General features: G+C 31.4%; 5 protein-coding genes across 9 annotated transcripts; 3 read left to right on the top strand and 2 right to left on the bottom strand.

Annotated features, from left to right (window-relative positions):
• Positions 1-15,770: 15,770 nt before the first annotated feature.
• LOC115723365 (uncharacterized) lies at positions 15,771-18,725 on the bottom strand. Of its 5 annotated transcripts, none has more exons than XM_030652820.2 (9): positions 18,546-18,725; positions 17,846-18,042; positions 17,648-17,746; positions 17,355-17,433; positions 17,195-17,273; positions 17,052-17,091; positions 16,826-16,960; positions 16,466-16,603; positions 15,771-16,217 (listed from the first exon to the last, which is right to left on the bottom strand). In XM_030652820.2, exons 2-9 carry the CDS (start codon positions 18,016-18,018, stop codon positions 15,947-15,949), a joined length of 1,014 nt encoding a protein of 337 aa, XP_030508680.2. In that variant the 5' UTR covers positions 18,019-18,042; positions 18,546-18,725; the 3' UTR covers positions 15,771-15,946. The 5 variants fall into 5 exon arrangements, with proteins under 5 accessions (XP_030508680.2, XP_030508681.2, XP_030508682.2 ...); XM_030652821.2 differs by having other exon boundaries at positions 17,846-18,047; positions 18,546-18,717; XM_030652822.2 differs by having other exon boundaries at positions 17,648-17,766; positions 18,546-18,717.
• Positions 18,726-36,724: 17,999 nt separating this feature from the next.
• Positions 36,725-42,678, top strand: LOC115721870 (sucrose synthase 2). Its single transcript, XM_030650959.2, has 15 exons — positions 36,725-37,322; positions 37,433-37,565; positions 38,287-38,438; positions 38,541-38,733; positions 38,816-38,934; positions 39,025-39,241; positions 39,753-39,848; positions 39,954-40,127; positions 40,220-40,336; positions 40,418-40,584; positions 40,665-40,889; positions 40,976-41,297; positions 41,812-42,056; positions 42,150-42,288; positions 42,413-42,678. Exons 1-15 carry the CDS (start codon positions 37,258-37,260, stop codon positions 42,449-42,451), a joined length of 2,403 nt encoding a protein of 800 aa, XP_030506819.1. The 5' UTR covers positions 36,725-37,257; the 3' UTR covers positions 42,452-42,678.
• Positions 42,679-46,759: 4,081 nt separating this feature from the next.
• On the top strand, positions 46,760-52,761 carry LOC115722013 (probable acyl-CoA dehydrogenase IBR3). The gene is made up of 17 exons (XM_030651132.2): positions 46,760-47,181; positions 47,285-47,419; positions 47,540-47,680; positions 47,795-47,926; positions 48,048-48,233; positions 48,583-48,660; positions 48,884-49,003; positions 49,300-49,398; positions 49,483-49,600; positions 49,704-49,969; positions 50,130-50,324; positions 50,847-50,989; positions 51,313-51,397; positions 51,517-51,726; positions 51,826-51,978; positions 52,159-52,263; positions 52,363-52,761. The coding sequence occupies exons 1-17, from the start codon at positions 47,047-47,049 to the stop codon at positions 52,552-52,554; spliced, it is 2,493 nt and encodes an 830-aa protein (XP_030506992.2). The 5' UTR covers positions 46,760-47,046; the 3' UTR covers positions 52,555-52,761.
• Positions 52,762-54,353: 1,592 nt separating this feature from the next.
• LOC115723392 (probable pectinesterase/pectinesterase inhibitor 21) lies at positions 54,354-58,044 on the top strand. Its single transcript, XM_030652865.2, has 2 exons — positions 54,354-56,102; positions 57,141-58,044. The coding sequence occupies exons 1-2, from the start codon at positions 55,070-55,072 to the stop codon at positions 57,836-57,838; spliced, it is 1,731 nt and encodes a 576-aa protein (XP_030508725.1). The 5' UTR covers positions 54,354-55,069; the 3' UTR covers positions 57,839-58,044.
• A 4,591-nt stretch (positions 58,045-62,635) lies between these two features.
• Positions 62,636-64,249, bottom strand: LOC115723906 (uncharacterized). Its single transcript, XM_030653368.2, has one exon. The coding sequence runs from the start codon at positions 64,247-64,249 to the stop codon at positions 62,636-62,638; it is 1,614 nt and encodes a 537-aa protein (XP_030509228.2).
• Positions 64,250-72,089: the final 7,840 nt, after the last annotated feature.

The raw sequence follows: 72,089 nt of genomic DNA, 5'->3' as shown, positions 1-72,089 counted from the left end.
AAACCGTATTTTTGTAATTTTTTTGTTGTTTTTATGTTTTTGTAAAATAATCCCTAAAATGGAATAATTACATAAAACACCATTTTTTATAAAATATTTACATTTTTACGTTCAAAGAATGTTTTTTTTACATTTTTACGGTTTTTCAAAAAATAACACGAAAACAACATAAAATCAACAAGAAAACTACATAAAAGTAACATGAAATTAACATCAAAATAACAACAAAAAATAACATACAGATAAAAAAAAAATTAACAACAAATGAACAAGATTTCAACATAAAAAGACCGTATTTTATGTAAATAAAATAAAAAAAATCGTAAAAATGTTTAAAATTCCGTTAAACCGTATTTTTGTAATTTTTTTGTTGTTTTTATGTTTTTGTGAAATAATCCCTTATAGAATACTTACCATGATACTTTTTGATACATTAAGGAAAGCTCCATTATTGAAAATAATATGTCACTTTTCATAATATATTCTATGAATTATACAAAAGTATAATAAATCTTTTTTTTATAATTGTAAATGAGGAAAGCTAAAGGCCGGGTCACCTATTGTGTTTGGTTATTTTGCAAATATCTAAAATAGTAAGAGAGGGCCCTATCTACGTATACAACCCCTATAGTAATCGAAAGTCTAGGGGCATATGCCTACAATATCTTTTTAACCCTTATATCACTATGCCTATGCCTATATAAGGGCCTATGCATGTGTAACGCCCTTATATCTAAAGCATGTTATGTGTTTTTTAAATATATTGTGCTAACTTTTACTAATCAAAGGGTTTACGATAAAAGTGTGATTAAACAAACATTTGTAATATTTAAAATTTTACCAAAACTAACCTTGTTTAAACATTTACAAACTGGGATCTGATTTCTACATATTTTCTATAATATTCAGAAAGTATCGTCAATGATAAAATACTAATTACTCTAGATGATCACCATAGATCTCAATCCTCTAGGTCTTGGTGGTCGATCTGTACAATATTCACCAGAGCCCTCGAAACACTACCGCTGATCAGATTTGCTTTTGTAAAACCTAAACATAGTGAAGCAACTGTAAGTCGATAAATTCAGTAAGAAAAATATACATAATACAATTATATATCTTACTTATAACTGAGCGCTCATACACTCAATCAACCGTATTTAATGCGAAAACTAAGATCTAAACGTTTGTACGTATAGTATGATTGACCATAATACCAACCTAATTCTAATACTCTAATCGTACATGATATTGGTAGGATTAATTTATACTATTCCATACTACCTAACATACTAGATATGAGTATCTTGGTGCAACTCCATGTACACACATATTGCTATCTCTAATATGCTAGCTATATGGCAATATCATACTATTGAACACCCTTTAGTATCACTTAGATCGATATCAATATTTAAATGCAACTCTATGTACATTCATACTGCTATCTTTAGTAGACTAGATAAATGGTATAAAACATGTACATATAAACATGTGTATATATGCATCTAAATACTTTTCTTATCTTAATTTCTAATTCAATTGTATCAATCAACCTGAGTGGAGCTCGGAAATCGGAGGCCCTAAATCACATTAACGGTAAATTGATAAGTGTCTCGCTAAAACACTTTTTAGGACTAAAATACATGATCTGAAGTTTTCTATCGAAAAATAGGATGGAAATACTCTAAATATCCTAAAAACATGAAAATCAAGATACTCTTGAGACTATCCATTCGAATAACAAGAATTCCCACTCGTACTTAATATTACGAGCTCTACCAAAACAATTGGGTGCTTGATTCTGCCTAGACACTGCAACTCAAAAAACTTCGTATTCTAACCTTCTTAAATCGGCCCCAACCTGTCTCAAACCTTAAATAAAAAAATTTAAACATCAATAATACCAATATTACAGGTTGTACATCGGTCGGTTTGGGCAGTTTATCCTATATATTTTTTAACCAAATCTAATGTTCGGGTTGCTAAAATTTAAGTGCAACCCACCCAATTTTTAAAAAATATCTGTAAACCGATTAACGGTTTGTGTAATTTGGTCGGGTTAACCGGCCGCCCAAACCGGCCAAACTTTTTTCTTTTTTTTTTTTTTTTTGGTTGTGGAACCTTCCTGCAGTTTCTCTTTCACTCTTACTGTAATACCCTAGAATTGAGAAGTGGATTAGCGAAACCCTAATTAGATGATTATGAATAATTGAGAAATTATATTACTATATAATTTAATATATGAAAATTTATATCATTTATGCTATGTAAAGACCCTGTTGGTGAGCCAGGGGCATTTTAGTAATTTTGACTCGAGAAGGGTGAAATGATAAAATTAATTTAATTACGTGCTTAATAGAACTATATTATTATATAGTATGCTTGTGTTGTCTTTTCAGGTGTGTTCTGACAAGTTGGCGCGGTATAGTCACAATCGGGTATTTCGGGCCGAACCGGGTTCGGGCCCGAAATGTAAATTGGATTGAAATATTTGGAATTTTATTTGATAATGAGAAATATGAAATTTATTTGGAAATGAATAAGTGTGAAATGACAATTATACCCTTGTATGAATGTGTGATAATTGGCCCTAGGGGCATTTTGGTCTTTTGACCTTTAATGATATACTTTGATAAAAATAGAATTTTAAGGAAAATGAAATAGAAAATTATGGGTTTCTCTCCCTCTCTCACTACAAGAAATGTCACTTTTGCCAGCATATGATGTGTTGCAAAAGGGGATTGGCAAATCAATATTGGTATTAGAACTTTTGCCAGCATAAAATGAAAAGTGCTGGCAAAAAAGACTTTTCCCAGCGCGTAAATGTGCTGGTAAAAGTTAGATTTTAGCCACTGTAAATGTACGCTGGTAAAACTTTGATCTCTTTGCCAGTGCAGTTTGCGAAATGCGCTGGTAAAAGTTACTTTTACCAGCGCAGTAGCGAACTGTGCTGGTAAAAGTGACATTTCTTGTAGTGTCTTACTCTCTTGATTTTCAACTTGATTTGGTGAGAAATAAGCTTGATTGAAGCTTGGATATTTGGGGATTGTGGAGCTTGGCCTTAAATTGGTTTGAGGTAGCTTTCTTTTTACTGAATTTAGTTAAAATCCTTGCTGAATGTTACTGTTTAAAGAGCATGATTAAGTTGTGAAGTTCTTGACTTTGCATGTGGGGGAAATTGGTGTTTATTTTGATAGATTTAAGTATGATTTGTATAATTATGTAATGGATTATATTGTTGTGTATTAGATGAGTGATCAAGGTTGGAATTCATGTTTTATTTTGTGTTCTTGCTGCTGAAAGTTGTGGTTAAGTATGCTTGTAAATTTAAAAATTTGTTTGTGGGTTTTGATGATTTTTGCTCAAGCTTTGAAGCTTTGGTTGGATGTTGTTGATTAATGTTGGAATTGATGTTGTTAGCTCTCTGTTGTGATGATTTTTAACTGTAAGAAGTTAATTTTGGGTATGGTTTAATTAAGGTTTGAATATATGGAAAAGTGGGCATTTTTAGACCTTAAATTCTGGTTTTCTGGGTTTTTTCGAACTCAGTGGCCGCGGCCAGATTTATGGTCACCGCGGCCATAAACCTAGCAGAGAGCCATCCCATTTCCTGATTTTGTTTTGGCCATAACTTTTGACTTGGGACTCCGTTTTGGACGTTCTTTATATCGTTGGAAAGCTCGTTCCGAGCTCTATATGATTATCTATATTTTGAATGCCAACTTTATGTTATGTGAAAGTAGAATTAGAAATTAACCCTATTTGTGAAATCCCAGATTGTGTGACTAGGATTACCGGCACCTGATCAGGAGCACCCGGGGGTTTAGAATCTTTGTTATTGTGGGACAACAGGTAAGACAGTAGTTTTCACGTAGAGTATGCGCGGTGGCGCTTATGCTGAATATGATATATGTGACTGATTGTAACCGAAATTAGGGTTATTACCCTAATATGAGCGGTTAATAGCCTGGGGTTATTACCCTAGTGATATAAGTTGAGTAAATGCCATGCCATGCTAAGTATATGATTATGTTGAGATTTAAGGTTATGCGTTCAAAGCATAATCAGGTTGGACTCGGTAATCATAACCGAGATGAACCATTCTAAGGCCTTATTGTATGTAGACGTGTGAGAGCAACACGTAGGTCTACGCCACGTAGACATAAATAGACGTGTGAGAGTAACACGTACGTTTACGTCACGTAAACATAAACAGGCATGTGAGCCCAACATGTAGGTCTGTGACACACAGACAGATTTAAATGGCATTACTGTTTATATTATATGATGAGCATATTATTGATATATTTTATACTGTCTTGCTGGGCTTGGCTCACTGGTGCTCTACTGTGCAGGAAAGGGTAAGACTGTTGTTGATCAGCCATGAGTGCAGGAGCTGGACAAAGAATGTACATGTCTGAGCCATATCAGACCAAGCAGGTTGGGGTCTACCAGTGTTGTGCTTTTGAGACTCTGTTTTGCCGCTTAGGCCGGTTAAAAGAAAATGACTTGTAATAATATTTTTTTTGGGATCCCAACTACTGTAACTTTTAGTTTATAAAGTTTAAAGTATTACAAGTTTATTTTCATTCCTATTGTTATTAAAGCTTAAATTCTGCGCTAATTTTATTAGTAATCCCGATTAGGAGATTAGGGCTTCATAAGTATTTTGGGTAGCGTGTCTAATTATTTAGGGCGTTACACTTACCAATAATGCATGCACTGTATTTAATTATGACACTTTCATCCAAAAAGAAAGAAAGAAAGAAAGAAAGCAACTTTGTTTAAATGAATGAATATGTTTCAATCAAATTCATTACATTTTACTTGACATGTAATCCACCTATGATAATCAAAATCAAAAGGATATTCAGCACAAAGTGTAACATGAATGAATTTCAACAATTTGTTAACAAAATGGTCTCTCTCTAATATAATCTATGATGATGATGATGACGACGATCATATATAGTCATAGTGGGCACTGGTGGTTGGTGGCTTGGTTGCCATTCATATCATGAAATTTCATTATAATACTATAATAATATTATCATCATCATTAATGAAATCAACAGAGTTAGAGTTAATCCAAACTAGCTTCCTTCCTTGAACCCAGAAAAGCCCTATAATTCTTCTCTGCTCCACTTAAGTAAAACCAAAAACCAAAACCAATGTCGTCATCATCATCATGATTATATGTATAAGCAGTGTTAGTTAATATTGTTAAAAATGGATCACAGACATAAATATGAAAGAGCGAAAGAGAGGACAGATAGAAAATTGATAGTGTTATTCGGGTTATTTCGGGTTAAGTCGGTTTAATTGGGTGGGTTACTTTATTTTCAACCCGCCCAATATACAGATTGGGCGTTTTTTTCGTCAGTTTTTTCGATTTTTTTTTTTTTGCAGTATTTTCGGTTTAGTTTAGGCAGGTTATCCGGTTTAGGCGGTTTACGAAAATATATGTACAAGTGGGAGATAATGATGGCCATGGCAATGATGATATTGATCAGCTGATTTTTGTAGTAGTATTTATTTTATTTTAGTTGAGAAAATTATGTTTATGTTGGTATTTTAAACATATGTTTATTTACTAATTTTTTCGACAATTATAATTATATCATGAATGTATAATTAAAAAAAATAAAAATTATATTTTATTGTATAATTATTTATAATAAGCTTTCATGTTTTTTTATTTTTTATATTTTAATTTAAAAATAATTGATAAAAATTAAAATTAAATAAAAATAAAAAAATAAATTACAAAATTTTACCGACTCATTATTGCACAAGCAAAAGTCAAATATCCATCTATCGAAAGTGATTTTTCCCGCATGTAATATCCCAAAAAATATTATAATATTTAATTGGGCATATTTTATTAAATATGTGAGTATATTGATATTAGAGTAAGATAATGATCTTACTTAAGCTAATTGTGTGATAATTAGTGCAAATCTAGTAAATGATTAAATAAAGCGTAATTTATCAATTACGGAGATTTTATCAGATTATAAAGGTATTGTAAATACTATTTTCGAAATAAAATATTTTCGGGTTCGGAGGCCTTGGAAACTCGAATGAGTGGTCAAAAGTGTCACGGCAATTAAGTTGTGTTGCATTGAAATTATACCGAACAAGATTAAAATGTTGAGAAGTAGGTTAAATCAGGGGAATCTAGAAATGACCCTAGGTTATTCCATAGCTTAAGTTTAGAGGGAGGGGTAAAATGGCCAGTTTACCCTAATTTGTCTTTTATGATTTTTTCTAGAGGGTGTGGGCTGATTAATAGCTTAGTTTTTAATTACTTATTTTAGATATATATTATTTAGGAAATTAAGAGATAATTAAAGCTTAGAAAAATAGCAAAGTTCCTTCTTTTTCTCCCTCTACCCTTTGAAGCCCTAGGAGCACCAGGAATCAAGCACTTTTCTCCTTCAATTTCTACCAGGTTTGATCAAGGATAGAAGTTTCCTAAGTTGTGTGGTAAGTTCTATCCTTCCCCACTTGATTTTTGAAGTTTACATTGAGTTTTGGGTTAGGGTTTTCAGATTTCAGGGCTGAGATGTTAAGGTGAGTTTAGAATGTGTTTTTAGGCTTGATTTAAAGTTTGTTTAAGCTTGAATTTGCTAGAGATAGTGGATGTTTGATTTAAATTGGTTTACATAAAGTTTATTGAGTTTTATTTCAATTGATTATGCTATTTGTTCAATTGGATGAATTGTTGTGAATTGGTGCTCTAAATAAATTGTATTTATGGTATTGAGCTGTTACGGGAAGTCTGAGCCGGTTTGGAGGCAATTTGGTTGGATTCTTGCAAAACCAAAATTTCTCGTTTCCTCGAGGGAAACCGGTTAACTGGTTTCATAGGTATAGTGAAACCGGTCAACCGGCTTTACTAGTAGGGGGAAACTCTAGTTTTGGCTTCAAAATCGGTTTTGCTCAGGGTATTTTTTCAAAGTTTAGATCAAGGTATTTTAGTGATGTTTGAGTTATTCCGAACTAGTGTGGGAAGTTAGAAATGTCCGATTATGGGATTATGGTTTGTTTCCGAAATTCAGTTAAGTTATTTATCGAGTCTTGTTGTCATGACATAAAACTCGGGATCGTCGAGCGTAGGTCTACTCAGGTCGGCCCACACACCTGATTATTGGATTGAGGTAAGAAAAGCTTTATGCACTACTAAGTATGTCGGACAAGAAACAATTATAATCGTTAGTGCCTCGACTATGATCGAGGTAATGATTATTATTGTTGTGTCTCAATTATGATCGAGGGATAGATACGGTCATTACCGTTATGAGTAATTACTCGCTTGAAACTGCAGATAGGTTTCTTACTTATCATTTTCTTTACCGGGAAATGATGGTGGCATATGTAGCTCGTAGACAACGAGTGGTAAGGGTGCTTTATGAGGCATTGAAATTGACTCGTCTTATAGACGTTTTTAATTGATTATGCATTGTTGATTATGTGTTGAATAAAGAATATAGAATATGTTGTGTTTACTTGCATTACACATTACTTGTGATTTAATAGTTTTTCTTACTAAGTCTCTGTGATTCACGGGTGCTTCGTGATGCAGGTAAAGGGAAGGGTAAAGTGGATCAACCATGAGTCAGAGATTTTCTAGCAGTGTACATATCTACCACGGTGCCTCAGCTTCTAGTTGACAGGATCCACCCTTTTGACAGTATCTTGAAATGTAATCTCTTATTTTGTAAAACGAATTTTAGAATAGAATGTAAAGTTTTATTTAGGGGATCTTCGTATTTAGTGGTGTTTTATCTTTAATAACAGTTATGTTTATTTTAATTAAAAATTTAAATTAAACTACACTTTTTTTAAGCAAGTACATTAAGTTAAAATAAATTTGTAAAAGCACACATGTGTAATACAGATCAAAACTGTTAGTTAGTTAATTCTGTTTCTTTGGTCAGGTTATTCTATTTTCTATTTTCGGTTGTAACTGATAACTGTTTCCAGCTATCTTTCTTTTCTTGCCTGTAATCTCTCTACTATAAATAAAGGTCTCTCTCTCATTTGTCTGCAACTTTTGTAGACTCTTGAATTTGTTGTATTCATCACTCTGTTAAGTTTACATTGATAAGTTCATTCACTGTGGGTCATGGCGTTACAATAAGACATCTCCCATCGCATATTTTTGCCGGCAAAAGTTAAGACTTTTCCCAACGCGTTAATGTGCTGGTATAAGTAAGAATTTTCTCAGTGCATATTTTTATTTTTACTAATGCTTTTCGTTTTGTGCTGGCAAAAGTTCTAATACCAACGCGAATTTACCAACCCCTTTTGTCAGTACAAAAATGTGCTGGCAAAAGGAGAATTAGTTTTGCAGTACAATACCCAGCTTTTTCCAGCATAAAAATGCGCTAGCAAAACTCTCATTTCTTGTAGTAACATTCGACAAATCTACTTAATTTACCAATGTTCTGAAAAAGTCATACCACTTGCCATAATGTAAGTAAACTACATTGCCAATTATCACGTCGCTGTAAATCAGTGTACTGATAAATCTCGAGACTAAAAATATTTGAAGCAAATAATCATAATTATTAATTTCTACTATAATGATATCATTATATATAATTATGAATAACTATATATTCTTGATTTAATAAAATTTATATATTATACATATAATAATGCAAGCATTTGATAAATTCAATATATAATTTCTAAACTTTATTGAATTAAATGATATTAAATTAAATTTAGATTTTGTTAGGGCATAGAGCCCAACAGGTATAGGCGCGGGTTAGTAGTTTAATTAGCTATGTTTTCCGACCATTTTGGAGCCCGGACTTGTGTCTATAGAAGCTAGGGCATTCATTCTCAGCTTTAGGTCATGAAGATCTAGAGACAGAAATTTAGAAGAAAAGATTGAGATATACAAGAGTTGTTTATGTTTCATCACAATACCTTCAAGTGAGTTCTGTGGAAGTACAAGATACCATTTTTGACTTTGATCATTATTTGATTCGTCCATATATATACCCCTGAGCAAGATCTCATAATTGAATAAAGGTTTGGTTCTAAAGTGGTTCCTCCCAGAGATTAGATCCAAATTGTGATGGCTTGAGATTGATTAATCTAGTTAATTCTTTGTCTACTGGTTTACAGCGCAAAGCATTTCTCATAACATTGTTCTATTATTACTGTTATATATTTTCTAGTTTCACAATTTGTCATTAATTATTTATTTCCGCATTATTCTTGGATTTTAAGTCTTTATATATATTATTCATAACAATTAGATATATATAAAAAAGCTATTAAATAATACAAATGCTTGGGTTCAAAAAAAAATATAATAATAATACAAATGCTACATATATTATTATTAATAATAAATACTACAATCTCAATCAAAATACTAATTACTTAACATGCATGATATTATTATTATAGCCAAGAGCTTTCCTAGTAATTAGACACCCAACTTTCGTCTACCACCGTACTCAGAGATCACAACGCCACCGTAGCGCTGAGCCGCCTCGTTGCAATCCATGACGGCAGGGAATACGGCCGGTTTCCGGTGGTTTCGAGGCTGAGTAGTTGGAGCTTGTTTGGCTGTACTTGTATTGTAACCATATCCCATGTTTGGCTGCGATGTGGAATATTTGTTATAAGTAGCTGGAATATGGGCTTCATTATCGGCTGAACGAGAAGCTTGACAATTCCCCATTCTCTTCTCTAACTGTCGAAATACCAAACAAAGGATTAATAGTGGTTTTGTATGTGTTTTTGCTAAGTGTGAGAGTATAATAAACTAAGCATATGCACTATACATATATTTATAGAAGAAGAAGTATTAGTATAATGTTATTGTGTGGTGTTCTGCCTAAAGGAATAATACATATTAATTAATTGATTATATTAAAAGATGTTTCCATGCAGCTCCCACTCAAACAGTTTCTTTTGATTTAGGCCCTTCATTCAGGCTTGTAGCTAGCTGGCGGTTATATATTATATATTACATAATATAATAATCTGATATAAAAGTTAGCAAACTTATTGTTTCGTGTTCTCGATGGATCTAAATTATAGTTTAGGAAAAATATCTATACTACTATACACCCTTATCAAATATTACTTCGATACACAAGATTTTTTTTAATAGCATATGTTATAATTTTTTAAAAAAAATTTCTAGAACTACCTATAAATTTACCAAAAATATTGGAAATCAAGTTTAAAATAATCATGTATGCAACAAAATATTTTAACGTTATATTATTTTTCGACACAATAAATTATTTAAATTTTATAAAAATTTATGAATAATTCTAAATAACTACAATACACTTTAATAAAAAATAAAACTAAAAAACTAAAAAAGATAAAGAGTGTATACCTAAATGATACTTTAAGATATGTGTGGAATATATATAGATGGGTCTCAGAGTACGTTACCATTTTTTAACCCTAATTACCTCTAGATCAACTACAGCCTTCAGATCAAATAAATCTCTCATCTAACGGCTGTCGTACATCACGGAATACATTCTGTGAAAGTACATCACGGGACAAAATCATGTCCCTATATATATATTAGAAAAATTACAATATAAGTCCCCCAAAAAATTTACTTTGATGGAGGCAAATCTTCAACCTCAAAAAATTTTGGTAATAGTTCTCAAAGCTCAAGATTCTTATAAGTTCGTTTAGTACTCGTCATTTTAACAGATCCGTCTAGTTACACCCAAAAATACCACTACAATGTTTTGGATGATAGCTCTTGCAGCGTCTAGGATCATAAGTACGAAGAGAGTTGAATTGGTTGCTCAAGTTCAACTCTTCTCCATGTACTCGAGGGAAGTACCCATATAGTTAACCATCGGGGCCACAAGAAAAGTAACGGCACAACTCACCTCTCTCATCTCAAAAATACTTTTGAGTATGAAACGACTCATTAGTCCTTACTTGCTAGATCTCAAAACCTCTGGTTTTGAAATAGAGTCCTCAACTTCCCCCTTCGATGTGAGTAGTAGGTCCCTTTCCCTTTACAAGGTCTCAAGGCCTGGTGTCGTTAAAGTGAGGGGAGACCTTAGTAGAGGAGTTTTGTTGGTTCTCTCAGTAGTTTGTGGTTGTTCCACATCGGGTGGAGGGCCCATTGGTTGGCGCACTCGAGTTTGAGCCTTTTTGGACTCTTGCTCAAAGTTTGATTCCCTCTGGGGGAGACTCAGCACCTATTGTTTGCTTAGTACTTGCACGGGTACCAGGCATAGCAATAGAATTACGTGCATTAAGGGCTTTCCCCTTGTGTGCTTATTCCCACGTGGACAGATGGCCGCTAGGGAATCTCTCCATCCAACTTGGAAAGACCCCTTCGAGGGTAGTCCCGTGACTGGAGTGATAACCTGCTCTGATTCGTTGAGATAGGTTAGCCCTTTGTTGTTCCTACTCAACTCGTTGATTCTTAATATTTTGTCAGTTTTCCATGAACCAGCTTTGAAACTGTTTGTGTTGTTTGTCGAGAGAATCTCATAGTTGTTGTTGCAGGTAAGCTGTGGTTTGGCTAAGTTGTTCAACCCGAGGATCGGCCTCCTCGGGGCCTTCTAGTTCCACACGTGGTTCCCCGTGTAGAATTTGTTCATTAGTTTTAGTATTAGGAGCAGGTTGTAGCCTTGGGGGATGAGCTATGGAGCTGGTTTCGAGGCCTTCACCTGGCATTTGAGATGCGAGTGTAGTCCCATCACCAATTCCAGTGACTGGGGTGCCCCCAGTTTGTTGGCCAGTTGTTGTGGATCTTCTTTCAACACTTGAGGAGCATGTTGCAACCATCTTGTAGGTGATTCTTTGACCTGTGGCTCTCAATAAAAGTACCAAAATATTGACACACAAATCTGGACACAGATCTCTAGCCACACCCTCCCTAGATTGGCGAGAATGTATTATGAGTTAAGTATAAATAAGAGAGACGTAATAATTTATAGTAGCTCCACTCCCTGTATCACGATAGTAATTGAGCTACGTCTACTTCGAGTTTTATTTCTCACGAGATGGATTACAAAAAATAACTAAGTCTGGGCACTCTAATTTCTAAAGATAGAAACTAAGGAGAGATGCTTTGATCTTATGGGTACTTTTCTGAACTTGAAAAATGAGCTAGTGGACCTCTCCTTTTATAGGGAATGAGGTCCTATTAAAAATTATAGTAAAATATTCCAAAAAATATGAAAAAATACATTTAGGCTAGTTTTTATCATATATGATGATCTAACGGTGAAATTGACTTCGGAGGTTGGTCGTCAATTTTCGGAGCTTGAGTCGCGTCTACGGGACCCACTTTGAGTAAGTTATAGCTTAAATTTGTAACTCTCTTGAGGGTTAAATTCGGAGTCCATAACTTCAAAAGTGTGATTGGTTTGTGAGTCATGACTTGATAGAGCATTGAAATAGCTTTGAAACGCAAGTTGAATCTCGTTAATCGAATCAATATTGAGTGAATTATGGTCATTTTACTAAAGGTTGTTCTGCTCCCATCACCCTAGTTAACATCCAAAGCCCAGGTTGACATATGACATCAACTTGGATGCTATTTTTTATGCCTAAGTAATATTTTGATATCACTTAGCTAGTTTTTGTATTCTGGTGAAGTCGATCGCCAGTTCTCGAAGATGTTGCTATTTTGCGGAAACAGGAGACTCAAAACTACTCGATTTCTGAGTAAGTCACTTTGCTGAAAAGTGAAAATATGAAGTTGTAAATTTGACTTGTCTGACTTCATAGCTCTCAGTTACTATGAAAAACTAGACGAATGGTCGGGATGGAATTAGAATCGAATAAGTAGAACCCAGTGCACGAGGTCATACGTCAACATAGGCACTGGGTGCTCTTTTCAGAGCTTCTAGGATGTCTTTTTGATACTTCTAAGGTTCTTGAAATTGAAGATGAGGTCTCCTACCCCATTTTTTACCATTTGAGAGAGAATGCTAAGAGCAAAATTTGTATTTAGATGATCAAAAGGTTGTTTGTCGACCTGGGCAATGGGCCAGCACTTCCATGTCAACCTCGGCGTTGGGCTCAGTTTTGATGCCCCTGCAATTGTCGCTTAATCCTCGAGTTTACTTGTATCTTTGTTATTTTTGATGACGAAAAAAATACCTGAAACACTTTTTGAAAAAATAATTGGAAACAGTCCAAGTTGACAATATGTGAACCTGGGTGTTGGGCCCAGTTTCAGGCCTTTAGAAAGTTTTATTTGCTCCCCAAAAATACTTTAATCTTAATCTTTGACGGAAAGGATAATATGTCCATAAGAATTGGCCCAGGTTGATAAAATTTCAACATGGGCGCTGGATCCTCGTTTTGGCCTCCAGGTTGATTTGTTTCTTCCCTAAAAATACTTATTTCTCTATTTTTTATGAAGACGAATAAAATGCCCAAGACAAATTTTTCATCTTGATGCTTGGAAGTGGCACAGGTTGACAATATGTCAACCTGGGCGGTCAATGCATGGGGCACCTGGTGCTCCGGGTGCTCAAAAACAAAAGTTCTCCGAATCTAATTTTGATGCCACAAATATATTTGTGACATGTCTAGTTCATGTCCCACTATAAAGTTTGACCCATTTGCACTAAGACGGTCTCAGAAACTGAAACCCTAGTTAAGTTGTCAACTTGGGCGCTAGGTGAAGCCCTAGGCACCCGGATTGATTTTTTCGTGGTGTTGTTTTGTGTATTTTTAGCTCTCAGGCCTTGGACTTGAATGCTCCATGTCGTTATGGTACAAAATACAAAAATATAGTGAGTTGGAAATTACTTGGCGGGATCCAAACACCCATTCTGGAGTTTCCAAAGTCAACCCAAGCGCAGGGCTAGGGACCTCTCCCAGATCGACTGCTATGACTCAAAACTACTCAACTCCGAAATATTTTTTTTCTTACCACATGTCAAACATTGATGTCCACATCACTATGGTAAGTTTCTGGGTTAATAACTTTATAGAGCAATTACGCTAGGAAAATATAACTTGTCTCAACCTTCGGGACCTTCACGACCAAATTGCTCAAGGTAAGGCACACCATACTCAGTCTAAGACGGTTTGCTATACTACCACCACAAACTCTTTATTAGCCAATTTTTGAACTTGAAGTAGCAACTGTTAACTGAGTTTCATGCTTCTCTTTTTGGGGGTCACTCGGGTATAGAAGGCACTTACATACTATTGGGATGTGAAGCAATTTGTTTTAGCTTGCTTTGTCTGCCAAACCATCAAATATTTCTCAACAGCCCCATATGGACTCTTATAGCCACTTGAGATACCCCAAGTGAGTTTGGGAGAATTTGGCCATGAATTTTATCATCGGGCTTCCACTATCACATGGTGTGACAAATATTTTTGTGGGAATTGATTGTTTCACCAAATATGCTCATTTTGGAGCTTTGCCGACTCACTATTCAGCAAGTAAAGTTGCATATCTCTTTACCAATATGGTGATTTAAGTTAATAGGCACCACATTGAAGATGAGCTCTGCTTACCACTCTCAATCGGATGAGGAAACAGAGGTCACCAATCATTATTTGGAACAACACTTAAGGGCTTTTTAGAAGAATACCCGAAGTAATGGAGTAACTTTCTGCCGTGAGCAGAATATCACTATAACACCGACTATCATTCAATGATTGGTATGACCCTATTCCAAGTTGCTTATGGTCGCACCTCACCTAATATTCGTACGTATACTTGAGGTATGACTACTATCCAAGCATTAGAAGATGATCTCCTCGCCTATGATCAAATTCTACAACATTTGCACACTAATTAACAACATGCACACAACTGCATGTCTCAACAAGCCAACAAGAAATGCAAGGACATTGACTTTGAAGTGGGTGATTTGGTTCTTGTGAAGCTTCAGCCATATCGTCAAACTACAATGACCTATCATTTGAACTCTAAGCTATGTCGTCAGTATTTTGGCCTTTTCGAAGTCATTGCTTGAGCTAGACCAGTTACTTATATGCTTAAGCTTCCTTCCAACAACCACATCCACCCTACATTCCATGTCTCATTGCTTAAACCGTTCTTCGGTCTGTCACCACCGAACCGCTATCCCTTACTAGAGTTGAGTGTGGCCAACAAGCGTCTCATTCTACCGTTGGCTATACTGGCAGCAAGAGTTTTGAAGACTTCCAACACTTCCACTAAGCAGGTTCTGGTCCAGTAGTCCTTGAGCAACTCGAAGGATGCCACTTGGAAAGATTTTGACACATTGGTAGACATGTACAAGGTGCATAACCTTGAGGACAAGGTTAATTTCAGGGGTGGGAGTAGTGATACCATGGCCTTGGACAAGCCCAATAGTATTGGACCCAAAGGCCATTCAGGAGGAAATAGGCAATTGAGAAGCAAATGAAGAACCAACGAAAGGTGAAAGTGAGAAATACACTACTTCAACAAACAAGAAGGTTAGCAGTAGGAAAACATGGAAAGGCAAAGCAAGAAAGAAGAGAGAGTGAACCAAACCACTTTGGCTAAAAGATTATGTAATGAGGCTAGGTGGTTAAAGAGTGGTGTCTAACCAATTTCTGTTAGCTCTTGAGTGGTGTCTCGAAGAAGGCCTGATACTATTACTAACATCTTCCTACTTCTCATTATGAATGTTTATGCATATCATGGTTTTTTTTTTTTTTTTTTTTTTTTTGATGAAGTATGCTGCATCTAATGGTTGACTGAACAAAATTGTGCTTTTTAACCAAAAAAACATAATCTAATTTGCCGAGGCTAAGAAAGCTTTGAGAGAAAACAAGAAAGATGGAATAGTGAAGAATGAAATGAGCTTTTAAGCTAAGACTGGTCGTATTTATAATATCTGATAGAGAAGATAGTTACAACTAATTAATAGACAAAACAGAATTAGAAATAGGCAGGGTTAACACAAATTTACATATTTCAGCATTATCTTAAACTTTGTTAAAAAGGGTTCTCCATTTGGTCAATAATACTCTGCAATCCAGACCTGTAACTTGGATAGAGAAGCTTTACTCCGAGTTCCTTCTTCATACGAGCATTGGAAACTCGCTTCTCCCCAAATGAACTTTCTTTCTTAACAGTGACTAAACCTTCTTCTTGCTCAGCAGACCATTTGATCTGACCAGGCCATTTCTTCTCAATCAAGTACTTTGCATATGCAAATACTTCTTCCCTGGCAGCTGGGTCATCATCAACGATGTTGAGCACTTTCCTGTGTCAATGGAAAGAACAAAAGAAAAGAAATGGATATGAATGAAAGTAAAAAAGATGAAAATTAAACACCGGAAAGAAAAATGTAAATCCAGAGGGGATACATCTAAACATGTCGGAAAGTTTTCAACATGAACATTAATGTTTTGACAATTTGTAGTTTACTTTTGTAACACTAGAATTAAACGTATAAGAAGAAAATTGGACTAATTGTAGCATCTAGCATGGTTAAAAGGCTAAAAAACCTACCCAGGGAAATAGGCTAAAGTAATGGCCCTAAGAGCTTGACAAATGTCCTCTACATGAACTCTTGATGTGTATAACTTACGTGTTCTCCTTCTCTGACCTGCTGACAAGTCCTTCTGTTTGATTATCGTATCAACAGCGCTATCAAAGAGAAGAATCAAAGACTCAGGAAAAACCACCTTGATGTGGCAAGAAAATTCAAAAGACTATATAGCCAGCACTTTAAAACAGGTTAATACATATTTTGCAAAGCAATGTCGTGGTGTTTTATATTTATCTATGCTGTTTAGACGCTGAAACAATAAATTAATTGCAAATTTAAAGCAGAAGGCACCAAATAATGAGAGTAATATTCATCACAACCTTCTACCAGGACCATAGATACCTCCAAGCCGAAATACATGCGATTTGATCCCAAGACTATGGCCAAGATCTAACCATCTCTTCTCAGCGGCTAGCCTCAGCTTAGCCAACTCACTTGTTGGGCTAGCAGGATATCTTACATAGCGTAATTCATATGGGAGACATCAAATTTCAGTTAAAGAAAAAACAGTTCGTATGAAAAAGTAGTTGGTTTACATAAACTCACTCTTCGTCTACCCACTCACCACCACAATTTCCATATATACCTGCCAAATATAAGCTTACAAACATGATTCTTACTCATTTAAGTTTATAAGCTTGAACAAGACCCACGTGAATATGGTTCCTTAGATGAAATATAAGACATACTTGTTGTTGACAAATAACAAAGCCACTGAAGATTTCCATCCATAAGTTTTTTCTTTAAAAGCTCTTCATGCTGAAGCAACTACCTTGTCAGAGAATGACAAATTAGCTCATTGAAAGGCATAGTCAAACCAATTTATTTACAAGTTATCTATTAGCATACCGGGTCACCAATATTCGCAAAAGGAGGGATTGAAACAAGTAGGTGTGTGTGACTATTCAGAACATCTAGGATGCTCCATCTGAACCAGTAAACAGCATAAACACAAACATAATCGATCAACAAAAGCTAGATGAAAAGGCCACAATATCAAGAAGATATGAACCACAGACATAAACTTTACCTTATCCACAATGGATTATCTACTACAGTTGCTTGGTTAATCACTAAATCCTCAATACAAATCAATAAATTAACACATAAACTTATGAAGTGAAATGTGAACGTGCACTCACTCTGGCTCATTTGCGTCAAAATGGTAAATACCATTATCAAATCCCCAGTCTGCAAGCTGCTTCTTCTTCATAATGCTTGTGCAAGTACCAGACACATCCCTGATAATCCACTTCAGAAGCTCCAACATTGGGAAACTTTTTCTAAATATATTAACACAGTAAAATCAATTCAAACAAAGAGATCATATGAATCTTTACCATCCTTGGCTCTTGAGCTGTTGAGCAAAACAGTGGCCGACAAATCCCATACCGAAAATGAACATCCTTTTTCGATCCTCAGGTTCCAAGGAATAAGTTTCCATACGTGAATGTTCCATCACTACCATACGACACCAAGATGGCTCATATGCCATACGTGACAATGGCAACATGGATTCTGTCTCTGAGTTCCAGATCTGTTCTGTCAACCCCCATTTTTCAAGTACAATTAAGATAAATAAATAAGATCTTTATAGACCATTCTAAATAAGGTACTGGAATCAATTCAAAATATTCATACATATTCAAGCTTCTACAAATTAGTATTAGTCTTGTTTCTGAGGAATTAATCAAATTTCATTAAGATTATCGAAATTCTAAGATACTAATGTAAAGAGAAATGATTGATTAGTGACCCCTCTCCCCAATGGCCAAAAAAACTACATATACGATTGTACCCTAAGTATTGATTCGGTCACATTGATAATTGAAAATATGAAGCTCTATAACGCAATAATAAATAATCATACAAATCAGAGACACTGTAAAACTAATTATAGAAAACGAAATAAGGAAGAACAATAATAATGAGACTGTCTTGGCAGAAAAAAGAAAATGCAAAAGACATAACATGAGATTATACATTCAAATGATGAATCCTTTGATGACACAATAGGGTGGAGTATATAGAAGTTGTAACCTGCGTGAATTGACGTAATTGGCAGAGAATGAAGAAGTGACGAAGACGGATGGTGGCCGAAGGAAAAAGAAGCTCACTCCATTTTCACAGCAAGCTTCATAGGGGTGGTGCTGAAGTTGAAGCAGAAAAAGAAAGAAGAATAACACCCAAATTATTTAAAGAAATTTGTACTGTAATATAATTTTAGAAAATTTGACGCAAAAAATTATTACATATCTACCGTTATTTATATTTATGTATAGATAAATATATTTACATTTTAAAAAAAATTATGATTTATTTTTTAATTATAATTTTACGATTTTTATAAAAATAAAATTACAATACAAAAATAACATAAAAAACCTGACTAATTTTTTTTTTAATAAAAATTTATAAACCATAAAAATATTTAAATTTTCAAATCTTTATAATTTTCTTTTTATGAAAATATTTCCAAATGAAAAAGAGAGATAATTTATTTATTTATTTATTTTGTGTACAAAAGGAAGGATTATCACTGACTGCAATGAATGGGTTGCATTGGTCCTAAATAACACCTGTAGTGGCTTAAATGGGCCTCACGTTATAGCACATAGAGTTAGTGTTAGTGTTTTTTTTTAAGAATACTTTAAAACTATTTTTTTATTATATATTAACTAAATATAATTATAAAATAATTCTAATTGATATATATTTTTTTATAATTAAAATATTAAATATAACTTCACATAATTTAACAAAATTAGAATTTTTAATGCACATAATAAAGATATCACTTATACAATTAGGTATAAATTAAGAAATTAATAATAAAAACAAGTAAAAATTAAAATAAGAAAAAAAAAATATAAAGTGTAATTTCATAAAAAATAATTAAAATAAGGGATAATTTCATAAAAAAAAAAACATAAAAAAAAATTAAAAAAATATAGTATGTATAGAGTTTTTAATATTTTTATAGTTTTTTAGATTTTATTTACATAAAATACTGTTTTTGGTGTATTTTTATGTTGTATTTTTGTTATTTTATTATTAATTATTTATTATTTGTATTTTATTTTTTATTTTGCTATGTTGTTGTTTGGATGTTGTTTTCTTATAACTTATATGTATTTTTTTGGAAAATTTCATTTTAAATGCTTAAAAAAATACCCTCTAACAAAATTTAGACTACTAACTAATTTATACAATTAAATGCTATTATTTTCAATTTCTGCTCAAAATACTCTCTCTCTCTCTCTCTCTCTCTCTCTCTCTCTCTCTCTCTCTCTCTCTCTCTCTCTCTCTCTCTCTCTCTCTCTCTCTCTCTCGAGACCAACCAAACCCAGGCACCGAGACCACCAACCACCACCACCGAACCTCCTTTCCTCCACCACCGAACCTCCTCATCTACCTAAAAACCCAGACGAAACCCAGAGGCCCAAGACCGGTCGGACCTCCATAGCACTTAAGCGTCAAAAAACCCAGAGGCCCCGAATCTCTGTCTTCGTCTTCATCTTCATCTTCATCTTCGTGTTTATTTATTTTTTATTGGATTTGTGTTTGTTTCAGACCTAGATGGTTGTAGTTATGGTATTTTCTGGCCAAAACATGATTATCGATAGTTTATCAATGATTTATGTGCATGTAACACAGTTTTGTCAATTTGATATTTATCGATAGTTTATCGATGGCATTTATCAATAGATTATCGATAGTATATCAATGATATTTATTGATAGGTTGTCGATACATATTATCGGTTATTTCTGTTTGCGTACAAAAATAACAGTCCACAGACAAAATCATTGATAAATTATCGATATCCCATCGATAATCATATTTTGGTCGGAAAATTATACCCTTTACCACCATCTAATGTCTCAAACAAATACAAATTCAATGAGCTTCTGGTTGGAGGAGGGTTATGTGGGCGGTGGCGAATGGTGATGGTGGTTGAGAGAAGTCGATCGGAGGAGGAAGAGAGAAAGATTTGGGTAGGTGAGATTTGGGGGTTGTTGGATTAAGTTTTGGATAGATGAGGAGGTTCGGTGGTGGAGGAGAGGAGGTTCGGTGGTGGTAGTTGGTGGTCTCGGTGCCTGGATTTGGGTGTCTCGGTGGTGCGAGAAAGAGGAAGAGAGAGTGAGGAAGAGAAAGAGACAAAGAGAGAAGGAAAATAAAAGGGAGGGTATTTTGGGTAGAAATTAAAAACAATAGTATTTAATTGTATAAATAAATTTGGAGTCTAAATTTTGTTAGAGGGTATTTTTTTAAGCATTTAAAATGAAATCTCCCTTTTCTTTTTATTTTCTTGTGTTTTTAATGAATACCGTAAGAATATATATATAAAAAAATAAAACGTAACAATATAACTTTTTTTATAAAAATAGATATTTCATGTAATTATTCTTTAAAATAATAGTATGAGAAATTTTGTTAAGGAACTATGAGAATTGAAATTGACTAAATATTTCCTATAGAGATTAAGTGACTAAAAATATTAATGTATATTATTTGTTGAAAAATAAAATTAAAATCTAACTTAATTGAATTAGATTTCAATCATAAAAATATTTTATAGTATTTTGTATAAATATATCTAAGGATTATCATTATAAAAATAACATGTTATTTTTAAGGGATAATTTCACAAATACACAAAAATAATAAAAAAAAATTACAAAAATACAGTTTCACAGAATTTTAAATATTTTTACGAATTTTTGATTTTATTTACAGAAAATACGGTCTTTTTATGTTATATTCATGTTAATTTGCTGTTGATTTTCGTTATCTGTATGTTATTTTTTATTGTTGTTTTGATGTTATTTTCATGTTACTTTTATATAGTTTTCTTGTTGTTTTCGTGTTGTTTTTACGGGAAACCGTAAAAATGTAAAAAAAAAATCATTAAACGTAAAAATATAAATTTTTTACAAAAAATGATACCTTATGTAATTATCCTTATTTTTAATTAATATTCTACTTTTTTTCTCTTTATTTATATATTATTATTATTTGATATCTAAAAACACATATTGTATTTAAAATAAAGTATAATTACTATTCTATTTAACGCACCATACAAAAAATGACAATAATTGAAAAAAAAAATATCATATCTAATATTACTAAAAAAGTAGAGTTATAATTTATTTTGTAAAAATAAAATAAAAAAAAACCAAATAAAAATAATATTATAAGATGAGAATAGCATAAATCAATTGTATAACATGTAATATTCTAATATTTTATCTTACTTTACAAAAATACTATTTAATACATAATTAAAAAAGATTCAAAAATACTTGAAATACAAAAGTGAGTTTTAGAAATCGAAATGCAACAGAGAAAGATTCTTCATTTGTAAAATAAAATACAATAAGTAAATAATTTTAAATGATACATTTTCTCTGTGTTTAGAACTATCAACTGCTTAAAATAAAACTAAAGTACCATCGGCGTTCTAGATCGTTTGCCCATTCGTAGTCGCTCACAGTATACATACCAGAACTCACCCTAGTCACTATACATAGTAGCACTTCCCTGTCTAATATACTAATTAAGTTTTAGCAATATTATACACCTTATTTTATAACCATAACCAAATAATGTTACACATGAAAACCTTTATTATAGGTCCATACTATATGTTCACACCGTACACATATACAGAGATTATAACTTAAATATCATACTCATAACATACTCATATATACTATAAAATAATAATGTCATTACCATAACATTAGCATATCATAGCCATTAAATCTAGAGATATATATTAATATTATAAAGTATTCATAATTTCAAAATAATAATCATGATTGAAACGGTACTCTATAAAAGACTCCCTAAATAAGTTAGACATAACATATTTGATCATAATTGAATCCATGAAGTGGTTTTATATAAGTACCTATAAATGATACACATATTGAAAAAAAAATATGTAATTTAAAGAGATTATGTAATATGGAACGAAATTATATTATAATAAAATTTTTGTCGACAATAAATATTGAATGTTTGCATATGCAATAAACTAACATGAGATAACAATAATTATGGTATTAACTTTGTCGAGAATTATCGACATACATTTTGATTTTGGCCAAATAAATATTATGATGCAGTCCAAGCAAATTTACTCACGTAAAGTAAAGTAAGACCTGTAGGGTGTGTAAATAAATATTTCTAATGAGATTTGCATATATATATATATATGTATTTGTACACAAAATGAATTGTTATACAAAATTTGCATAGACATGAGATTGATTGAAATAAGGCTTATATATTAAGAAAATATAATCATGATTTGATTATAGCCTAGAATATATTTTAGGGTAAATACCATTTTGGACCATGTGTTTTGCAAAAGTTACAAATTGGACCCTTTATTTTGTTAAATGACAAAATGGACCCTCTATTTTCCAAAATTGTAAAAATAGGACCCTGAGCTTAATTTTCGACAACTTTTTTTTTTTAAGATAACCAACTTGAAGACAATTCCTAACACTAACGAATACAGAAAATGTAAACAGTTTTGTCATAAACACATTTAGATCAGATTATATTATTAAAATATTTTATTTTGATTCCCTAAAAAAAAATATATTTTATTTTGATAAAAAATCAGTTCAGGGTCCTATTTGTACTATTTTAGAAAATATAGGGTTCATTTTGTCATTTAACAAAACAGAAGGTTCAATTGGTAACTTTTGTAAAATACAGGGTACAAAATGGTATTTACCCTATATTTTATGAGGATTTATATGCATCGCATAAATGTTGCAAGAAAAAATTATTTATTTGGAGCTCTTAACATATTGAAAGTTTGAAATATGCATTATCTAAAAATTCTAGAATAATTTAATACATGTCTTAAGTGATATAAATTTAAAGTCGCGTGCTCTATATGATAAAAATTTTTATAGACATGTAAGTAAAATATTATTTGAAAAACGCATATGTTTGTCTATGCAATATAAATTTGTAAATTATACGTTGTGAATTGTGATAGACTCTTGAAGAGTTTTTTGATTATATATATATATAAATAATTGAAGAACAATTTTTTTTTTTTTTTGTATATTAGAAAATATTAAATGTATATAGTTTATTCATTAGTAGAGAAGTCTTGAAGTACTTTATATGTATCAGTTATTATAGATATATGATCATTAGATATGAAAATTAAGATCATACGACAAGAATATAAAATATATATGGCCTTGGAGTACCATCAATGTCGCAAATAAAAATTTATATTATCATTAATGTATTATGTTCATATTACTTAAAATTTCAAACTTAATAATTGTGGATCGTATGTGCATGAGGAGGGGACATATTCATGTTGTACTATTTTTCTCTTAGTTTAAGTTTTGTACCGTCGGGTTTTAAATAATTATAAATATGAAATATATATATATATATTGGACTCTTTTTTTCCTTAACTCAAGTTTTGTCCCATTGAGTTTTCTTGGCATGGTTTTTAACGAGTCAACTTTAAATTATACTAACATATATACTTATACTTTATGAAGCAAGTAGAGAATATGTGGAAGTGAAATCATTGACATAGCATATCCGGGAAACATATTACACTCAATAAAGAAGTATCAACACTAACAGTTCTCTATAAAAATATACTACTTGCATCACTCAACTAAAAAGGGGTACGTTGAAGGAGATATAATTAAAACGTATTTTACCAAATTCTTCTTTATACATTTTAAAATAGTAAATATTGATGTCCAACATATTCAATTAATGTCAATCTTGCAGACTTATTCACACAGTCATTACAACATATACTTCCATCCAGTTTGTTTACTTCCAAAAAAAGAAAAGAGATGAATAAACAATCAAATTTGAGAAGACAAATCTTTCTCGTATTTTGTCTAATCCTTAATTGTGACTGTCAGTTGTTTATGGATAAATAAGGTCAATGGTAATGAATTTTTCGTTGATAAAATAGAAAATATAATTAAATTTAAAAAGAAGTTTAGATTTGAAGGTGCAGATGTTGATGTTTTGGAATGGCCACTGGGAAAAAAAAAAAGTGAAAATTACATCAAATATGGGATTTCATAAAAAAGTTAGAAAAATATGGCATTTATAGGTTTGCCACTCTTCTATGGCATTTTTTCACATTTAAGTTTTTTATGGTATTTGATATGCCATATTTTTATAAACTTATTATCCAATCCCATATTTTATGTTTTTGTTTTTAGCTTAATTAGTTTTATTTTATTTTTTTTAATTTATTTTACATTTACATTTAAGGTTCTTTTCTATTTGGAAAATTTACATCAAATACTACTTTTTTTTTTTCAAACTTTATATTTTTAATTTGACAAAACATTTTACTTTTATACTTTTCTTATTTTTTTTTTCTTTTTTACTGTTTTTTACTTATTGAAGATTCATAAAGTTTTTTTTTTGTCTTTTTTATATATTTTTTTAGTCAATTTTGGCTTTCTTTTTTCTTTTCAATTTTTAAGTCAGTTACTACTTTTTTTTTTCTTTCTTTCTCTTATCTCTCTCTATTTTTTTTTTCTAATTTCTCTTTGTGTCTCTTTTTTTTTTAATATTTTTTCTCAAACTAATTTTTTTCTCTTAATATATATAATAAGTGTACATTTTTATATTTTATTTTTTTTTTTACAAAAATTAAACTTGTTTTTTTTTTATTTAAACTACTATTTGTTTTTTCTTGTTAAAAACTAATCATTCCATTAAAAACAGCAGGAAAAAAAAAACCAGTTTCATCAACATCATCCTGAAAAAAAAAATAATATAAAAAATCATAATCTAAAAAGAATTCAAACTTTAAAAACTAGTTTCATCAACATTGAAAGAAACTAATAATTTCATTTAAAGAATAAAAAAGAAGTTTCATGAACAAGATAATGAAAAAAATTACAATCTAAAAACGATACTAACTTTAAAAACCAGTTTCATCAATATTAAAAGAAACGAATTATTTCATTAAAAGAGGCAAAAAAAAAAATAGTTTCATCAATAACATAATAAAAAATACACAATGCCTAATAACTAAACTTTTACAAACGATACTAAATTTAAAAACCAGTTTCGAACATATAAATTTTATATCAATACCTAATAATCAAACTTCTAACTTCATTCTTTATTTTGACATTTAATTTTTTATTTTCTTGCTCAAAAATTAAACTTAATTTAAACATACAATATGCAGCAAATATAACAAAGAGAATCATAAATTAAAATCAAAGAGAAGAAAAAGAAACAAAGAAACTTAAAGAGACAAAAATGCAATAAAAACCATAAAAAAATAAAAACAGTGGAATGTGAGAAACCAGTTAGTAAAACAACCAAAATAAAAACAAACAAATAAAAACCAGTTTATTGAAATAAATTAATAAAAAATTGAATAAAACTCAATAATGAACAACAATAAAAAAAAATCAGCTATAAAAACTAGTTACTTAAAAAAACCAGTTATGAAAATAATAAAATAATATGTTTGTTAGAAACTGATTAATTAAAATAAAATAAAAATTGTTGTTCAAATATCATACAATAATAAAACTAGTTTTATACAAACTAAAAAATATACAATAATATCATAAAAATGGAGCAACCCCATTACAGAACAGTTAAAACCTGTGAAACCAATTTCGACATGTGAAACCAGTTTTGACGTTATAAAAAATCATAACAAAATACAAATGTTAATAATAAAGTTAATTGAAACCAGTTTCATCAGACAATCAAATAAAAAAACACACACACACACAAAAATACAAAAAAAAAAAAAATACTAATCACAAATATAATCAAAACAACACATAATGCATACCAATAATTTAATAACGAAATATAAGTATAAATTTCCAACCTAGAAACAAAATAATAAAAAAGTAACTTGAAAAAAAATTCTAATAACATAATGAAACTATTTTTTTATTCTTTTAATAAAATTATTTGTTTCTTTCAATGTTGATGAAACTGATTTTTAAAGTTTATATTATTTTTAGATTATAATTTTTTATATTGTTTTTTTTTCAGGATGATGTTGATGAAACTGGTTTTTTTTTTTTTTTTTGCTGCTTTTAGTGAAATAATTAGTTTTTAACAAAAAAAATAGTAGTTTAAATAAAAAAAAAACAAGTTTAATTTCTATAAAAAAAATAATATCTATAGTTGAGATCATTTTTTATTTATTTTAGTATTTTATTTTTCTAAAAAAGAACAAATAAATAAAAAGAAACAAAAATTTAAAGTTTTTTATGGCATTACTCATGACTTTTTCCCATATTTGTAAGTTTTTTTAAAAAATGCCATATTTAGTGTAATTAAGTTTTTATGCCATATATATCAAAACTTACTTTTATTTTCCCACATTTTTGTAAATAGCCAAAAAAAAAAACTAAGGCTTCATTGAAAAAAAAAAATGCCAAAATGCCAAAAGATATTCTAACAATAGATCAATCAAAGAGAAGCACCAGAAAAAGGAACTATATATATTTGCTTTTAGATCATATAATTAGGATTACTTGATAATTTCTACTTTGATGATCGAGCCTTTTTAATTATTGAGATTTCATAGCTACGATGTCGATACAACTCAAGTTGGGGGTTTAGGTTTCTATTTTCTATAGGTGCGATCGATGTGGGTTTCTTCTGTTCATATGATTCAATTTTTTTTTTAGGGTTTAGAAGTTAAGTTATTTGGGTTTAATTGTAATATTAACTGCTGGAACCAATTTAATATTTACTTAATTATTTTTTGGAATATTTTACACATTTTGATATAAATTTAGAATGTCTTTTTTAATTTTATTTCAAATAACAAATCGAATTATGTAGGCATTATTAATCCCACAAATAAAAATATTCTATACAACATCATGTATGAAGAAATAAAAAAAATTAAATTTGTGACATAAAAGTAAAGATTAATCAATTTATTTATACTATATAGTACAACACATTGTGATTGAAATTGTTAATATTCATCATCAAACTTTCTTTACAAATTATTAGAAATAGAAAAAAAAAATTGTATAAAATATCACTTAATTTATTTTATACTTTTCTTTATATAAATATATATATATATGGATATATATATATTTAAGAGAATTTTATTAATTATATATTATATATCCTCAATCTTAAACCTCAAATGGTAAGTTATTTAATGTTTATATTCAATCATTAATATTCTGTTAGAGTTTTTATTAGAAGAAAAAATAATGTTAAAAAAATAATTAAATCAAAAATATATATATAGAGAGAGAGAGAGAGAGAGAGAGTGAGTGAGCGAGAATATGAGAACATCCATTAATATATTAATATTAGGAGCTTAACTGATTTAATACATAAATAAGAGAAGTACGTACTACTAACATATATTATTTCATTAATATATATATAACTACATATATAAAAGCACAATTAAAATAACTGAAAGATGTTCTCACTAAGTGGCTATACCCTTATTACTTGGTATAGTAAGGTACATAACCTTGAGCAGTGGCTTGTTTTTTGGTCAAGCCATTCTGTTCACCATTATTGCCACTGCGGCCGCCGCCATATTCAGAAACCACATAGCCGCCATAGCGCTGGGCCGCCTGGTTGCAATCTATGACCCCGGGGCCGGTGGGCAGCAGCTTCCTCTTGGGTTGGGAGTAGTCTATGACGTTATTAAGATTTGTTTGTTGATGATGAGGATAAGAACTACGCTCACCACCATGACTATTTCCCATATTTGTAATATTACACTATTAATTGATTGATTGTTTTTAAAGCAAAACTAGCTTGATGTGTTTTGTAGCTTAGTTAATTATGAGCTTTGGGACCAAACCTCTCATGCATTATATAGACACAAGTTGCTTTTCACTTTTTTGTGTTTGGATTCTTTTCTTGAATGGAATTACGATTCTCTCCCTAGCTATATTATATATGTATAAATATTTATACTCCACTCAAACAAGCTATAGTCTCAAAATATTGTATAGATACTCTTGTACTCAATTTGATTTGGCCATTGTTATGAAACGTGGCCATGTAGTTAAGTATACATAACGCTACTTAATTAATATTGTTTACTGTCATGATATCATATCATCATTGCTTAATTTTAAAGATATATTTGCGATATCAACACGTGTTAATTTAAAGTATTATATATTTTGATGATTGATGTTTAATTTAGATATTATGTCCAAGGGTCTACATCGGTCAATTTAATCAGATACTGCTGTGAATATGGATTGAGCTTTATAATACGATACGAAACTAATACAAGCACGATTCGATATAAAAAAAATATACTTAGACACAATACGGCATGCATAAAAAAAAAATATAAACTTACAAACGACACGACATCACACGAAAATATGAACTTAGGTACGACACAACATAACGAGCTTAAATATATTTTAGTATTTAACTCATCAATTATAATAAAAATTTAAAAATATGATATACTATAATAACAAGAGTAAATATTATTTTGGACCCTGTATTTTATAAAAGTTACTAATTAGACATTCTGTTTTGTTAAATGACAAAATAAACCCTGTATTTTCTAAAATTAGACAAATAGGACCCTAAACAGTTTTTTTGTCAAAATAAAACTTAATAATAATCCGATCTAGAGATGTTTATGACAAAACTTGTTATATTTTCTATATCTATTCATATTAAAAATTGTCTTAAAGTCGGTTATATTAAAAAATAAAATTGTTAAAAATTGAACTCAGGATCCTTGTACAATTTTAAAAAATATAGGATCCATTTTGTCATTTAACAGAGAGTCTAATTAATTGGTAACTTTTACAAAACACAAGGTCTAAAATAGTATTTACCCTAATAACAATAATAACTATTTATAAATCAATTATAAATTATAATAATAATAATTATTTTTTATATCATATAACTATTATTAAAAAAATATATAAAATAATTAAAACTATAAAATACAAATATATTTTAGTATTTAGCTTATCGAATATAATAAAAATGTAAAAATATAGAACGTCAATTTAAGCCCATATAAGATAACAGGTTGGTCTATTTAAGAAAAACGGGCTGGCCTAAATAAAGTACAACAAGAAATTATTGGACTTTTTGGGCCACGAAAAGCATATCCTATAAAATTATTCCACGGCATGACATAGTCCATATTTTTCTATAGCCTGACACAATATTCATATTTTAAAAAGCCCAAAACATATAGGTCGAGAAGCACAACAAACACGTATTTATAACTTAATATACGAGTACGTGTTACAAAAAATGTAACTCCATCCCGCCAAATAAAGAAGGAAAAAACGAAAAATTTACCCATTTACTGGTTGGTCAAATGAACCCATCCAAACTGATCCACCAATATTTGTATTTTTTTTTAAATTAATTTTATATTTTAATTAATTGTAATAATAAAACAAATATAGTAGAAATTCAAAAATTAAATCAATTAGGTTATTCGTATAATTTGTAATCTGTAACTCCAACTAATCTGGGCCAAATTATTTGAAATTGAACAAAAAAAAATCTAGTGTAAGTAATTTGGTCAATCTGGACAGTTAAACAAATAAAAGGAAAATTAGACTTTGCAGGAATGGAGCCAGCCAACTATATCAAGTGAGGCTAAATTATTTTTTTTTTTTGTTAATAAAAGAGTCAATATAGAATGTGCATATGGCATGTAACTCTGTTAAAATATGTGTTATAATCATATATATCTTATTTTTACTAATAATATATGTTTAAAAAATTGTTAATAAAAATGATGTTTAGACAAAGACATAGTGTGGTATGGGTTGCTAATTAAGCCAAATGAATTTATAGCTAGCTAGCAATCAACTGTTAGTTTTGACAATTAAAATAATTTTTAGGAAATTAGTTCAATTACATATAATTGTGTTCAATATTAATATATATATATAGTAATTTATGATATGAATTCAAATGAGTATGGCATAATTAATACTCTTTACAAATTTAACATAACCAATTTATTATTAACAAATCTAATGCTTTTTTTTTTTAAAAAAAAAAAAATAAATTGAAGGAAACTTCTCAATTATTAGATAATATTCAAAAGTATCCAAATTATAATAATAATAATAATAAATATTTCTTCTATGCATCAACACCCCAATATAATATCTATATATATGATAAGTATATCGAGATTCGAGTAATATCATGTATATTATTGGATACAGATTCCTCTTTTTTAATATGTATATATATATCACATTTGATATAAACCATCTCTGTATCTACATAAATCCCATCGTGATATGCTTTTTCCCAAGTATTCGACATGAAAGGCATATATTAGTTTGTTGCTTCATGAGAACAAATTGGTGGGTGGGGCAGAGGCTGCACAACCTACTTATCTAGGGTTCCTCATATATATATACATATAATGGATTGGGACCAACTAATCCTCTTTATGTGATCTCATTTAAATAAAATATAATAGTACATGTGTTCATTTTTAATTATTTGTTAATTAAAAGTAATTACATTATTAATATTGTTAAAAATTTATAAAATATTAAGATACTATATTGCATATAATAATTTAAAATTAATTTAACTTACTAATTAATCTACCTCCTTAAATTTTTAAAACAGAAACTGATTAATAAATCAACAAAAATATACATTTGTAATGAAAGATTATGTATTAATTTATAGAGTTCGAAAAAAAACAAATGTTATTGCTCTTGGCAAGCATTTGTAGTTGTCTATTTAAAATTCTCCAATGCGTAACACTCCACCCGTAACTTATCTTTGTGAGAGCATTCGATGGGCCACATCAATAAAAGCTGCATTGGAGTTGCCCTTGATTATTTATAAAATACACAAAAATAATAAAAAAAAAAACTACAAACACACAGTTATATAATATTTTAAATATTTTTACGGTTTTGAAAATTTAATTTACAAAAAATACGGTAATATTTTCTTATTATTTTTTATGTTATCTTTTTATTATTTTATTATTTGTATATTATTTTTATGTTGCTGTTATTTTTATATAATTTTTTTAAAATGTAAAAGTATAAAAATTATACCAAAAACAATACTTTGTATAAATTATATTATTATTGAATAAGTTAGGGGGCTTTATATTGGGTAGTAATTAGAGAATAATAATACAAATTCCCTAGCTAGCTAGCTGGCTAGTTACGTCATTTGGTTAGTGCTATCTTATGTAATGCTATATAACATATACTTTCATGCGTGGCCAATAATAATAATAATAATAATAATAATAATAATAATAAAATAGTTTACATGATTACATATTTATAAATTAAACGGGATGTTGTGGCGATGTTAATATGTTATATTATTAATAATAATTAATTACGGCGGCACGTACAAAGTAAATATATTTAATTGCATGCTTAACTACATTATTATATAAATATAACTTAATAAATAATTAACAAACTCGTGTACCTATTAATTATAATTATTAAAGCTTACTAAAAGAACCTTTTTGTCAAATCCTTTCAAAAAAAAAAAGAAAAACGTTCGCCAAATAATAATTGATCGATAATTAATTAATTAGAGGATGTCCTAGCCTCAATATTTTTTTTACTATGTTTAATTAATATATTGTATTATTTTATATAGCATATTGATTTTCTTTACTTCAGATAGATCATGTAAACAAATATTTTGATTTAAAATATACTTGTTGGAAGAGCTAATTATATTATGTATATAGGGCTGATAAATCGATCCAATTTAATAATAATTGACCCATTCAATTATAATTGATTGCTAAATATTAAATATTTAATTGTGATCGGATTAGATAGGATATTATTTTTGAATATTTAATTGGATCAAATTGGATATTAGATCGGATAAAATCTAATACATCCAACACATCCAATAAAACTAATTAGTATTTCATTTAATTTAGATGAGTAATTTTATGTTGTTATAGATAAAGTAGGTCGGCATATATTTAAATTAACATTAAAATTTTATTCTTTTTTTTTTTTTTTGTTAAATGGATCACATCCAATCAGATACATACTAGATTAAAATATAATTAGATGGATTCGATCTGAGCCAAAAAATAATAGGTTTAAAATTTTGAGTAACACAAATTAACCTAATAGATATATATGAAATACAATAGATAAAATCGATCCAATATTAATCTAACATCCAATGAAATATATGACTGAAATTAATTAGATCAAATCGAATGATTAACATCTAATATATAATGTAATTTGTAAAAAAATAACTTTTGTTAATAAGTAATAATAACAATTTTAGACCTTTTCTTTAAAAATAAAAAATAATAATAATAAATAATCAACTTACAAATAATATTGCAAGTTGAGTTAGCAATGTAGGTATAATTTACTTTTTGGAACTTTTATTAATGCTCTTTTAACATAAAAAAGGCTAATTTGGCAATTAACTACTATATATATAAACATGACAATAAATTAAAATGCAAATATCATATACAAATATATTTTTATGAATATATACGATCATTTCATCACCATCTCTTAATTAAATAATAACTGTATATATAAATATATATATATATATATATATATATATATATTAGTTATTGTATATGTTAAGGTATGATAAAAGATATATGTTCAAGAGAATCAGATACCTGATCACTTGATAGTAACAATACACTATTTTTTATTTTTATTTTTTTAGAAGTACGTACGTATTTAATCATATACATATATTAATATATTCTAATGATAAAAGCTATATCAAATATTTCAGTGCAGTCGCTATGATATAATATATGATTCTCTCCAATCTGATCTCTTTTTATTTTTCAAAAAAAAAAATAAGTAATTCAATATTTATGTTTAAAAAGTTAACACAAAAATAATTCTTTTTACATGATTTCACGTGAGAAGTATATTAAAAAAAAAAAAATATATATATATATATATATATGTTGAGTGAATCAATTACAATCCTGTATTAATTATGTTGTGTTGCTGTGATCCTTATCCATTGTTCATTAATACAAAGTACCAACGCAAACGAATATGTAATACATGGCAAAAGCCAATATAGAAAAGTAGGTATTTTTTTTTTTTTTTTTTTGCTAATTAAGATTTTTATTTCTTGAAATTTGACATGTACCAAATTATGCTCTTGAACTTTTAAGGTTGTTAAAAATACCCCTTGAACTATTGAGATTGTTAGATTTACTTTAATTTATCTAATTTCATTTAATTTTACTATTTCAGTGATTGTTTATGTACTAAACCATATGCTTCCTAGACTTTGATATCTACCAAATTATGCCTCTCGAACTTTAACATGTACTAAATTATAGCCCCTGAACTTTCATTCATGTTAGATTTTTTTACTAAAACTAGAAAAAAGTCCTTAAATCTAACAATCTCAACAGTTCAGGGAGTATTTTTAATGATTTTAAAAGTTCAGTGAGTATAATTTAGTACATGTCGAAATTTAGGGGGCAAAAATCTTTATTAGCTTTTTTAAAGTTTCATCATGCATTATTAAAGTTTCAAGTATCAAATTTTATATATATATATATATATATATATATAAGTGCACTCTTAACGAGTATTACCCATTATAAAAACTTAACATAACATAATTTTTGACTAAACCAAAAAATAAAGAGAGCAAAAACGATGGAGAAAAATAGAAAGAGAAAATAGAAAGTAGAATGGATTGCTCAACTAACTCAGTTGAGATTAGACCTTCTTAGTTATATCTGTTAAAAATGGTCTGGGATCTTACAGTACTGAAAGTTATAATAGAATTAATACAAATGTAACTCTAACTAACTACCTTAACAAACTTTGTCTCACTTAGTTATTTTCTTAGTTTTGATCTAGTGTTACAATATCCCCCCTCAAGTGACACAGGTGGACACCAAGTGTCAACTTGTTTCTCAAAAAAATAAAAGGTGAGACAGGTAATAATTTTGTGAAGATGTCTGATGCTTGATTTATGGAACCTGTAGGAATTTACTATATTAACCTACACCAACAAAAACAATTTGTTATCAGTATTAAGGTCACTTTTGACTTTTCCTTAGTCTAAGTGAAAATAGACTAAACGGCAGCACTTAAACAACACGACAACTATTCTTGTGTCGTTTAACCTACGACTAATTAGACTTTTCAAGAAAAGTCTAGAAACCCTAAGAATCAAACACAACACACATTGAAACTGAACTCCTCGATACCCTAGCAGAGCAAGTTCTTCACAAGAACTTGCTCGATCCTAAGTAGATGCCTTAGGATCTTAGCCTTCACACACAAAACAAGTTAGGTAAATGAAAAATCAAGAGAGAAAAGGAGAGAAAACACCTAAAATATTTCAGAGTTCACCCAAAAATTAGGGCTACTACTCTGTCAAGCTCATCTCAGAGATCTAGCTTGATATCCACTATCAACAATGGTGATTTACAACTTTGTGGAGCTTCCTGTCACAAAATCGGGCAGGTAAGACTCGATTCTTCCTTTTACAATTTTTGATTTGTTTTTCTTCTCTGTTTATTTCTCGATCTAACTTTGTTTCCTTCTTTTTGTGCATGTACTTCCTTCCTTCTTCCTCCTCACCATGAGAGCTAACTCTCTGTCTAGTTTTCTTCACTGGATCTTGGAGCAGAAGTCACTAGATCCTGGATCGGGCCCTCTACCTTCACATATACCAAATAAGTATTTGAAAATATGTAAGTAATTAATTTATAACCGAATATGGTTCACTTACGTATAAAAGTAAGTACTTACCCATTATTATTAAATTTATTTTATGTACAGAAAAAATTTATTGGGAATGATATTAATGATGACCACAAGTGAGATATTGATGACATCAACTTTAAATGCAGTAGTAGTTACAAGTGAGATACAGTAAGAACATTTGTTTAAAAATTATATGATGAGTATTTTATAGATTTATTGTCTTCTTTTTATATTAGATCGCTATTTTGTGTGAAAAAATTTAATTTCTAATTTTTTTTTACTGTAACATACATTTAGAGATATTTTTGTGTGTGCTTTATTGCATGGTGTTTTTTGTTAATTTCTTTAGACTTCTCTTTCTAGAATTATTATTTTTTAAATAAATATATATTTTTTAAATATTTTATACATAAAAATATATTTAAAATTATGTAATGCGATTTTATTGTTCAATTAATATCCATACATATAATTTAAAATTTTTATAAATAGTTGCACCTGTGGTCAGTTTACTAATTCTATTCTATATAAAATGTGGCTATATAACAGAATTCTTGGTTTATGATAAATTATTGGGTGACTTTTTTTTAAATAAAAAAAATAACAAATTATTAGATGTTGGCATGTAAAAGGTCAGCATTAGTTAGTTAAATCTAAATATAGTTAATCCACTTAAAGTGTTGCAATTAATAATAAATTTGTTCATATTGTTTTTTTTTTTTTATTAAAAATTATTTTCAAATTTTGATATTTAGAATTAGTTAAATTTTAAATATTATTTTAAATTAAATTTGAATGTTTAGATAATTTAACCAGATGAGCATTTTCATTAATTCCGAAGATAAATTTAAGACGAATAATATTTTTTTTTTAATTAATTACTTTTACAAAGTATAATAGTAATTTTTTTTATTTAAATCACTATTATGCTTTCAAATTTCAATGATTATCACTACATTGAATATTATTAATTTTAAAATTATGATATTAAAAAAAAACTAAAAACTAAAATAAAATTAACATACGTGACTTGGCACGTAACATCTATCTAGTTATACTATATATATAAATTATTTACCTAATTGTATTAATATTTTTAAATAATTATGTAATAATTTGATATTTTTAATAAAAAAATAAATAAAGAATTAAAGGTTAGATAAACTTTAAATAAAATAATTAATAAATTTATTTATCTAATTATTCAAAAAAAAATTATTTAAAAATAATAATGAATTAATTAATTTAATAGTATTGGTTTTTATGTTTACCTTCAACAAAAATAAATAAATAAATAGATAGCTATTAGCTACCCTAAAATATATAAATGAAAAAAGGTGGTTCAAATCTGTGTTCTGTTCTGTGGGCATATTATCCAGTGGTTTTGATATTTCATAGTAAACTCCGCCTACGTCGTCTACATAAACACCAAATTCTTCAATTAATCCTACTCATCACCCTAACTGCAACAAGTACTCATACGTCCGGCTGGAAAACGACTGCGTTTTGTACCTCCCAATGCAAATAAACGCCCACCTACTTACCTATATTATTATACTACACCTATATATATATGATGATCACGAGTATTGCTATTAGATACCAGTGGTACCTAGTACCTTTTCGACATGTCACGTTGCAATTTGCTAGCGATACTCATGTAGGATCTAATATTTAGTTGGACCAATAGTGATACTAACACCAGCCTTTTAGCATTTCTCATATGATCACTACTCTCTTTAGTCTATATAGTAATACTAACCAGTAAGGTGAGTAGGCCATGCATGCATGCAGCTTTGCCAAGTGCCGATCCACTTTCACGTTTATCAATAATAAACCAATGGAAAAAGTATAGTGACCGTTTAATTTGCCTCTATCTCTAATCTTCCATCACCATCATTCCCTATAAATACACCTTATCCGTTATCTTATTAAGTACTTCATCTTCATTAACCTATCTTATCTCTCTCTCTGAAGAGTATATTATAATGAGGGAAAGGATTCAAGATACTCTTGCAGCTCACCGCAATGAACTTGTATCTCTTCTCTCTCGGTACGTACGTAATGCATTATTATTATGGACAATGTTGTTGGTTTTTGATCATGAATAAGATCTAGTTCTTAGTTAGGTTGTTGATGAATATGTACGTATAATCAATGTAGGTATGTTGGTCAGGGAAAAGCCATTCTACAGTCTCATCAGCTGACAGACGAGTTGAATAATATCGTTAAAGAAGATGAAGGAATGCAAAAGCTCAAGGACAGTCCTTTTAACAAAGTCTTGCAATCTGCACAGGTTATAATAACTTAAAACACATAATTAACATTTTTAATCTGCACACTTAATATATATATATATACACATAGAAATGCTAAGTGTCATTTAAGAGGTCGCATACTCGGTGAAATTTAATATGGGGTTACAAAAATTTTAATTTAATAAATAATATAAAAAACCAAATGTACATTTATATTAAGCAACTTATATATAGGACAAGATTAGGAACACCACTTCTATCCATGCAGATAAGGATATTTATGATTTTGGCATTTTAAAAACATAATTCAATTTTTTATATATGCACGGTCCAAGATAAATTATACACTATAAAAAAAAATTATTTTTAATCACCATCAAATAAAAGTTCGTATTTAAAATTATAAGTCCCATAAATTACAATTTGTTGTGACTAAGTAAATTTTTAATCATAGTACTTATTGTGATTAAAATTATATTAATAACAACATGAATTTAAATACTATGTTTAGTCATAAGTAATTCTTTTATATTAAATTTTTTATTGTAATTAAAAAATTGTCAATGTGGTCTTTTATATAACAATAGTTACATAGTAAGTAATTTATCTATTTTTCAACAAAAAAAAAAAATCTAAATAATTTAGATGTGTAAAACAGAGTTCAATGATTCTGTTTGCTGATTTTCACCGCTGAAAAAAATATTTGACTACTTAAGTTCAATTTTTTTTATCTAACTATTATTATGTTATATATAACAGGAAGCTATTGTTCTGCCACCTTTTGTGTGCATAGCAATTCGTCCAAGACCTGGAGTTTGGGAATACGTACGTGTTAATGTATATGAACTCAGTGTGGATCATTTGAGTGTGGCAGAGTACCTTAAATTCAGAGAAGAACTTGTCGAAGGACAGTAAGCCTTCTTCTTAATTAATTAATCATAATCAAATGTTTAATTAAAATAAAAAACTGATCTAACTAATTAAATCTATATATGTGTTATAATTTTTTATAGGAAAAATGGAAATTATTTGCTGGAACTTGATTTGGAGCCATTTAATGCTACATTTCCAAGACCAACTCGGTCCTCATCAATTGGGAATGGAGTTCAGTTCCTCAATCGTCACCTTTCTTCAATTATGTTTCGTAATAAAGAAAGTTTAACACCTTTGCTTGATTTTCTTCGTGCACATAAACATGATGGCCGTGTAAGCTTTTATATATATATTATATTTCAAATTGAAAATGCTTAATTTGTTTCATAAAGATTAATTAATTAATTATGTATAGGCAATGATGTTAAATGATCGAATTCAAAACATATCCAAGCTTCAATCTGCTCTTGTAAGGGTAGAGGAACATCTTTCTAAGCTCCCACTAGCAACACCATATTCTGAGTTTGAATTTGAGTAAGCAACAGTTATATTAATCTTCTTCTTAAGATGAATTATTATAAGACCTTCCAAAATTTAATTATGGTTTTGTTTGAATGAATACAGTTTACAAGGAATGGGATTTGAGAGGGGTTGGGGTGACACAGCTCAGAGTGTGTCAGAAATGGTTCATTTGCTGTTGGAGATTCTTCAAGCACCTGATCCTTCTACTTTAGAAACATTTCTTGGGAGAATTCCTATGGTTTTTAATGTTGTCATTGTGTCTCCTCATGGCTACTTTGGCCAAGCAAATGTACTTGGTTTGCCAGACACTGGTGGACAGGTACTTAATTACTTAATTACCTTAAACTTATGTTTCCCATTAAAATTCTCTGTTTAAATGCAAAATAGTTTGGAATAATTCAAGCCCTTTTTGTTGGTTTGTGCATAACAATGTAGCATAGGTGCACTCTCTCAATTTCTTATATAATAATGTATAACATGAGACTCGAACTCAAGATCTCCAACACACACGCACTTTCTTATAGCCACTTGAACTAGTCTGAAGTGGTTTAGGTGGACTCTCTCATGTGTTTTATAATTAGGACAATTATAATTCTAAATATATATTTTTTTGTAAGAATAATTCTAAATATACTTAATATAGGAAGAATTTTACCAAAGAAAAGAATAGGATAATTTTTAGTGCCAAAATTAGAAGTAAAACATCAGGCATGCATGAACAGAATTTTTTACCCTGTTTTTCATATCTTATGAAATGATTAAATATTCATATAAAAATAATTCCTCTTTCCTATAATAATAAGTTGAATTTCTCTTTATTACTAATGCAGATCGTTTACATACTTGATCAAGTTCGTGCTATGGAAAGTGAGATGCTTCTAAGAATACAAAAGCAAGGACTAGATATTGTTCCAAAAATTCTCATTGTAAGATATATATATATATATTTGTATATGTCAAATTATGAATCTTTATAATAAAATCCTTAAGCTTATGCAACATTACACTTTATTCATTGGTTGGTTATAAAGGTCACTCGGCTCATACCTGATGCAAAAGGCACAACATGCAATCAAAGATTGGAAAAAATCAGTGGAACAGAACATACTTTCATTCTAAGGGTGCCTTTTAGGACTGAGGATGGGATTTTGAAGAAATGGATTTCAAGGTTTGATGTTTGGCCTTACTTGGAAACTTTTGCAGAGGTAATTAAATAATATTATATATATATATATGTTTTATTAATACAACATTTTTTTTCTTTAAAATTAATCCTTGTTTATATCATTTATATCAGGATGTATCAAATGAAATTTCAGCTGAGCTACAAGGTGTTCCAGATCTTGTCATAGGAAATTATAGTGATGGAAATCTTGTTGCAACTTTGTTATCTTATAAACTAGGAATTACCCAGGTTTGAATCAATTCAATCAAATTATTATAGCAGATATAGTGCTGGTTTCAATTCATTAACTGATTTTCTTTTTTCATTTAGTGTAATATTGCTCATGCATTAGAAAAGACAAAGTACCCTGACTCAGATATCTATTGGAAAAAGTATGAGGACAAGTACCATTTTTCAAGTCAGTTTACTGCTGATCTTATTGCAATGAACAATGCTGATTTTATAATTACCAGTACATACCAAGAGATTGCAGGAAGGTAAGACTTAATTTTTAAAGACAACGTTGAAAAATTGTACTCATCATATACTAATTTTGGTTGTGATTTTGTGTTAAAAGCCACAACAATGTTGGACAATATGAAAGCCATACAGCTTTCACACTTCCTGGCCTTTACAGAGTTGTTCATGGCATTGATGTTTTCGATCCCAAGTTCAATATCGTCTCTCCCGGCGCAGACATGGCAATATACTTTCCTTACTCAGAGAAGGAGAAGAGACTCACTTCCTTACATGGTTCCATTGAACAACTTGTATATGGTGTTGAACAGAACGATGAACATATGTAAGCATATGTACACATAACATACACTTTTTCCTTAGTTGGAAAATAATTGATCTTATAATTAACTAATATTAACTTTGATGTAGTGGTTTCTTGAGTGACAAGACAAAGCCAATCATCTTTTCTATGGCGAGACTTGACAGAGTGAAGAACTTAACTGGACTTGTAGAGTGTTATGGTAAGAGTACCAAGCTAAGAGAGCTGGTGAATCTTGTTGTGGTTGGAGGGTACATGGATGTGAACAAGTCTAGAGATAGAGAAGAAGTGGAGGAGATTGAAAAGATGCATAGTCTGATTGAAGAATACAAGCTGAAAGGTCAATTCAGATGGATATCTGCTCAGATGAACCGTGCTCGAAATGGTGAACTCTATCGCTACATTGCAGACACCAGAGGTGCTTTTGTTCAGGTACGTATCGCATCATGCAACACATTTCTCTTAGTCAATCTTCGTGCCCGAAAATATATGCTGGAACACTTTTTTTTTCAAATTTTCTTTCGTAGTGGTGTTCATTATAGTTACAACATTATTCCTGTAAATTTTTGGAAAATTTCGAATCGTTTACCGTACTGAAAATAAGTTTGAAATTTTTTGAACACTAGTGGTAGACTGAAATATCAACAACTCTATTTTCAGTACTATAAACTATTCGAATTTTTTAAAAATAAATATTTTAACATGTGATTTCGAGCGTGAAAATTGACTAAAAAATTGTAATAAAAAGTTGTAATTAGCACTTTTCTTTTTCTATTCTTCAAAATACATCACTAAAACTCAACTTTCTATATTTTATATTAAATTTTTTACATTATACTTATATTTGAGCACTATTGGGAGACTCTCCTTCTCAATTTTAGCACTAAATAAGTAATGGTGAAAATCATTGAACATTACTAAAGATGAGAGTTATAAATGGATGCAGCCGGCGTTTTATGAAGCTTTTGGTCTGACTGTTGTGGAGTCGATGACATGTGGTCTTCCCACATTTGCAACATGTAACGGTGGTCCAGCTGAGATCATTGAGCATGGTGTTTCAGGCTTCCATATTGATCCTTATCATACTCATCAAATGGCTCACCTTTTAATTGCCTTCTTTCAACGTTGCCAGAAGGAGCCTGAACACTGGGACACAATCTCTGCTGCTGGCCTTAAACGAATCTATGAAAGGTTCAAAATACATATAATATTATTAATATATATTCATTAGCTACCACATTATTATTTGAAGTATATTAATTAATATGTCCTATAATAATTTAGGTACACTTGGAAGATATATTCAGAGAGGCTTCTAACATTGGCTGGAGTTTATGGGTTTTGGAAATATGTGTCAAAACTTGAGAGGCGAGAGACTAGGCGATACTTAGAAATGTTTTACACACTCAAGTTCAGAGATTTGGTAAGTAATAATTCATATCTATATATAATACCAAATTTACAAATACTATTATATATTTATATAAAAGGATTATTAGTTATTTATTTATTTATTTATTTTTTTTTTTTTTGTAATTGTACTGTAGGTGAAGAAGATTCCACTGGCAGTGGATGATCAACATTGAGCTATATATGTATGTGCAGAGTACGCCCAAATAAAGCCATCAATCTAAGCTCTGCATTTAGTTGTCGTTTATCGTTTAAATTGTCGTACGTCGAACTATGTTTTGTGTCGTTCTCTTTTCGTATTTTTTTTTTAGTGTGTTTCTGTTTTTTCAATTGGTTGGTGGCATTTGTGGACGTTGTAATTCGTAATAGTTGGTGTGTTTGGCTTAAATCACAAGTTTTCATATGCTCCTTCTTTTTCTCTTTTTTACTTTATTGATAATTATTTAGAGCATATGAATTATGATTAAAAAAACTTAGTTCAAGTAAAAATTGAAAGTCACAACACGAACAAATTTGAAAAAAATACCATAATAGAGGCGGAGTGTATATATTATTATGTATATCTTTAACGTTAAACTAACACCATATTGCAAATAAAAATTAATTTAAATTTAAGAAAATATGATAGATTAATTTAAATTTAAATATGACACAAGTATAATTCAAATTTGAATTAAATTATATATATTTTAAATATATATATTTGATATTTTTGAATTAGATTTATTATTATTATTATTATTATTATTATTATATATTAGCACAAAGAAATTAGGACACAATTTGCTATTCTACTTATTAGTCACAACTTAAGGTGTATTTAAGGTAGTACCATAAGAGATGAAATAATGTGATTGGTGCAATTAAATATTGATGTTAATTAGCTTTATACATATTTTTAAATTTTTTTTCTCTAAATCATCGAGCCTAATTGATTAATTGGAAAGATTACATGTGATTCCAACAAAAAAAAAGTTGTTTAAGTGGAATGATTAAAAAAACATTAAATTTGAAGATAGAAAATAATATATACATGTTGAATTATTTTGGGTGTTAAAAAATATAGAAAAAAGCTTAGCATTTCTAATAATTATTTTTTAAAATAAATAATAAATTAATATGATAACAAAATGGATAATAAAGATAAACACCTTTAATATATAAAGATAAAAATAAAAATATAGGATCTACTTATATAATTTTTTTTATAACTGAATATTTATTTAAAAAATTAAAATGAAACACTCAAAAAAAAAAATGAGAAGGCACGTATATTATTATTTTTTTTAATTATTTGGTATTAATGTAATTAGTATTAAATAGAAAAATATTAAGAAAAGTTTAAAAAATTAGAAAAAATGAGAGCAAAAAAAATATAGGAAATTTTATAGAGGCTATCATGCCTAACAATAATATTATATAGATAGATAGATAGATATAGATATAGATAACAATAGCATTAATGAATTGGATTTGGATAACCAATCTTAATTTCCTACGTCATTTCCTAATTTGTCTTTCCTTATCTTCTGAAGACTTGTTACAATTTGGTTCTCCAAACTTTTTATATCTTTCTAAAAAAAAAAAAGAAGAAGAAAGTTTCCATATTATCAACAACAACAAAAAAGAATATTTACAGCAAAATAATAACTTTAGAATAAAATTCACAAATTAGATATTATACATAGTTTTATTTGTACCGATGTATTTAAATTATATAGATACGTAAAGACTCCAATTCTCCAAGTCTCTAAATTTTATGTTTTAGTAAATTAATTATAAATTTTCTATTTTTTTTGACAAAAATTATGTCTAATTTAAAGTAAATATTTGTTTATTATTATTTTATATATAAAAAAAAGTGATGTATGATATAATATAAAAAATTTATGTAAAATAAAAAACTAAAAATTTTGTGATATATTTTAAAGATTAGAGTAGAAAAATTAAAATATATTTTTTAAATTTTAAATATCTTAATATTTTACAACAAAATTTTTAAATAACAAGGTATCAAATTTTAATAAAGCAAGTGGCTACTACTTGTGTCTTTTTTTTTTTTTGGAGAAAATATAAATTAAATAGGTAAATTATTTATACTAACAAAGTATATTAGTGAAGGTATATTCTCCAATCAAAAGCAAGTTTCATTCAATTCTAGAGTAAATTTAGCTAAATTGTGAGCAACCATATTAGTTATACTCTTGATATGATGAATAATATTATCTTTAAAAAATAATGATAAAAGACTAGAAATATCTATAATTTAATACTTAAAAGAAGAAATTATAGACAAATGAGTTCTCAAAGCATTAGCAAACAGCAAGGCATCGGTCTCACCTGTGTATGACATCTGCATATGAAAGGCCCAATTCAAGCTATAAAATATTACTTTCGCCTCCATCTTATGAGATGCAAAATTTCCTACTATTAGCTTTGAGAGAGCAACAACTACTTGTCCAACAACATCACAGATCACAACACCAACTCTAATAATATTTCGATGAGCATCTAACGCTGCACATGCATCAACATTCACTTTGAGATCACTTATAGCTGGTGGTGTCCATGGTTCTCGTACACAAGGGCTAGCAGAGAGAGCCTTGGAGTGGCACTTTAGGCAGGATAGTATTTATTTTTTTTTTATGAAGAAGAAAAGAACTTCATTAATCGACATAACAACAAATAAGTACAAACCAAACCTCACCAAGCTCCAAATAAGGCAGCTACACAACCAATCCAAAACTACTTACATTTGTAATCTCAACAAATAATCATTCTCATGCTGAGTCATGTTTCTATTATTTACATTTTATAACCTATACTTTATTGTGTTTTTTATATCATTAACAATAGAAGAAAATTTTTCTAGAATAGCCATCAAAGATACATCTATTCCTATTAAGCCATAAGTTGTACACAATTGTTGTAAGGACTGCAATGTTGTTGTTTTGCACCTGGTTAGAACTTTTCAAAGAAATCCAACTAATTCAGCCAGTAAAGCCTAGGGGCAAGCTCTAAAGCCCGACTACGAAAAAGCCAAATCTAAAACTCTACGAGATAAACCACAATCAAAGAAAATGTGCTCGTGAGTCTCTAAATCATCACCACAAACTGGACATAACAAAGAATCCAGCTCAATATGAAACTGAGCCATTTTGTTCCCCTAACAGCTGAGAATTCACCACTTGCCAAAGAACAAAACGATATTAATTTGAGCAGATTTAAGGATCTCCAAATAGCTTTGTAATAGTTGACCTAGTTTTGGCCTAACAAACTCTTATATAAGCAGTTAGTTTTGAATCTTTCAGAAGCTCTAGCTTTCATGATCTCAAAGCTCAAAATTTTTTGTCTCAATCGACACACTTTACGCTAATACCAGCTAGTATCTAGTTTGAGCTCATAAAGACCAGAAAGAAGCATTTTTCAAGTAGATGACACTAATCCATTTGATCTAAAGAAAATCTTTCTTTGCTGAAATCGCCCAAATATATTTAGCAAGAGTAGTATGGTTCCACTTGATACCATCTTTAAACTGAAGACCACCATACACTTTCGGAAGACACACTTTACTCCGGAAAGCTACATGAATTTTAATTCTATTGCCATTCATACCCCACAAAAAGTCTCTACATAACTTCTCAACCTTCTTGGTAATGTTATGGGGAAGAACGAAAAATACTCATCCAATAATTACGGAGACCAAATAACATTGAATGAATCAGTTGGACCTTCCTAGCGAAAGACAAATGTCTACTCGCCCAAGTATGCAATCTTTCTTTGATCTTCTTGATGATTATACCACAATCCTCAACTTTCTACTTGGTAGGCCTTAAAGGAACTCCTAAATACTTGAATGTATAGTATAAGCATTTCAAGATTAAAAGGGTTATAGTTGAAATTAATGGTAAAAAACAAATATAAATTGAATAAATATTAAAGTACTAAATAATATTTTTTTAAAAAAAAAATAGAATAAAAAAATATACTTATGTAAAAATTTCAACTTCAATATTCAAATATAATAAAAATTATCAACTATAAATTCTAAATTTTAAATTAAACACTATAAAATACAAACTTTAAATGTAAAATAGTTTAACTATTAAATATAATTTTTATATAATATTATAGATACTTTTAAAAATATATAAATCAGTTTATTTAGTTTATTTGAACGGATTAGAATAATATTCAAGCCACTTAGTATATTTATTAGGAGGTTTGAATTTTTCATAAAATTATTTATATTGTATTTTTTTTTTAAAAAAATTTATTGGGTTTAGTTGGGGTGGTTTATTCAAATTTGACTGTGTAAATTTATTTAAAAAACTCTAATATATAGATGATGATGCCGGCTATAGGTGGGTGTGTGAGTGTTGGAGGTTTTGGGTTTGAGTCCCAGTAAAAACATATTGTAATATATAAACGCTTAAATAAAAAAAAAAAAGAGAGTGATGATGATTCCAAATTTATTAGATTATCCTGAGTAGGAGCCTTTTTGTCTTTGGAAAACACAAAGTTGGAGTTATGAAGTTGGAATGAAACGTGGGACCCTTTTCAAAATCTTAAATAACTTTTTTTTTTTTAGCTGAGTTTTCAATCGAATTAAAACACGTAATAATTTTTATATATTTATTTCAGTTTTCAATACTATTTTCATTGAGTTGGAGAATTTTGTCCACACTTAACAGGATCATATATATATATAGATTTATTTATTTATATTAGATTAGAAGTTTGAGCAAAATTACTCAGTCAAAAAGAAAAAATGGCGAAACGTATATCGGATCTTGTTGGGCGAGTCCACCCAAGTCTGGATTTTGATCGTCAAAAGTTGCTCCAATACGCCTCCGCCAACGTCCATGGCTTCCCTCATTCTCCCACTACTTTCACACTCTCTCAGGTCCTTCTCAAACCCTTATCTATCTATGTCCTTTCTTCTCTGTGATTGTATAAAGAAAGGTTTTTGGTTTAATTGTTTTTCTTTTTTTCCTTTAATTTCATAGTTCGGGCATGGTCAATCGAATCCTACTTATCTTATTGAAGTGGGTTCTGGGTCTTCGTTGAATCGCTATGTTCTGAGGAAGAAGCCTCCTGGGAAGTTGCTGGAGTCTGCTCATGCCGTCGAGAGAGAGTTTCAGGTTAGTCTTTTTCCAATTATTGGATTTGGCATGAAATGAAACAACAATTCATTTGAAGTCTTTTATGTAACTTCAAAATTTGATTTTTTTCTCTCCCAATTTCATTGCTGTATTTACCAGGTTCTTCAGGCATTAGGAGCTCATTCACAAGTTCCAGTCCCTAAAGTTTTTTGTTTGTGTACTGATCCTAGTGTCATTGGGACTGCTTTTTACATCATGGAATATTTGGAGGGACGCATTTTTATTGACCCCAGGCTACCGGTATTGCTTTATAGTTTCTAATATCTTTGCCTAATAATTGATAGTTTGTTGAATTGTGAAATAAACTATGCTTGGTATGAGAGAGTTTAATCAAGTTTTTGACTTTTTCATCAGGGTGTTGCCCCTGAAAGTAGAAGGGAGTTATACAAAGCAACTGCGAAAGCTTTAGCTTCTATACATAATGCAGATGTTGATGCCATGGGTCTAGGAAAGTATGGGCGTCGAGACAATTATTGTAAACGACAGGTGAATCAATTTGTTTCGGTGTTTAGCTTATGTAATTCTTTCTGTTTTAGTTCTGAGTATCAAAAGAGAGAAAGATATATAGTGTCAGCAAACATGCTTAACTATTCATATGTTTGTCAAGGTTGATAGGTGGGCTAGACAATATATTGCTTCAACTGGCAAGGGTAAGCCTGCAGGAAATCCTAAGATGTTTGAGCTGATAGATTGGTTAAGGCAACACATTCCTCTTGAAGATTCTTCAGGAGCCGTGGGAGGCTTAGTTCATGGAGACTTTCGCCTTGATAATCTTGTTTTCCATCCCGTAGAGGTTTGACTTTTTTTTTCAAAGCTTCAATTAATGCAAATGCCAAAATCCCTCTGTTTGATGGGATTAGTTCAATATGGTCCTAAAAAATTATTGTTTCTTATCCTATTTGTTTTATTTCTCTAGCCATTTAGTTGATATGCTAGACAAAACAATGTAATTGTGTAATTACATATAAAAGTAGTGCATGTGTATTTTAACTATTTGGATTTTTAGGTCAAAGTCCAAGGCTTTCCAAAACTTCTTACTTTTTCATTTTCAGAATCTTGTTTCCCAATCTTTTTCATTTCTTTTCTTTTTACTTCGTTATTTGCATTAGCTGCACATCTGATGTGGTGCCTTTATAGTGCAGAATCGAGTGATTGGCATTCTTGACTGGGAATTATCTACTCTTGGAAACCAAATGTGTGATGTAGCATACAGCTCTATGGTACTTATATTTCAACCTCCACTATTTGGAAACTAAAGATCTACAGTATTCTGTTGAGTTTGAAGTGCACCTAAGATTTTGTTACTTTTATAGCCTCTTATCATGTGCTCTTCAGTTTCCAAATTATTTTGATGTTTTTCAAAACCCTTCTAATCACTAAATTTTGGATTCTCATTGAGAGGATTTTCCTTATTTAATGTTCGTATCCTTCCTTTGCTTGCAGCATTATGTTAATGACCTCGCAGTTGACAAATCTCAAATTTCTGAAGGTATGGAACTTACTGGGATTCCAGAAGGAATTCCATCACTAGCAGAATATTTGGCTGAGTACTGCTCTTTAACTGTAAGTCCAATGATAGTACTATTGTGAACTTGTTATTTACTTGTTGCTCCCAACAGTTTTGGAAGAAGTCTAGTAATTAAAATATTAAACAATGTCAGTAATTTGCCACATAATGAGATTAAATGGTGATAGTGAAGAGCATAGAGAGACCAAGCTATTAATGTGTTAAGTTTGACTCTGTATGATTCCATTCTATGTTAATTAATTTAATTTCGTATCAGTTTGGTGCGAGTTACAATTGTTTCCTATTAATTTTATTGAGTGATGGACTTATGTTGGGACTGTTGTAATTGCAGCATAAACCATGGCCTGCAGCTGTGTGGAAGTTTTATGTTGCCTTTTCTTTGTTTCGAGGAGCATCAATCTTTGCAGGAATATATAGTAGATGGATCCTGGTATTTTCTGAAGAGATTATTCACATTGTTATCATGCATAAAATGTTTTGTTAAAAGTATCAATGGTTTACTATTCAAATGTAGGGTAATGCATCGGCAGGTGAGCGCGCCCAACATTCGGGAGACAAAGCTAATGCTCTTATAGACGCTGCATGGGCATTTATTAACCGGGATTACGTGCTTCCGAATAGTCCTCCTTCAAGTAGCTATATCCTGTTGCACTTAAGTTGATTTTTGTTATATTGTGTGACTAGTTTACTCGTCATTTCAGTCATACTAATGTCAGAGAGTATTCCTCTTGCCAGGTGCTTTTGTTCAAAAAAATATATTGGAGCCATCTGAAAATGCAAGTAAAGATCAGGTATTTTCAGGAACGGGGAGATTTGTTCCCAGTGAGAAGGTAATGGAATTGAGAAACAAACTGATTAAGTTTATGGAAGATCACATATACCCCATGGAAAATGAATTCTACGGACTAGCTCAGTCTGGTTCACGTTGGACTGTTCATCCAGAGGAAGAGAGGTTAAAGGAACTGGCAAAGAAAGCAGGACTTTGGAACTTATGGATACCTGTATGTGCTTCAGTCCTGCTACTAAATCAAACATTTCTTGTTTTATTCTTCTTTCTATTATTTAATTATACATTTATTTTCAGTATGCTACCCTGCCGCCTCCTCTTAATGATCTTTCTACTCAAGTGTATGTTGTCTCAAGTCATTTCTTGTTATGCAGTTTGACAGTGCAGAAAGAGCGAAAAAACTGATTTTTGGTGGAAGCAATTATCATTCCTCTGGTGGTACATTCAATCAGTTACTGGGAGAAGGCCTGTCAAACCTTGAATACGGATACCTTTGTGAGATCATGGGCCGTTCTGTTTGGGCGCCACAAATATTCAATTGTGGAGCTCCTGACACAGGAAATATGGAGGTGAGATGAAACTTTAAGTTGTCAACTAAATTTTTTATTTAATTAATCTGACAAGGTCATTTTCATGGAACTGGCTCCGAGTGGTTCAATTTTTATGATTGTTTTTATTGTTGTCAATTTTATTTGTGTAAGAGAAATTTGTGGAATGCAGAATGTAATGATACATTATTAATGTTTGAAATTCTCTTATCAAATAGATTGACTGTATGTTGTTATTATTATGTAATATATAGAGTTTAGGTCTACTTTGAATTTTCAAAACTATTTTGTAGTAGATTTTGAATTGCCTCAATGAAGTTGATTGTATGAGTTACATTTTGTTTAATTTTCGTGTCACCATTTTCTTTCTTCTCTCCATTCTCTGCATTTCTATATCTTTCATCTTTCTCTTCTCTTCCTTTTAAGACAATCTTTGTGTTTTGGGTGTTCATGAAGATAAAGAACAACAGCTTAAAACTTTTTTTTTTTTGTAAGAAAAGCTTTATGGAAGGTCATTGACTTGATAACAACTTTCCATTTTAGGTATTACTGAGATACGGAAATAAAGAACAACAGCTTGAATGGCTTATTCCTTTGCTTGAGGGGAAAATTCGATCAGGGTTTGCAATGACAGAACCAAAAGTTGCGTCTTCTGATGCAACTAACATTGAGTGTTCTATTAAAAGGTGAGTCTACTCAGACCTTTGTAAAGGGAGTTTCCACTTCACATGTTGCTAACACGAGTTCTCTCATCATTGATTGTTCGAGATCATTAGGTTCAATAATAAAGTCAATGAAATTGAGTTTTTTTTCTAACTCTGAAATGCTTTTGTTCGCTTTCGTTTCACTAAAAAATAGCTGTATGTTTCCATAAAATAGACAGTATTATTTTATCTTTATTATTACTCGGAATTGTTATTTGTGGATGTCCATGATCATTATAGGTAGCATATGTTGCTTCCGTGGAGTTTATGCTAATCATGTTTATTGCTGCTGTGAACATGTGCAGACAAGGAGATTCGTATGTCATCAATGGGACTAAATGGTGGACAAGTGGTGCCATGGATCCAAGGTGCAGACTTCTTATAGTTATGGTTAGTTCTTCTGGTGTTGTATGGGACTGTATTTTTATTTTGATAATATATTATTTGTCTGCTGTATGTGATGGGAGTAACATTTCTATTTGGCATTGTATTATGCAACTACTTTACAGGGAAAGACTGACTTCAATGCAGCCAATCATAAGCAACAATCTATGATCTTGGTTGATATTAAGACTCCCGGTGTGCATGTAAAGAGACCGCTGATGGTTTTTGGCTTTGACGATGCACCTCATGGACATGCAGAAGTATCATTTGAGAATGTACGTGTCCCAGCAAAAAATATTTTATTGGGAGAAGGGCGTGGATTTGAAATTGCCCAGGTATAATTCATTGTCTTTCGTTGAAAATCTAGATCTTTATTTGGTATTTGGATGATTTGAAATCACATTTAAGTTGTGTTGTAATTTTTAATCTTGCAGGGTAGGTTGGGCCCTGGAAGGTTGCATCATTGCATGAGGCTGATAGGCTCTGCTGAGCGTGGAATGCAACTGATGGCTCAAAGGGCTCTTAGTAGAACTGTCTTCGGGAAGTTGATTGCCGAGCAAGGTTCTTTTCTTTCAGATTTGGCAAAGGTATGTTGCTTTAGTACCTTGTAGTAGGTAATAGTCGGAATGGGATTTTTGTTCTTACATTTGATTAAATCAGTGAAGTGCTCATCAACTTCCTTCATGTTCATAATCAACTTAAGTTTATATTGCCTATTTGTTATATAATGATGATATTCTTTTTTGTGTCGTGTTTCTGTCATATAGTGTCGGATAGAGCTGGAGAAAGCTAGATTATTGGTTTTCGAAGCAGCTAACCAGCTTGATATACTTGGAAATAAGAGAGCTCGAGGGACCATAGCAATGGCCAAGGTAAATTATTTTTTCTGTATACCCCCTTGTTTTCGGCTGCACAGATAAAGCACCGGGATTTGATTTTGTTTATTGGCGGTTTCATGGTTTATGGTGCAGGTTGCAGCCCCGAACATGGCGCTGAAGGTGCTTGACATGGCAATGCAAGTACATGGTGCTGCGGGGTTATCTTCAGACACTGTTCTGTCACATCTTTGGGCCACGGCCAGAACACTGCGTATTGCAGATGGTCCAGATGAAGTTCATTTGGGTACTATTGCCAAGTTAGAACTGAGGAAGGCTAAGCTTTGAGATCTTTGTATTGACTGTTTCAATAAAAGGGTTTTTCCTTTTTGTGCTAAACAGAGGAGGAATAATCTCAGTATAGTATTTATGTTACATTGGGGGTGAGGGAGGATAACTAAAAGAAAAGAGGAAAAATAACGTCTACTTTAAACTTATACTGACACTGTATTATCGAACTGAAAATAAATATAGCGCTCATATATTCTTATTTTATTGTAAGATGTTAAAATCTGAAGCCAATTTGGTTTGCCGTTTGATTTACCTTGTTATATTGTATTGTATAGTATTGTGTTGGATTACATTGTTTTGTATACTATTATTTTAATATAATACTATGATTGGTATTGACTTATATTAATAGGTTATTATAAACTTGATTTAGAACCCACTCGGCTTTGGATCCCAATTTTCGCATTGGATCCTGACTCTAGCCTTGACCCCAAATTTGGACCCCGATCTCAGCATTGGCCCCAGCCCCAGACCTTAATCTAGGCTCTGGTCTCTGCCTTTAAAAAAAACCCTACATCCGAGAACCCACAGCTCCGCAAAACACCAACGTCCACCTCTATGGAGAGAGAGAGAGAGAGAGAGAGAGAGAGAGAGGAGTGCCTATAAGTGTCGATTTATAACCGACACCAAATCTTTTAGTGTTGGTTATGAATTAACACTTCTATTCAATCTGTATGTATATATTTTTCAATTTTTTGGCTCTCGGTTATTGTTTTAGTATCGGTCTACTAACCGACACTTAAAATTATTATAGGTATGATCAATTATAAACCGACACCTTAGAGTTGGATTGGTCTTTAATGTTATTTTTTTAAAAAAAACGTCTCTCAAACTGATATCAAAAGTCTATTTTTTAGTAGTGAAGGATAGTTAGAATCATTGAGAAATGGTGGACAAGAAATGGATGACTTCCTTCTACAAAAAATAACGTATTGCAAAAACACTCAAGGAAACGTCAAAGGATCACACTAAGAGTTTAATGTCCCGCTCTAATACTAATTGAAAACTTGTGTTTTTGTATATGCCCATAAATTTTGTTAATAATAGTAAAGAAAAATATGATTGTAAAGATTTACAATAATATATTGAAAACTTATTACTGCAGAACACAGATTTGTAGTAATAGAACAGAAATAATAGTGCAAAATATAAAAAACTTGACACAAGAGAATTATATGTAGTATTAGTGTTCTTTCAAACACTCTTAGTCTACGGGGCCATGCCTAGATAATAAAATCAATTAGTAAAGTCTTAAACAATTACAAGTACAATTGACTTCAACAAGTTTAGACGCCCTCTAAAGTTTCACTGCGATCCTTTGTAATTTACTTTGACAATCTAATTTTTGAGCACCACCAAACAACTAGCGAACTCCCTTCGAGTTTTGATGTATGTGTGTTTACTACCTCCGAAGTAAGACTTGGATAAGTCTTTTTTCGAAGACCATTTTCTTATTAATGAAGCTCTTCAACCTATTCTAAAAACAATGTAAGAGTAATGAATAAAGACTAAAACCTAGTAGAATACTACAGGTTTTCAAAAAACAAACTATCTTCTCACAAAGATGAAAATACAAAATTATATGACTAGAAGAGATCAGTTTTTTAAAACTTACATAACTTTCTTAAAATAAATCATGATTTGCAACGATAAAATCGCGATGAGGCCGAATTGAGAAACTTACCAAATAAATTTAAAATCAAGATTTTAACTTTAATTCTTGCAATATAAAAATTATATAATCTTTTATATTATAACAAAACCAAAAAGAGCAACTAACAAAATGGGAAATAAGACCAAATCACGTGCATGCTACTACCAAAAAAACAAAAATCCTATATATTTTAACAAGCATAAAATTAAAGCTTTGGTAAGACTGATAAAAGAAAAACTATATATACATAATATAACATAACATTAACAGTAATATTGGTAAAATTAATAAATAAAAGGTTACAGTTATAATCTAAAAATCATGTCCTCTAAGTAAATACCTAATCTATAAACCAATAAACAAATACTGCTCAGTACATTTAAGAAAAATAAGAAATCACCAAAAGTTTATGGAAGTAATCCTAAATATAAACATTAAATAGTTATGAAGGTGTGTATTATAAATTAGAGATCAATGGTGTAGAATTATGAGAGACCTATTTGTTAGCATAAACTAAAAGTTGAGAGCTTTTTAAACTTGGAAAAGTCTAACAACCTTTTGTGCTGTGAATCTCTACAACCCCACATTTTCTTAACAGAAAACAAACTGTTTCTTTTATATTTCCTTTTTCTTTTTTTTTTCCAAAACACATTCTGTTTTTGGAACATGCGATTATAAATCAAATCTTTCATTCATAGAGTCCAAATGGGCATTTTAGCCAAAGAGTAGAAAAGCCCCCTAATCACTAATTATTATTTCACAACAAAAAAAAAAAAAAGGAAAGTAAAAAAAAGGATTTATATATATATTGGTTATTAGTCATAGATTACAAAATCAAAGAATATCATCATCATCAACATGTCATTTGGTTCTTCTCATAATGGGAATGATAGAAAGAAAAAGATTGCCATTATTGGTACATCTACATTAATTTTGGTGGCGATGGTGGTGGCGGTAGCAGTCGGTTTCAACCGCGGTGAAACCGACTACCAAGCTACCGCCAGCCCTTCACCTGCGGGTAGTGTATCTACCACGTCAAAGGCCGTTCAGGCCATTTGTCAACCCACCGATTACAAACAAACTTGCGAGAGCACATTAAGCAAGGCGGCCGGCAACACAACCGACCCGAAAGAGCTCGTAAAGGTTGCATTCGACGTAGCCGTAAGTTACATTGGCGAAGCCATAAAGAAGTCATCGACATTAAAGGAGCTTGCAAAGGATTCAAGAACAAACCAAGCGTTGGCTAATTGCGACGAGCTTCTCAACTACGCGATCGACGACCTCCAAGACTCTTTTCACAGGATTGGACCTTTTGAGATGTCTAAACTTGATGAATACATGGATGATTTGAAGATATGGCTTAGTGCTGCTGTTACCTACGAGCAAACATGTCTAGATGGTTTCGAAAACACGACCGGTGAGGCCGGGGAGCGAATGAAATCGCTTCTAAAGACGTCTCAAGAGCTTACAAGCAATGGTCTTGCTATGGTGACAGAGATCTCTACAATCTTATCGAGTTACAACATTCCAATGAACATTAGCCGCCGCCTTTTGTCGAGCGGCGGCGGCTTCGAGAGCGGTCCTGGGTGGGTGAATGAGGGACAACGGAGGCTGTTGGCGGCGAAAGGGCCGAAAATAAAGGCGGATGTGGTGGTGGCTAAGGATGGGAGTGGGAAGTACAAGAGTATTAATGAGGCTTTGAAGGATGTTCCTAAGAAGAATAATAAAACTTTTGTGATTTATATTAAGCAAGGAGTTTATGCTGAGAAAGTTATGGTTGATAAGCATATGACTCATGTTATGATGATTGGTGATGGCCCTACTAAGACTAGGATCACCGGAAAGGATAACTTCATTGACGGAACCCAAACTTTCAAGACCGCCACCGTCTGTAAGTTTCTATATATATAATGATATAATTTAATTATAACCTTATATATATTGATATTAAAAAATTAATAATTAGGATATATATATAGATTCTATATTAGATAATTAGACTTTTATATGATCAAGAATTATTTATTTTTGTTATTAATTAATTTATATATATATGGTCAATATTAAGATTAACTGAAGTAATTTTTCCAATTAGATAGACATTTATAGACTTGCTACAAAAGATATACATAACCACAAATATTTCTTGATTAAATTCATCTTAATTAGACATATTTATAGAGTTTTCTTAATTAATATTTGTTATTGTTCATATAATACACAATATAAAACTCCTAATAAATTATAAAGGAATCAATATTGAAAGATTGTGTGTGGTAGGTGTATTAAACTAATCTTATTGTGACACATCAATTAATTTGAACATTTTAAGGGAAAAAATTAATTTTTTAATAAATGAAAAATTAGTTAATGTGTCAAACATATATAAATTGATTTAAATGATACACAACTTTTTAACAGGATATTTTGATTCATTATTAAGTGCTGTTGTTTGTGGTGTTAATTTGTTGAACATTTAACGTATATGAATAACAATACTCATACCATAGGGTTGTAGTAAGTTATTAGTGAACCAACATTAAAATACACCAAGCTATTAATTACATTATACATTTAGGGTTCGTTTGAAATGCAGTATTAAGTCGTATTGTATTGTATTATATTAAATTATATTTTATGTAATATTTTTATGTAAAATTATATGTGGTATTAACTTTTATGGACACCTAAATATATAATATTTTAGTATAACTTAAAGTTTGACATAGTATTATATAAAAATAGAATGTATAATCCAATTCAATATAATACAATACAATACGACCTAATACAGCATTCCAAACGAATCTTACTTTATATATACAAAATCAACATTAAAATAATAACTATTGATAATTGATAGTAAATGTTTATTATTGTAGATTTAATTAATTAATTAATGTATACAATAATTGGATGAATAATGCAGCCATTGTTGGAAACAACTTCATAGCAAAAGACATGGGATTTGAGAACACAGCAGGACCAACAAAGCACCAAGCAGTAGCCCTCCGAGCCAACTCCGACATGTCAGTCTTCTACAACTGCCACATGGACGGTTATCAAGACACTCTCTACACTCACGCCCACCGTCAATTCTACAGAGACTGCACCATCTCCGGCACAATCGACTTCATCTTCGGTGACGCCGCCGCCCTCTTCCAAAACTGCAAAATGGTTGTCCGAAAGCCTCTAGAAAACCAGTTCTGTATCGTCACCGCCCAAGGCCGAACCGACAAGCGCGAGGCCACCGGATTAGTCCTCCAAAACTGCACCATTGCCGGCGACCCGCTTTATCTACCCAACAAGAACAAGAACAAGGCTTATTTGGGAAGACCGTGGAAGGAGTATTCGAGGACCATTATTATGAATTCACAAATTGATGATATTATAGCTCCCGAAGGTTGGTTGCCTTGGGCTGGAACATTTGCTATTAATACTTGTTTCTATACTGAGATTTCGAATCGGGGCCCCGGATCCAATAAGGTTCGACGGGTCAAGTGGAAAGGAATTAAGAATGTTCCAACCACTAGAGCTACTCAGTATACTGCTTCAAGGTTTATAAGGGGTGATGCTTGGATTAAGGCTACTGGAGTTCCCTACACTTCTGGCCTCATAAATGTATAGACATATATATATACGTATATAAATACTTATTACTTTTACGTATGTACGTACTTATATATGCATGTATGCATGCATGCACCGTATTAATTAGTAGTGATGTATGTATGTTTTTTTTTTTTCTATTAACCAAGGGAAAAAAGGAGAGGATATAAGAATAATTAATGGAGCTTAATTTGTTTAATGTAAAAAGAGATCGATTTTAATGTCACTACAACATTCAGGAGCAATAGCGGCGGGCCCCTCGGCCGCTATTGCTCCAGTTTTTGGCCGCTAAAGGGCAATAGCGGCGGACCTCGGCCGCTATTGGTCCGCCGCTATTGCTTGGCCGCTATTAATAGTATTAGCGGCCAAAAACTGGTTCCGCCGCTAATACTATTAATAGCGGCGGAGCAATAGCGGCGGGACCCCGCCGCTATTGCCCTGTGTCAGACTTCGTGTTTCGAGACTGACACAGGGTAATAGCGGCGGGGTCCCGCCGCTATTGCTCCGCCGCTACAGCACACCAGAATAAAAAAAAATAGTAATTATTTTTAAAAATTTATTTATATTATATATAAATTTATTTATATTATATATAAATTTATTTATATTATATATATAAATAATTAAATATTTAATAAATAAATCTAATTAATATAATTAAACTAAATATTAATCTTCATTAATAATTAAATATTATTAATAATTTAAAATTGTCTACAAAGTAATTAACTTTAACATATTAATCTTAATAAAATATTGTCTCAAAATTAAACTAAATTATTACAAAACATAAATAAATTATTCATTAACATCTTCATTGAAGTCTCTAATTATGAAGTCTTGATCTGGATTATTTTCGGTACGAGTCCCCGAAGCCTGTGGCGGAGAAGGCACATACGCTTGGTCTGATGATAAACCCAGCGTCAAATTACCGAGCTCAGCTTGGTTGAAAATGGGAGTTGAAAAAAATTGGTTCTCCTGTGATGAACTCCCAAATAATCCAAAATCAGCAAAGTTTGAGCCGAGCGGAGGAGACTCTGACGGTGTTCGGTATAAGAACTGATTTCCCATTGGCGGAGCAGACGGTTGTTGCTGCTGAGGAAAAGATTGGGGTTGCTGCTGCAAAAAATTTTCAAATTGCTGCTGTGACAAATTTTGAAATTGTTGTTGCGAGGAAGGCTGAAATTGTGGTTGCGTAGGAGGTTGTTGTTGCTGTTCCGGAGGAGCGGCATGACTCTGAGAAGACGAACCACCAGGAGACTGCGATTGACTATACGTTTGAACGAAATTGTCAAAGCGTGGGTTAAATATTAGGGCACGTTGTTCAGGCGTCAAATTACCCCCCCAAGTGGCACGCATAGCTGAGAATATATCTGCCATGGTGCTCATCATTTCAGTAGTCGGTTGGGGAGGCACCGTTGATTGAGTTTGGGGGATTGGTTTCTTTCCTTTGCCCTTGAGCCTTTTACCCACGCCTCTTTGATAGTCAGATCTTTGGCCTAGAACTGTTTCCATAACGTCAAACTGATAACCAGTATCAGATTCAGATTCAGTTCCAGTATCGCTCTGGGATTGTCGTTCCAGTCGCTTCCTATCAAGCTCCTTGATCAGTTCCTCCTATTTAAATCAAAATTGTTAGACTATGTAATTAATATAAAATATAAATTTTAATAATAAATCATTTTAATCACTTACATAATCTTTTGCAGCTAATTCATTCACGAAAGTTCCAGACGGTTTTTTCACATGGATCTCCTTCCATGCGTCAACTACATGCTCTCCAGGAGTACCCCCCTATACAAATATAAACAATTAAATTAGTTTATTATAAGAAAAAAATATTATTAACTATTAAAGAATTTTTTTTTATGAAACATTTAACAATTAAAAAATTAATACATACCATTCCGTGGCGTATGGACGCCAACGATTTTGTGCCTTGCGTTGTTGGATATTTCATTAGTTGCCGATTCGATTTATTTTTAGTTGAACGATTCAAAAATGCCTCGCTAACGAACAATTCGCAAACCGGTTTCCAAGTCTCGGTATTCAAGTAGTCAGGGGGGAATTTGAGAACTGTGTCCCAATCTTCTGGTTTTTTGTAATGTTGTTTGAAATGCTTGTGTCTGAGCGTCTTTCGCTCACTATACCGCTCCGCCATCACCGAATATAAAGTCCCCATAAGTAGGTCTCGGTGGGGATTCCCATCGATATCAAAGTAGTACTATGTAATAAAATAATTTAAAATTATGTTAATTTGTAAATGAGGACATAAAATTATTACAACCTTTAATAATTAAAAATTACTCACTCTGATTCGATTGAGCACTTGATCCTTGTATTGTTGGGGTACATCGGAAAAATTTAGATGACCACCCGGGCACAACATGCTCACTTGTTGGCCAAGAAATCGAACATAATTGCTGGCTTCAGTGCCAACTACTTTGCCGGTTTCAAGATCTACCTCCACCGGTAAGGGCTTACCAGCTTCTCTCCTTTTTTTTTCGAGGTTAGCGTTTGCGGCAACCCCACGACCCTTTCTGACCGGAGGTGGAACTATATATATTCGAGGGAAAAATAATATTATTAGTAAATCATACATTCACTATTTATATTCAGAACAATGTTAGATTTGAGAAAATATGAAAACCTGATTCGCAGGACGACGGTACCCTAGAAGGATCAGGGGGATCCCTGCCATCACCATCCCCACCATGGTGTGTCGCTAACGTAGCAGACATTTTATTTTACTTTGAAGACGGAAAAAAATGTAAGAATTCACAAAATGTGAAACACATAATTGAAATATAAGTATTTAAAATGTTAATACGAAAGAAATTAAATATTCCTTTAATTGTAAAAAAATTTAGTAGCAAATGTTTACAAAATAAAAGTTACACAGAAGAATCACTATCATTTCCATCATTCACTAAGTTTACATTTTCATCCTCTACATGTTCAACTAGTAAATCATCTACTTCTTCAGCAACATAATTCTCATCCAGTTCATTATTCTCTATCTCAGAATCCACTAACTGATCGGACGATTCAACAATTACTGGAGGTTCATTCGATTGCATAATCAACTCTCCAAGATCAACTGTCAACACAAAATTGGCAGAGTTAGAATCACTAACAACATCTACATCAGTCTCATCTTCGTTGTCAGTAATGTCCCAAATTTGTCGATGGCTAATATCTTCAACAACCTTCCAATCGCGACCTCTGAGTGGATCTTCAAGATAGAAAACTTGCTTTGCCTGGTTGGCAAGGATGTACGGTTCATCTTGATACCAATGTCCACGAGTATTTATACTAGTTATATTATTTTCAGTGATTGTCTTCTTTCTTAATGGATTAGTGTTATACCATTTACATTCAAACAATGACACTGTAAATGCACCAGTATAAGATATAGTGATTACATCTTCAAGTGTGCCGTAATAATTAAACCCTTCTGTTCCAAAGAATACGTTAACACCACTATTTTGTGTCTTCCGCTTTTGGTCTCGCTTTGATGCAATAAACCGAACACCATTCACTACACAACCTTCGTAAAATGTTGCTAAGTAATCAGACCCGGAAGCGAGAGCGAGTAACTCATCACCATTTTGTAAAGTTCCAAGCTTGTGCAAGGCTTTATATATCTAAATACATAAAATGTATTAATATGAGAGGAATATAAATGATTGATTTATCATTAACAATTTTGTCGTTATACCTTCTTGTGAAACCACGGACGGAAAGTTTGCCTATGCAAGGCATCGTGATTACCATTAGGATTTTCATGCCTGATCTTGTCCAAATGTTCACTGTGAAGTATGATAATGTCAAGATACGATAGAAAGAGATAGAAAATAAAAACTAAAAATTTAATAAAATAATTTATAAAAATGTAACAAACTTACTCTAAGTAAGCTTGGATTTCAGGAGAATTTTGAAGAATGTACCACTCAGCTTTTTCACGACTGGTATGATCAAGAGGCTTGATAAGTCCGCTAGTTAAAGGACGAGATTGAGAATTAAAAACTGAGAGATAGCGACAAACAGAAGGCGCATCTTCATTTCGATCAAGCCGATTAAATCTTGTTTCACACCCTTTAAAGTACATTGAACAAAAGGTTACTGCCTCATCAGCAACATAACCTTCTGCAATTGACCCTTCAGGACGTGCCTTATTTCCCACATAATTCTTCAATTTTTTCATGTACCTTTCAAAAGGATACATCCATCTCATAAAGACCGGCCCCCCCAATATCGCTTCTTCGTGCAAATGCAATACCAAGTGTATCATTATGTCAAAAAGCTGGAGGAAAAATCAATTCCATCTTGCACAATAACAGAATTAAATTATTTTGAGCATCCTCCATATCTTTTACATTTAGAGTTCTAGAGCATAACTGTCGAAAAAAATTACACAACTGAGTAATAGTTGTTGCACAGTTGTCACGAGGTAGAAATTTACGGACACCAACCGCTAGTACTCGCTGCATAATGACATGACAATCGTGGGATTTTAACCCAATAATGTTAGACTCATCTGGAGAAACTTTACTCTTTAAATTTGAACAGAAGCCATCGGGAAACTTTATTCCTTTAACAAACTGACAAAAAAGTTGTCTTTTATCACGAGTCAAAACATAAGGAGCATGCGGTTTCATTAGCCTCCCATTCGCATCTTCATAAATCCACAACGATTGCCTAATACCCATCTTCTTTAAATCATGGCGCGCATTGGTTGTGTCCTTTGATTTATCATTATCCAAGATGGTTCCTAGGAGACTATCACACACATTCTTCTCAACATGCATGACATCAATGTTGTGTTTTAAAATATTCGTGCTCCAATACTCCAACTCGTAGAAAATACTTTTTTTTCCTCCAATTATAATTTTCTGCAACTCTTCTACGTTTCACGCCCCCAAAATTTTCATGATGTCCGGGAATTTGGGGTTCGAGAGCATTAACTTGTGATAATATTTCTTCACAAGTAAATCGTCGTGGAGGAGGTCTTCTTTCAGCTTTACCATCAAATCGAGTATCCCTTCTCATTGCATGGTTACTTGGCAAGAACCTTCGATGCCCAACATATGATGTCTTCCCGATCACTCGAATGGACGTCGTGTCTTCATTACAAGTAGGGCAAGCTTTATAACCTTGACCACTCCACCCAGACAAACTACTACGAGCAGGAAAATCATTCACTGTCCACAAAAGCGCAGCACGCATTGTGAACATCGAGTTGGTCGAACTATCTCTCGTTGCTACCCCATTATTCCACAACTCCTTTAATTCATCCACCAAAGGTCTTAAAAATATATCCATGTCTTTACCTGGAGATTTTGCACCAGGAATTAAGGTAGATAGCAAAAAATAATTATCTTTCATACATAACCAAGGTGGTAGATTATAGTTAGCTACCACCACTGGCCACATGCTGTATGCAAGACTCATGTTGCCAAATGGATTAAATCCATCAGCAGCTAACCCAAGTCGAACATTTCTTGGGTCCCTTGCAAACTCGGGATGTTTTGCATCAAAGTCTTTCCAAGCTAAACCATCGACCGGGTGTCGCAACACCCCATCATCTTTTGATTTTCCAGTATGATGCCATATCATGCTTTTCGCTGTAATCCTCGAACTATATAATCTTTTAAGTCGAGGTGTCAACGGAAAGTATCGCATGACTTTGCAAGGAACTTTTTTTCCTTTCCCGTTCTCGGAAGTAACCCAACGACTAGTTCCGCAAACTGGACAAGCCTCCTTGGATGCATTCTCCTTATAAAATAAGCAACAATTATACAAACAGACATCGATATTATCATAACCCAAGCCTAATTTCTTCAATCTCTTTTTTGCCTCGTAGTAAGTTGATGGAATATTATTTTCCTTCGGAAACGCAAACTTTAAAAGCTTCAATAATTCTTCAAAGATGTTATTAGGAATTTTTCCCCTAACTTTTAAATGCAATAGCTTTGCTAAAAAGTTTAGAGACGAAATCCAATCACAACCGGGATACAACTCAGCTTCAATTTCCTCAAATAAGTCATCAAACTGAGGGTTTGTGGTTGGTTGTTCATCTTCTCCTTGTACATCCTCTGTTGTTGGGGGAAAGAAGTCTTCTAGAATAGGTATCATTTCATCCTCTGATTCAATATCTGCAACTGCTACATCATCGACAACATCCTCAGGCTCGCCGTGATAAATCCACGTATCATATCCTTGCATGAAACCTCGATCAAACACGTGTGCTCTAACCCTATCTATTTTTTCAAACCTACTATTTATACATCTCACACAAGGACATCGAATTCTTCCATCACAATCCTTATGTTCTGATGCCATTGCTAAAAAGGCTTGTAAACCATTCCAAAATTCATGGCAACCACGATTTCTGATTTTGGTCCAAGACTTATCAATTGTCGCCATCTACAATTTAGGCGACAAATAAAGTGTTACAAATTTGAATAATTTGTAAAGTGTTATGAAATATTTTATGAATTACACATTTAAATAAAAATTTTAGGAATATTTTATGAATTATACATTTAAATAAAAATTTTATGAATATTTTATGATTTACATATTTTATGAATTACACATTAATAAAATTTTATGAATATTTTATGATTTACATATTTTAGGAATTACACATTAATATAATTTTATGAATATTTTATGATTTACATATTTTATGAATTACACATTTAAATAAAAAATTTATTCATTAATATTTACAACTTAAATTAAAAAAATGTACAAATTACTCTTTAAAAATATTTTAATTTTTATGTTATTTATTAATTTATATAAAAAAAAAGTAATAACTTATTATAGTTTAAACTAATTTATTTAAAAAAAAATTAATCTCTTTTTTAAGAATTATTTATTTTAAAAAAATATATTATTTACAAATTTATATAATATATTATAATTTAAACTAATTTTTTTATTTAATTTATAAAATTAAAAGTTCAATTTTTAATTGAATTTTTAAATTTTTTTTTGAGAAATATTTAATTTATAAAATTAAAACTTTATTTTTATAAAATAAATTTATATTAAATTATAATTTTTTTAATTCCATTATTAATATTAATTTTTTAAAATAATAAAATTATCACAAACATATATGTGAAATTACAAAACTTACAATTTATTATACCAAACATAAAAGTTTATTAGTTTAATTACAATTTATATTAAAATAAGAAAATTCATTTTTATTATACTTTTTTATTTTTTTCATTGTTTTTATTTTTCTTTATTTAAAATATGTGAAATTACAAAACTTACATCCTAAAATTATATTTGATAACTTTTTCACTATTCTCACTATATTATCATGATAATTCATATTTAATATACTAAACAAAATTAATTACATTAAATACAAATTATAATATAACAACAACAAATAAACATTAATAAATAATTTCAATTCCACAAAATAATTAAAAAATGTAAATAAAAAAATACACCAATAAAATATTTATATAACTATACAAAATAATATATATAATATATATTTATATAAACAAAAATAACATTATGATATATATAATATACAAATAATACATTATATTTCAAAAATATAACCAAAAATTATATATATATATCCACAGTGTATATAAATATATTAATTAATTATCATTAATAACTTTGTTGTATACTAGAACATTATGCTAAATAAATAGATATATACATTATGCTAAATAAACTTAGAGAAATTACATGTTTTCACTCAGTTAATTAAACTTTCCTTCAAGTTCTTAATTCATTTTTCTGGTCCTCATTTTTTTAACCTCTGTTAATTTAGAACAGAGTCAAATTTAGTTTAATTTAGGTGACCTTTTCAAATCAATGCAGTTTTTAAAAAAGAATTATACGTGCACCGAATTATATATAATTTCAATATATTTATATAAATATAAATAGTATTAAACTTATATATATTTATATTTTTCCCATTATATATCCACAGTGTATACATTAATAATATTACAAATTATATATACAAAAAACTACACAAATCTATATATATACACAACCTAAAAATTAAAACACCTAATATATATACACAGATTTACATAACCCAATATATACTAAAAATTAAAACACCTAATATATTGCAATTTACATAACCTAAAAATTACACAAATTTTTATATATACACATAATACGAAATATTAAAAACAATATATACATTATACATTACAATTCTTAACATTTCAAACATAAAACAAAAAATTAAATTATACAAATCAAAAATATATATATACATAATATAAATACCTTGAACCAGAAGCTTCGGAAGCGGCAGTGGCGGAGCAAGGGTGGTCGGCCGGAGGCGGTTTGGGCAGGCGAAGGCTTCGGAGTGGGCTGATGCGGTTGGGGGAGGCGGAGGGGAAAAAATTTAGGGTTTGGTATTTTTTTGAAGAAAAACGGAAAATGGTAAAAATGGGTCTGATGGGGTTTATATAGGCATTTTAGCGGCGGGGTATTAGCGGCGGACCCCGCCGCTAATAATAATTAATATATATTTTTTTTTTTTTTAAAAAACTGATTATTATTAGCGGCGGGGTCCGCCGCTAATACTTTCAAATGTAACGGGCGGGAATTTTCCCGCCCACTCATTAGCGGCGGACTATTAGCGGCGGGCTCCGCCGCTAATACTAGTAGCGGCGGAGCAATAGCGGCGGGTCCGCCGCTATTAGTATTAGCGGCGGAGCAGTTGCGGCGGACTGCCCGCCGCTAATATGATTTCAAAAAAAAAAATTTCCACGGCCAACAATAGCGGCGGACCCCCCTCTCCGCCGCTAATACCTATGTTAATAGCGGCGGAGGGGGTCCGCCGCTAATGTCCCCGCCGCTATTGAGTTAAAATGTTGTAGTGTGTGTGTTATATTTGAAGGGGAAGTTATGATGAACTGATGATGATTTGCATGCATATAAATATTGGGAAATTTGATTTTCTATACTTACATATACTTAATATTTTTTCTCTAAACACATAACATTTAATATTTGTGGGATATGACACATTTTAAAATATTCCTAAAATACCCCCATTTACATTACTGCCTCCCCTCTCTCTTCTTCTCTCTTTGTTATAAACAAAAAAAAAAATTAAAAAAAAAAATTAAAGTGGGCATCGGGCCCTACATCGGGCCCTACATCGAGCCCATCGGGCCAATCATCTGACCATCGGGCCCTACATTGGGCCCTACATCGGGCCCATCGGGCCAATCCTATAAAATGAAAAAAAAAATTAAAAAATAAAGTGGGCATCTGACCATCGGGCCCTACATCGGGCCCATCGGGCCAGTCCTATAAATAGAATTTTTTTTAAGAAAATCCAAAATGGGCATCAGACCATCGGGCCCTACATTGGGCCTACATCGGGCCATGCATCGGGCCATGCATCAGACCATCGGGCCATGCATCGGGCCTTCATCTTCAAGCTCATATCAAACCAGAAAATCGGATTTTCTTGCCCAGAAAGATCACAGACCCTAGATCTACTCCATCTAACCCTAGATCTAATCAAGAATGCACATATCCAACCTAAATCTATCAACTAACAACATTTTCACCATAATCAATAAGAAAAAAAATTAAAAAATTGAAATGGGAAAGGCTCGTCGCGTGCTCAGTGGATGGGTTCCCTGCGTGGGGTGGTGGGTTCGGTGGATTCTTCGTTCTAGTGGGGATTCGTGGGTGGTGCGATTTCAAATGCTAGAGAGAGAGAGAGAGTTTAGAAATGAGGGGGGTAAAATTGGGTTTAAGTAAAAGTTATCCCATTTTACAAATTATGTATAGTTTTAGATTAAGATACTAATTTTAGTCCCTAATATGCATATAATTTCAAATTTCCCTAAATATTTATATATATACATTAAACACCCGTAAGTGATCATTGTTGTGGGTAGATTTTTCAAATATGATCCTTTTGATGCATTTCTTTGTTTAAAATTAAAAATTAAAAAATATTGTAACCTTAAGATAGTATTTGGATTAGGAGTGAACATAAAAAAAAAATTTAAAATTTTTGTAAGCCTAATGGTATTTTTTTATGAATTTTCTACTCCTAAAACATTAAATGGACTTGTTGATATTAGAATATTCTATATTTTCTACAAGATGTGCGTGCCTTGGAATGACTCGCTCCCAAATGCTTCGAAGAGGAAGCTCGCTCTGTTGACCGGACAGAAGTGAACCATTTAAGGGATGGCCAACCAAAGGTTAGCCAAGTGTGGGGATGTTGTTGAGCCAGAGATCCCTGGTTGACCCCCTAGCCATTGGTTGCTTCCGTCACTAGATCTGTATGGCAGGACTTGTCCACCTTCAAACAAAGGGAGGTCCGTCCTGGTTCTTGCAGTTATTGGTTGGACCGTTTGTCTGTAGACCCTACTCAATTTATTGACTAGTCTCCCTTAGAGAGGATCTCTCATCAGATCCTGATCACCTCTCCCGGGAGTTATCTCATTGGACCGCCTTATCATGGGTCCCTAGCTTTTCTGTTACGACAATCTAGCTCCGCCTGATGAGATTGGAGGATGTACTCCTAGTCATCCATCTATTTTTAAAATTCGCGTCTCTGTTATGCGAATACATCGTAACCAACAGCGCGTGGTTCTTCAGTTTGGCTGACTTGGCAAACAACCTCTCTAAGTCTGGCCAATTTGAAATCTTCTCCCAAATCCACATGAGGCTCACCAATAGTTGGCTCGCCAATTCTTGGCCCCGTTTCCCCAGCATAATACCGGGGACTAGAGTCAATTGTGGTGCTCAGAGGTGGCTCCACGTTGTCTAAACCCTCAGTCGAGGTGCCAATAGTGGATTTTCCCTGGGTGGCAGAGGCTGATCATTGGGATCAGGCGGGTTGTTAGAATCGACCTAACCAATTGTGTTGGTCAAGTTTTTTTATGACTGCTGGGTTGGTAGGGTTGGCCACATCCGTTGGATTCGTGGAGATTTCAGCGGTGGCTGGAACATGAACGTCAGAATTAACAGTCATGGGATCTTAAGGAAGACTCGATGAGGCAGGAGTTGTAGCTAGAGTTCTTCTTGTTATAGCCATGGTGATAGAAATGATCAATCGACAACGCTCTCAATGAATGCACCAAATTATTGACTTCAGATTTGGCCAACCGACAGTGGACTAGTCGTATTTATGACTGATATCACCACATGTATACAATAAGAACAAGTTAATAAAAAGGGACACAATATTTTATAAAAGTTCGACCCCCTTAGATAGTAGGTAATGACCTGCTCCCTTTTTAGTTGTATATACCATTCAGATCACATGTGTTGTGGATTCTAAAATGGCTCTCTTAAGATTACAAATAGTAAGAATCAAGAAGAAAATCTTAAGTAGGTGAGATGAGGGACACTTTGGTCTCTTCTACACTACTAGGGGCATGTGGAAGAGAGAGAGAGAGCTAGGGCTTAGAGCTTCAGAGCATAGAGAGCTTGGAACTTAAGACTTCAGACTTAGAGAGATTAGGTTTAGTTTAGTGCTCTTTATATAGGAGAGCTTACAAGAGATGATAGGTTGATATCCCATAAAATGAAGAAATATCACCTATTTATTAAATATTAAAGTAATAAATAAATAACATGTTAATTAGTCCTCAAGAATATTTAAATAGCTGAAGTTTATCTCCTATTTTCTTGAGTTTTTGAAGCCTAATACGTAACTGGAAGTATTGTCCAGACTGAAAACTGTAAGGCACAAAAACTGCTTGCAAAGGGAAAAGCTGGCCAACCCTTCCTTTGCTGGAGGTTGGCTGGCCTATGCTGGTAATAGGGCCAGCCAGGGGGTTCGGCTAGACTCCTTAAGTTGGCTAGTTTATTATCTCTTTATCTCGCTTAAGTATTTGAACTCCTCGTCAATTGATGTGTTGTTCATGATGACTTGACCTTCTTGGTGATAAGCTATACTCCACATGGCATCAATCTTGCCCACGTGAATATGTCACGTCATGTGGGAAAAATTGGAATAATAATGTCAAAATATCACTTAGGCATCTTAAAGTACATCCCTTAGATGTTTTTATACTTACCTAGCGTCCAGATGGATCCTAGGATGTAAACCTAGGTGCTGGGTCATGCGAGAGAGAGAGAGAGAGAGAGAGAGAGAGAGAGAGAGAGAGAGAGAGAGAGAGAGAGAGAGAGAGAGAGAGAGAGAGAGAGAGAGAGAGAGAGAGAGGATTGTTAAAAAATAAAAAGAGAAATAGAGATAGAGAGAGAAGAGAAAGAAATAAATAAAAGAAAAAAGTCAGCAACTGACTTAAAAAAAAGTCAGCCAAAGCTAACTAAAAAAAATATATATTGACAAAAAAAAAAAACTTTTTTGAAGTTTTAATAAGTAAAAAATAGTCAAACATAAAACAAAATTAAATAGAAAAGTATAAATGTAAAAAAATTCTTGTTAAAGTATAAATGTAAAGTTTGGAAAAAGTTAATAATTGGTGTAACTTTCCCTTAGAAATACTTGTAGGCCCATGTGCTAACTTTTCATTGACTTCAGTACTCACGTTCATCCATGATTGTGGATAGTCACCAAATGGTTCCTTAACTATTTCTATGATTTCCCTGATGGTGGTCGGTTTGCTAGTCAACTTCCTCGCCGAGAGGTCTTGTTCAATTCTAGCAACCAGTCCTGACCCTCTTCGTAATTGATGATCTTTGACCTTATCTCTATTTTTCTTTTTTGGATCCAACTCTGCTATGGATATGTTCATCTTTTGTCTGTCTTCTCATTGTTGTTGTTGATAAGCAATGAAGTAGGAGTTGGGTAATCTTCACGGCAAAACCATGGAACTAAACAACCACCTTCATCTACCTCCATTTCTTGCTTCTCACTACAATCTCCCTATTCATGCCCCCATATACCACATTTGTACCATAAAATGGCAACCAATCAAATTAGATCTAAATCTAGTTCTTTTTTCTCGCAGTTGTAATAATAAATCTTTCAACAAAGATGTTTTCCTTGATAGGAAATCCATTTTTGAGTCATACATGTCCAGTAAAAAAAACTTGTTGAGCATAGCTCGAATGCATCTCAGAAACATCCCCTTCTTGGTCCCTACTACGCATCACATTATTTTTAGTAAAAATTTTTAGGAAAGAATCCTTCATTTGCACCCAACATAAAAAATGATCAAGACGAGCATCTTCTCATTGACCAGAATTAGATCAATTTTCCAGCAATAATAACCCGTCGTTAAACAACCATGGTTGTTTTTTCGAGAGCCACATTTTGAAATCTTTGCGGTCAGAATTTTCACGAAGAAATGGTCACCAAGAATTTTCACGCTCCAGTCAGCGACCTTCTTCCACATTCTTAAAAAAAATACTTATAGTCGTCCATTCATCTCTGTCGAGCAATCACTCTCCCAATCAACACTTTCTCTCCAAACTCCACCACTTCTTCTTCATTTTCACCCCAATCCTCCTCAGGTGCCACAACCAGATTCCTAGTCAAATTAATTTATCGATATCATCTGCTACCTCTGGTGAAGTCGACGTTTTTTTTTTTGGTAAATGAGATGAATATTATTTCTCCAAACATAAACTTTTACAAAACAATCACTTTTTACAACTTTTAGCAAGTTAACCAAACTAAAATTGATTTATAAGACTAACTTTCTCAAGATTAATTGTGATGTGAAAGTGGAGAGTGGGTTAATGTGCCGTAGCGTTGGCTCGAGACCATGCGCAGGAACTGTGTTGTGGATTGCTTCCAAGTCTTTTGCCTACGTACTTTGATCCCTTCATTGGGGAAGCAGAGGCCTGTGTGCTAGCGCTTCAGACAGAAACTGCGTGGAGGCACAATTTTGTTATCATTGAGAGCGATTGGGAAATTGTACATCAAAGCTTTGATTGGGGATTCATCTAACTGGCGCATTGATAATTTTGTTCTTATTTGTAATAGACTATCGCATAATTTTTGGGTTATAATTTTGTTTTTATCTTGAGATTATGTAATTTTGCTGCTCATGTTGCTAGGTGGGTCTTTTTTAGGAATCTTACAGGCATGGTTGATGTGTCAACTATTTTTGAAAATATTATATGTAATAACTACGAGATCTAATTTCTTTGTTTAATGAATATCCTTCTTTAAAAAAAATGAGAAAATCTACCACAAATGTATTCTGAATATTTTGAATAACTTTTCCATCTATAGGAACATTTTGGTTCCAAAGAACATCATTTCTACCAATTTATATATTATATACAACAACATTAAGTAAGT

Source organism: Cannabis sativa, chromosome 9 (genome assembly GCF_029168945.1).
Source record: "Cannabis sativa cultivar Pink pepper isolate KNU-18-1 chromosome 9, ASM2916894v1, whole genome shotgun sequence".
Lineage (NCBI taxonomy): Eukaryota > Viridiplantae > Streptophyta > Magnoliopsida > Rosales > Cannabaceae > Cannabis > Cannabis sativa.
The sequence above is the reverse complement of the archived record's forward strand: the minus strand, read 5'-3'. Positions and strand labels throughout refer to the sequence as shown.

Excerpts from the sequence above, each read along its gene's own strand:
- LOC115723365 (XM_030652820.2), bottom strand. The coding sequence starts at position 18,018 with ATGTTGCCATTGTCACGTATGGCATATGAGCCATCTTGGTGTCGTATG. Across the intron at positions 17,434-17,647 it reads TTTGACGCAAATGAGCCAGA|ATGGAGCATCCTAGATGTTC; the intron begins GTGAGTGCACGT and ends TTACTGGTTCAG. Across the intron at positions 17,274-17,354 it reads TTGCGAATATTGGTGACCCG|TTGCTTCAGCATGAAGAGCT; the intron begins GTATGCTAATAG and ends CTGACAAGGTAG.
- LOC115721870 (XM_030650959.2), top strand. The coding sequence starts at position 37,258 with ATGAGGGAAAGGATTCAAGATACTCTTGCAGCTCACCGCAATGAACTT. Across the intron at positions 39,849-39,953 it reads TTGTTCCAAAAATTCTCATT|GTCACTCGGCTCATACCTGA; the intron begins GTAAGATATATA and ends TTGGTTATAAAG. Across the intron at positions 40,128-40,219 it reads ACTTGGAAACTTTTGCAGAG|GATGTATCAAATGAAATTTC; the intron begins GTAATTAAATAA and ends CATTTATATCAG.
- LOC115722013 (XM_030651132.2), top strand. The coding sequence starts at position 47,047 with ATGGCGAAACGTATATCGGATCTTGTTGGGCGAGTCCACCCAAGTCTG. Across the intron at positions 47,182-47,284 it reads CTACTTTCACACTCTCTCAG|TTCGGGCATGGTCAATCGAA; the intron begins GTCCTTCTCAAA and ends TTAATTTCATAG. Across the intron at positions 49,601-49,703 it reads TCCGAATAGTCCTCCTTCAA|GTGCTTTTGTTCAAAAAAAT; the intron begins GTAGCTATATCC and ends TCCTCTTGCCAG.
- LOC115723392 (XM_030652865.2), top strand. The coding sequence starts at position 55,070 with ATGTCATTTGGTTCTTCTCATAATGGGAATGATAGAAAGAAAAAGATT. Across the intron at positions 56,103-57,140 it reads TTTCAAGACCGCCACCGTCT|CCATTGTTGGAAACAACTTC; the intron begins GTAAGTTTCTAT and ends TGAATAATGCAG.
- LOC115723906 (XM_030653368.2), bottom strand. The coding sequence starts at position 64,249 with ATGGCGACAATTGATAAGTCTTGGACCAAAATCAGAAATCGTGGTTGC.